This window comes from Chenopodium album, chromosome 2 (genome assembly GCF_948465745.1).
Source record: "Chenopodium album chromosome 2, dcCheAlbu1.1, whole genome shotgun sequence".
In the NCBI taxonomy this organism is placed as follows: Eukaryota; Viridiplantae; Streptophyta; class Magnoliopsida; order Caryophyllales; family Amaranthaceae; genus Chenopodium; species Chenopodium album.
The window spans coordinates 30301506-30373594 of NC_137835.1; the positions used below are offsets into that span (position 1 = coordinate 30301506).

At 38.4% G+C, this 72089-nt stretch overlaps 1 non-coding gene and 1 pseudogene across 1 annotated transcript; one reads left to right on the forward strand and one right to left on the reverse strand.

The window, feature by feature from the left end:
* Positions 1-23916: 23916 nt before the first annotated feature.
* Positions 23917-55459, reverse strand: LOC145571088 (uncharacterized; annotated as a pseudogene).
* On the forward strand, positions 38399-38505 carry LOC145607851 (small nucleolar RNA R71). Its single transcript, XR_014105647.1, has one exon. It is a non-coding gene; the product is annotated as a small nucleolar RNA R71 (small nucleolar RNA).
* Positions 55460-72089: the final 16630 nt, after the last annotated feature.

Genomic DNA, 72089 nt, shown 5'->3' on the forward strand with positions numbered 1-72089 from the left:
AAACCACAAGAGCATATAAAATCAAGACTAGTGCTCACACACTAAACTCTCGTTTATGTGACGAGTAAAAGATGTACTCGATCGCTCTCCATCCCAACCCCTTTATTTGAACAATGCCCTCCAAAACTCACAACTCTCGTGTGTTAAAAAGACAAGAACTCAGCCTAATAGTCGACTCGAAATATGTCAAGTCATTGCTTGCATTGATAGACAACACTTTCAAATTTGCACGGCTCTATGCACAAGGTCGGAAGACCTTTAAAGCTTGTAATGTAAGGCTCGGGTAAAAGGGTAGGAAATATTTGGGAAAAAGTGAGAGAAAATCCATGCTTAAGGGAGTAAAAACCTAATAAAACCAAGGTCAAAAATAAGTAATGACCAATCATCTCCAACATACTCAACTCCAACAAAAGTTCACCAAATATAACTCTAAACATAACAAACAATCCCAACACTTACAATATCACACACAAAAGTATAATAATATAGAACTTGAGTGAATAAACAAACTTTATTCTCCGAACATGATTTTCATTGAAACTCAATTTTTTTTTCTTTGTTTCTTTCTTTTGATCAACCTCCAACTAGAACATTTGAACATTAAACAATTTTTTCTTTTTTTCTCTATTTTTTTTCTCTATTGAAGTTCACTTTTCTTTTTTTTTTCTTCATATCATCATACTTTATTTTTTTTTTCAAAAACATTAAACTTTCAAACTCATCAAAAATAAACTATGATCAAGAACAAAATAACTTCTAAAAACCCACCCAAATTGTGCAAATAATAAGCGCACTACAAACTCCCTCACCTCACTCACCAATAGCTCCCCCAAGCCAAGCTTGGGACTAGTAACCAATGGGGCAAAATAGGCTTGTAATGTGGTTTATAAACAACAAAAAGTCAAGGCAACAACATGGGTAGCAAAAAGGGAACAAATGTATCTAAAATCATCTGAAGGCTACCTAAAAGAACAAATGCCTTCGTCCTCCATAATGTGCATAATAATGAGACATGAAACACTACTCATAGTTGCAAATCAATACTCAAATTCATTGACATACTAGGAACTAACACACATTCCTAACCAAATCCACAATGCTTGGAAAAGTTGTTATATGTCTTAAGATGGAACTAGGAATGTGATATTATGGGAGGAAAATCAAAGAATAAAAGACCTACGACATAGGTTCACCAATAAATAATATTCCAGGGTAATACATAATAATCAATCATCAATTAATCAGATCATAAAGGGCTCTCGCTACTTATTACAATCACAGAATTAATCTACCGGTATTAAATCTCATCTCTTGAATCTCTACTTAACCATTTATAAATTAATCTGCCTATAGAAACTAAGCCCAAATATCAATTCTCATCTCTCGAATCTCGAATCAATATTGCTAAATTCATACACAAAAGACCAACACTAATCTAACTGCAGAGTATTAAATCAATCAATAGGAAATTAATCAAGCATTGATAATCAATAACAATAATTTACCCCTTCATATTATTTATGGATTCCCATAAACCCTAGAAAAAAACTATGCAAACATAATTAAATCTAAACTAAACAAAGCAATTAAACAAGTCATGATGAAAGAAATAAAATAAATAACTGAGATTAAAGTAGAAGAAATCGTTACCAAAGTAATCGGAATTAAAGAGTTGAATTAAGAACAAAATTAAAGAGACAGAAAATAATCTAAAACTAAGTAGAAAGAAAAAGTCTAAGAGAAAGAATAATTAGAATTAAAAGAAGAGAGAGAGAGAGTAAAAAAAAAAAACTCTAATACGTATTTATATTGAATATCTAATTAATCTTGATTAAAACTAACAAAAATCACCCAAATCATCTCTTCAGAAACATGCGCCCAGTCGAGCCCGCCTTTTTTCCGTCATGGGCATCTCTCGCACCCGACCGGGCACGAGCTCGAGCTCGAGAGCGAGGCCTTTTTCTTCATTAACCCCGCCTGGTCGGGCGCGCCTTTGGGCGGGAGCTTCCTTGGCCGGGCAAGGACACTTGGGGAAGCTTGGACTTCGATTGGGCTTTGATTCTTTGGCCCAATCCGGATTTCCCCTTCGGGTCTTGAATACTCGGTCCAAATGTCTCGGAATCTCAACTGCTGAGCCCTTAATCACCGGTTTGATGACTCTAACCGGCCTTGGGCTATAAAGGATGGTCGCGCTCCTCCAATGCTCGTAGTTGCTCCATAAAAATCCCGGGAAAATGCTCCAAAGATGCAAATCCCTACAAAACTCAACTAAAACTATGAAAACACTAAAAAATACCAATTAGTATTAACAGTGCTTTAGAGAGCCAAAAACACTACTAATTATGAACAAGGGACGGGGTAATAAAATACTGTATAAAATGGACATATCAGGCCTAGATTTTAAAAGTGTTTCTCAATCTAAGAAATAGAAGCTGGGCAAACAAGGGGTTTTCAAGAAATAGAAACATTTTAATAAGAAGCCCAAAATGACTTCTAAGTAGGGTAGAAGGAGAAGCAGCAAATTGTAGCTTCTTCTTTGCTACTTCTCAGGGAGCTATTTTACCCATTTAATGAATTTTTTTCGAACAAAAGCACCCTCAACATTTTGCAAAATGACAACTAATATCCCATCTAATAGATACAATCCTTTTTCTCTCTCTCCCTCCACCGCCTCTTTTTTTTTTCTCTCCTCCCAAATCCTCCCAACAACTTCATACCCATCAAGCTAATCTTTTGGATGAAACCCAAATGGGTTTTCTAATTCTACTATTACTTTTCATCATCCATGGGCTGAGTTTTTGGATTTTATTAATTTTTATTTTAGACAGACGGATTTTGTTAATTTGATGGTAATTATAATGCACAATTTGATATTTATCAGTTCGTGGGAAATGGGGATTATATAATTTGATGAGGTTTACTAATTCTTGTTTGGCTTTTGCTAGAGATAATAATACTACTACTTTCGGTTAGTAATTTTTTTTTGTTTTTTTTGTTTGATTTTCTGATTAATTTCTTGCTCATTTCGTTAGTTTGGTCACTTTTGAGGGAGGATGTAGAGGTGGTTGTAGAGACTAGAATGGTTTGCCGTTTCCTTTTGTTAATTCTTCGGTGGCAGCGAGTGCGATGATGTGACAATGGGTGAAACAATTGATCGGTGGATCCTCCAAAGAACTCAATTATTTATATTAATTAGAACTTGATTTCAAAAATAAAATAAAATTAAAATTAACTTTGATGATAGATTTTTATTTTCAATAATATGTAAGAAACAATTATTAATTTATTGGGCCAAACAAGGTAAAATAGTTTCTATTTCTCATAATCACTTCTTATTTTGTTGAAGCCAAACACTTATGTTTTCTCAAAGTGTTTCTCTAGAAATAGTTAATGGAAACTAATTTTAAGAAACAGAAGTTGATTTTCAGAAGGTTGTCCAAACAGACCCTTATTTCTATAAATTGGACCAACACATAAAGATGGGAGAAATAGAAGTCTTTTAGGTAATTTTGAAATGACTAGAGTCAACACATGAAAGATGAGAAAGATAGAGTTGTATTTCTTTAATATGAAATATGGGAAAGAAAACATTTATTCTAATGATTGTTTTTATTTTGTAACCTCATTTGTCTGTCTTTTTGAGTTGAATGTGGTTCGAAAACAATGGCCGCAATGCTATAGATCTAAATATTTATTGAATGCATGACTATTAGGTAGAACAATGTAATATTATTAGTGTTTTTGTATGTGTTGGATAAACTTATACAAGTTTTTATTTGCAATGTATTATTTATATTTTTATATTATTATGTTTTATTAATTTCTAAGAATATTTGTTTGGTATAATTGTTTATTGACATGTATACATGTAGGAACAGATTTATTATCACAAGTTCTAATTAATATATATTAATTATAAATATAAATATAAATATAAGCTGCCGAAATTTAATTAAAAAAACTTTAATTTACAGGCTATTTGTAACGGGTAACAAATATGCCCGTTACAAAAAAGTACTTATTCATAATGGGCATTAGTGTTTCCCGTTACGAATAAGTACTTATTAATAACATGCATATTTGTTGCCCGTTATAAATAAGTACAAATTAATATACAATAAGTCATTATTGTATACAAAGTGCCCATTACAAATAATAGGTTATTCGTAACGGTCACCTGAAATGTTTGTTACAAATAACCCACTATTCGTAACGGGCACCTCTGCTCGTTACGAATATGCCGTAACAAATAACAAAGGCCATCCGTAACGGCCGATGCTCGTTACGGATGGGCAGTTTTTGTCCGTTACAGAGGACCTTTTTCCATTAGTGTGACTATTTGTTTTTTGTATAAACATAAATAAAATTTATTGTTTTTTTTTTTTTTTTTTTTTGGAGTTTTAGTGATAATAATTGATCGATTCCTTATATTAAAAGCCTTAGAGTATTTTTCCCATTCCTATCTTTCATTGATATGTTTGAATCCGAATTTCAACTATTTCTTATAAAATCGGTGTTGGTGATATTTTGTGTTATAGGAAAAAGGACAACAAATTTCTTCATCTTAATCAAAATCATTAAACTATGAATTATATATCCAGACTTCCATTATACTTACCTCGCTCATTAACAAATAAGTTATGATCAAAATACTTAATTGAGTCTAGGTCCACCTTAAATTAGCTACGGCCAAATGATTATATAGGATCCAAATATTCTATTTAAACCCTAAAATTGAATGATATTTCAAAGTTAATCATTGATAAAGTTGACTAATTTTTACGGAGTATTTTTTATAAACCAAATAAAAATGATTGTTTTACGGAGTATTTGTTAGGAAATATTATCTTCTGTATTTTTATTAATAAAGATTTTTTTTATAAATATTAATATTCAAAGTAGTATTAGATGGCTGGTTCAAAAATTAAGCAGTAGATCAATTCCACCGAAAGTCCAAAACATCAATTTTAATTCTAGGTATTTAGATTTTTTTCTCACCTTAGCTATAATATACAAAATATGACTATTTATGAATATTTTGGCTCCTTTTTCTAGTTTGTTAAAAAAAATTATCTTTTACTACCTCCGTTACAGGTTATATGCAACGATTTGACATAAAGCAGAGAGAGAAAATGTCTAATCGTTGCACATAACCTGTGACGGAGGTAGTATTTTAATCTTGGTATATATAGTAGTTCTTGTACTTTATATATATATATATATATATATATATATATATATATATATATATATATATATATATATATATATATAATCTGCTGTAACCTTTCAATCTTCCATCTCCTTCCTTTTTTCCTTTTTAAATCTATAATAAAGTACCCCATATTTACCTATATTTATTACATAATCTCTCAAAAAATCTTAACTATTTCAATTTAATTTCAAATTTGATAATGATTATCAAAGAAATGTCATCACAAGATCATTCTTCGATGTTCTGGAGTAATCTCCTTTAACCAATGCAACCTTGTTTCACTCTTTTTTTTCTATTTGTTTTGATTTAATTTAATTAATGAATAATTTTCATACATGTAGGGATCAAGGTTTTGCCGGGAAAACCCATTACCGTGAGTTTTTCTTAGCTTGCAACTCATTCAAGAGTCTTCATATTTCCCAGGTTTTGTTTTCAATCTTCATTTGCTTGCTTCTTTATTTCTTTGTTTGAAATTTTTGTATAGCCTCATCCTTTATTTATATTTTTATCAAACCACTTAAAAATTATTAGGAAATATTATTAATATTTTTTATCAAACCACTTAAAAATTTACTATACTATACTAATTAGATTTGTCATGAATATTTTCTCTATAAGCCTACATGAGTCAAAACTACTAACTGTTGAAATTTTCTCGAATATAGACATTACTATACAGTTGTTAGGTACAATTAATATTAGTCATTGGTCTAATAACCAGACATAAGCACATAACTTACAATGATTTTTTAAGAAATCCTAATAATTTTTTTATAAATATATAAATCATAACAATTGACGTCATACACTTTACTATAACACAACCTATGATACGGAGTATCAGTTAAAATTGTTTATCAAGCATTTATATTCACTAGTTGCATGTGTAAACATAATTACTTATATATACATCACACTTATTGTATGTTTGATAATATATCATTAACAAAAATAAGTTATTAATGGTAAAATTTAATATGAGAAAATACAAATTTATCTCCTTGATAAACAAAGTATGTTAAGCAAATGACAAAAATGTTAAAAAATAACAATTTTGTGTCATATATGAGTCTCATAGTTTTTATATTTATTTACCAAAATACCATGATGACTAAACAAAATGGCAAAAATGTAAATCAATCAATAACTTTTTCATCATAAATGAGTCTCACTATTTTTTATTTATTTACCAAAATATCATGATAACTGGACAAAAAAAGTGTACATTTATTTCCGATTTTGCCAGTTAATAAACAAAATTTGTTTATCAAGGAAATAATTGGGACTTCCTTATTGATTATATAAGATATTTTTACCCTACAATACATTTTTTTTACTTTATATATATATATATATATATATATATATATATATATATATATATATATATATATATATATATATATATATATATATATATATAATAAAAATATATGTATATAAACATCTTTAATTTGTATAGTTTAGTGCATAATAGATTATCGATTCCTTTATTTTTCTTTAACAATGGTCATTACAAATTATGAATAATTAAAAAAAATCTAGAAAATTTTAAAGAGCTAAGAAAATATTTATTATTATATAAAAATCCTTATATATAGGCAATAAAAACTTCTATCCCTACATATATTAGTCAACTTTATATTACAATTTAGTAAATTAAAAAAAAAAATTTTTTAAAAAGGTCAAAGGATGTTAACTAATTATACTTTTGAGGATAGTGATGGTTATAGGGTAGAAATTCTGTTAAGGGATAATGATGGAAGTTTTTCTTCCAACAAAAGGCAGAGATTGGGTATGAAAGAATTTTTTAGCTGCAATATTATTGATGTCAATTAAGAAAGTTATTTGAGTAGTTTTTGGCTAATGTCTACACTATGACTGAGGCTAATAGATTTAACTACATTTGAACACATAAAAAAACAACATAATTGAGGTTAGAATTGTACAAGAATTTTGATGGTGCAACTTTTAGAGGAGACGTTGATCCCTAATCTACATGATTACGGATTGTCTTATATTCATCATTTACTGATAGTGCTAGATATATGATGCAAAGTTTTTAGGATGCCATGACTATTTATATGTAGGTGGCCTGGTATGGATATTCAGATCTTTTTATCACATTTACTTTCAATCCAAAGGGGCCAGAAAATCACTAGATTTGTTCATAAGATAGGACTTGGACTAGAGGATAGGCCACACATCTTATGTAGGCTTTTTGAAATAATAATATGAGACATGTAAGTGTATATGTACCACCCTATATATAAGAAAAGCTATAATTTTCATTTTTAATATAGATTTTTGTACTAATATTATATCTGTGTAGCCAACCATCATAATATTACTCGGTTAATGTAATAGGGATTACCCAGTCAGTGGCGGAGCAAGGATTTTTCACCTAGGGGACGGACTAATGGTGGCGTACATTCTATAAATGGACAAACCTTTTAAACATACAAGAAATTGTAGGGACTATGCTTAATAATTTTAAGTTTTACAACCTGGAAATCCAAATTTCTTAGTTATATAGTCCAAAAATTGAAAAAAAGCATATTTACAATTACAACTTCACCTTTAAATATTCATTTTTTTTGAAGTGATATACAATCAAAATTATCAAATAATTCATTAATGTGATTTCTAATTCACGATAATCCTAACAAATAAACAATTTCTTATTCAAATTTGGTCAATAGCGGATCCATAGGTTCAAAGTTTTTAAACCCGTGACAAATTAATTTATATTGAGATATATAATAAAACCAAACACCTTTACCCGAAATTACTACATAACCAATAAATTGGGGTTGTAATGTACGCATTTATATAAATAAAAAATTATGTAAATTACTATGGTAATTTAAAAGTTAGAGCATGATGCCATTAAATAGTACTATGTATTACTTCTAATTGAATGTGTGAAGTAAAGAAACATGCAAGAAAAGAGGAAACCTTTAAAATAAAAATAAGAAGAAAAAAAATGTTGGTCAAAGGGATTGAACCCATGACCATGGAGACTACTAATAAGCCCTGAAACCATTGAACCAAACCCTTATTCTTAATTTTTATGCTACACATAATTAGTTTTAACTAACTTTTTTTTTATTATTATTGAAGTGGGGGGACAGTTGTCCCCCCTTGTACCCCCCTCCCTCCGCCACCATACCCAGTTAGTGTTATAGTTGTTACTTTGTTAGTGTTGTACTTTGTTATTTAAGGATTACTAAATTAGTATATATAATAAGACTATGTTCACTTCACCTTAAACTCTTATAGATATAATATTTGGTAAAAATAATTTTAGTTTAGTATAAATAACTTCAATTTGGTATATTTAATTTCAGTTTAGCAAAAAGCAGTTACTTTAAATATGAAATATACTCCTTGCGTCCCTTAATACAAAGTCTCATTTCCTTTTTGGGTAAATTAAAATACAATGCCTCTTTCTATTTAAAGGTTGTATTTTTTGACATTAATTAATACTCTTTTTTTGATGAGTTGTCATCTTTATTCGTTTGATTTTTTGTACTTTTGACATCAATTTCCAACACTTTCTCGCACTATCTCTTTAATTATTCCTAACAACTTTTTCTTTCTTTCCATCTCTCTCTAACCCCACATGCAAATATTTACTTTTAATTTTAAGTTTGAAAGAATTTACAACTTTCTTATTTCCCGCGAAAAAACCAAAAGAGACTTTATATTAAGGGACAGAGAGAGTAATAGAGAAACGATAAAAAAATTATCAACAAAAATAATATCAATTTAGTAAAATTAATTTTAGTTTAGTAAAAATAATTTTAGTTCTGTAAAAATAATTTTAGTTCAGTAAAAATAATTCCATTTAAGAAAATATAAGGTGAAGAGAACCGAGCTTAGAAGTTACTCTATCAATATAATAGGGATTGAGTTTTTCTAAGCTATGCCCCCCCCCCCCAAGTTCTTCGGTTTCTAAGTTGTACCCATGCTTTTTCAAATTTTATCAATAATACCCTTTGATACCCAAATCCGTTAACGAAAGTTAAGTTATTTTATTAACAATGGCGTCGTGGCATTATTAATTTGGCACGTGTCCTGTTCTAATTGTTTTAACACTTTAAATATATTTTTTAAATCAGAAAATAAAAAAAAAGGTTATTGTTAACGTCAAATACTATTGTTAATAAAATTAGTGAGGTTGAGGGCATAACTTAGATGTTTGAAAAAGAATGGGCACAACTTAGAAACCGAAGAATTTTGGGGGCATGACTTGTTAGTGCCATAGGGGTTAATTACTCCATTTTTTACAATCGATCACACAGTGTGATCAGCCGCACAGAAAATATGTTGTAGATTTTGTATAAGTTTCATGTTAAAATTTAAGTGTTTTTAAAAGCTATAGAAGAGAAAAGAGATACCAAATTATTTGTGATATAAAAAGTACTCCCTTCGTCTCTTTATTAATGTCTACTTTTCTCTTTATTATGTGAGTAATAAATGATAGAAAGTGGACACTAATAAAGAGACGGAGGGAGAATATATGGTGATCATATTGTTAATATAATGGTAAACGTTTCCAAAAAAAATATATGTAGTTAGAGGACGGAAATAGTCATTTAAAAGGCAAAATTTTATATGTGATTGGTTACACCATTGATAGGAGTTACTCGAGTTACTTGGTCAAGGGTTACTTGAGGGGTTCGGTCAAGGGTTAGTTAAATACTCTGTCATGAATTATTTAAGAGATTACTCGGTCTGGGGTTACTCGTTCATGAGTTACCTGAGTTACTTGGTCAAGGTTTACTTTAGGGGCTCGGTCATGGGTTACTTGAGGGGTTCGGTCACAGTTAGTTACTCAGTCATGGGTTACTTATGGGGTTACTCGATCGGGGGTTTCGAGAGGAGTTACTGATCAGTGTCATTTATGGCACTCATAGGGTAGTCTTCTAGGATGATTTCATCCCTTTTTCATGCTTTCTTATCTTATTTTTGGTCCTTTTTCCTTTAGTTCTTCTCTTTCCTTATTTCTTTTGTTTTTCGTGTTTTCTTCTTGTTTTGCTTTTATTTAACCATTTTTCCCTTTTATTCCTTTCCTCTGTTTTCTCTTGTAGGTACCTAGGAGTTGTCTTTGCAAAGGGATCAAGATGAGCTATTTTGACTAAGCAAGGAGGAAGCAATCTGCTTAGAGAGGGCTTAGAGAGGCCTCTCGGAGAGGGCATCAACTCTTGCCAGGTTGCCGCGGGCGCGGGTCCTGAAGGTCGCGGGTGCGTGCTCGATTTCTCCAAATTAGCCAAAATTGACCTGGAACTCTTCGCGGTCTGGCGCCCGCGGGCGCCGGTAGATTAGAGAGAGCTCTCAAAATTAGAGAGAGCACGACCCTCTGATCACCCTTTGGGAGCAGGGGATTCGCCGCGCCCTTGCCGCAGGCGGGCTAGAAGACCCGCGGGCGCGTGTGTTGCCCAGATAGCCCTCTGAGTTTGTTATGGGTACCGTACCCATTTCCCCGAGGGCGCGTGATTTCTTAGAGAGGGCGCGGGGATCCTGTTTTCCTTCTTTGCCTATAAATACACTTGTAATTCCTTTTTGAAAACAAACTTTTAGATAATTTTCATTAGCTTAGTTTTAGAGAGAGAATTTAGAGAGAAGTTCTTGGTTTTGGATTTGTATTTCAACATTGGTTCAATTGTGCTTGGATTTCTTCATCTTCAATCATTAATATTAGTGAGAATCTCTTCTTTTGTTTCATCTCTTTACTTGTTTGTTTTAGATTCATGTTTGATTGTTTGATTTCCTTGGATTTGAATTTGATATTGTAGATGATATTGTTTTCTCTTGATTTTGATTTAGAATGATGATCAATGCAATTTCTAGTAATTTATTCTTGAGTTACACCATGATTAGTGAGTAGATTACTTGCTAGGGTAAAGGGGAAGCATGCTTGATTAATAATTTGTGCTAGTTGATGATCATTGATTGATTGAATTGTTGCAATTAAATTGGTTGACATAGTTTTGCATGTGATTAATTAAATTAGGAGTGATCAACCTATAAGATTAATCTAGATTGCATTGCAATTCTTAATGACATGAACCATCAATTTGAGAATTGTTTTAATTGATTGAGTTTGATTGTTAATTTCCTTGATTAGCTATTCATAGTGACCACTAGCTTGGTCTCTAGGAAATAGCTCTTGAATTCTCTTGATTGCTACTATTGTTTGTCCTTTGTAATGCTTGAATCAACTGAATGAACTATCAATTAGCATGATTATTGAACTTGCATGTGGAACCTATATCCCTAGTGTTTAGTTTCTTGAATAACTTGATTAGTCTACCTTTGTTACCATAGTACCAACCATTTTCTCACTACAATCTTCGAAGTAGCTTGACTTAGGCTATAGCTAATACCGACTCACTCCTTTGGGTTCAACCCTATACTTGCCTTATACTTTTATTAAGTTTGTTTAGGATGTTATAAATTGTGTTTGATTTTTGGATAGACAATTGACGACTCGTTTATTCCTCTATCAGTTACTCGGTCATGGGTTACTCGGGTTACTCTGTTAGGATTTAATTTAGGGGTTACTTGAGGGGTTCGGTCAGGGATAGTTACTCGGTCATGGGTTACTTATGGGGTTACTCAGTCGGGGATTTCTCGAGGGGTTACTCGGTCATGGGTTACTCGGGTTACTCTATTAGGATTTAATTTAGGGGTTACTTGAGGGGTTCAGTTAGGGTTACTCGGTCGTCATGTGTTACTTGAGGGGTTTTGTTAGGGGTTACTCAGTCATGGGTTACTATAGGGGTTTCTCGGTCATGAGTTACTCGAGTTACTCGGTCAGGGGTTTACTCGAGGGGTTACGAGTTACTTAGTTAGGGTTTTTTAAGGGGTTACTCTATCAGAAGTAACTCGAGTAACCCCTGACCGAGTAACTTGAGTAAACCCAGCCACACTTTGTAATTAGCCACACAAAAAAATCCTCTCATTTAAAAATGAGGTGGCCAATGGCGCAAGTAGAAATGAGGGAAAAAATATGGCTTAATGTGGGTATTGATTGTTAGTTCATTGAGTTGAATTATTTTTCAAATCTTTCCATACAATTTAAGAATAAAAAAAAAGTTGTTTTCAAGTAGTACTTCGTATATCATTATTTTGAGGGTTTAAAATATATGTTTAAGAAATATTTATAAGTAAATTCATTATATGGATGACATGTGTTACAATGGTGGAGTAACCCCTCAAGTAACCCTTGGCCGAGTAACCCCTTAACTAACCCTTGGCCGAGTAACCCCTTAACTAACCCTAACAAAACTTCTCAAGTAACTCCTAACTAAGTAACCCCTTAAATAATCCATGGGCGAGTAACTCTTAACCAAACCCCTTAACTAACCCTTGTTCGAGTAACTCGCTTAACCTTGAACACACGGTGTGGCTAGCCACATATAAAAATTTGCTATTTTTGTGTGGCCAGCCACACCATGCGGCAACCTGACAATCACCAAAACACTGGCCAGGTAACCCCTGACCGATCGCGTAACCCATGAACGAGTAACTCTTGATCGACCGAGTAAGCCTTGACCGACCGAGTAGCCCCTAACCAAGTTACGCTTAACTGACCGAGTAACCCCTGATCAAGTTACACCTAACTCATTGAGTAATCCCTAATCAAGTTACGCCTAACTCATCAAGTAACCCCTAATTAAGATACGACTGACTAATTGAGTAACCCCTGGCAACCAAATAACCTTGGCCACACTTGCATAACCAGTCACATTTAAAATTTTGTGTTAAAGGTACTCATTCACTAAAGTATCCATACCCAGTTAATAATCGATCACCCGCCCATCACCTCTATTATACTTGTACAATCGTTTCCCCTTCACTTTATTTTTAAGGTATTTACATCCACTTATAATATGGAGTACATGCCTCATCACCTCCTTAGTCCTTATTTTATTAATAACTTTTAAATTGAACTTAATATATTTTTCAAAACCTTTCAAATTTTTGTAACAAAAAAAAAAAAAACATAAAATTATAGATATTAGGTACCTATCAAAAAAACACCTTAGTTAGTTAAAATTCCCTTTCTATTTCCAAGGGATCCTAAGATTGATTCTCACCACATGTATTTATGGCTATCTAAACAACAAAAAAGTATTATTTAATAATAAAATGTAATTAAAAAACTTGCTACAATATAACTATGTACTTTTAATTTTAATTCTTTACAAAAAAAAAAAATATAATTTTAATATTAATAGTAATATATCTATTGATTTTGTGGTCAATAACTGTGCAATGCAATTTCATATATTAGACAACTAACATTTACAGCAACGACATACTTAAACAATGGATGTAAAAGCTAGTGTGACTTTACCACTACACGAATACAAAAAATAGAAAGTATTTGAAAACATTATTTCATTAAGTAAAATTAGTTCAGTTCAGTTCCTAATTTTCTTCTCTTATAAACAATTCATTTCATTTTAGTTCAGTTCAGTTCAGTTCAGCCTAATTAGTTCAGTTCAATTGTTTTTAGTAAATCGGAACAGACCCTATTACAAACTATCAGTTATGAGTAATCAAATAATAAGCGTAAAGAAATTATTATTTTGTTTTAAAATTTTGAGATTTTTTTTATCATTATACCTTAAATAAAAAAACCAAATATTATATACAAATTAAATCATTTATATAGATCAAATCATATAAATTCTTTTTTTAAAAAAGGTAAGCAATCAATTTTGGTAACTGTTTAGGGTAAAACTACCCTAGACACGTGGCCCAATCAGAGAGGGACACGTGTTAAGCCTGGACAGATCTAACATGGGCCACTTACCAACTGACACATGTTAGCCTCATATATCAGCTAGAATTGCGGCCTTCATGGCCCAATTCCCGAGAAATATGCAAAACGGCGCATCCCATTAAGTCAGAATGACCCAATGAGCACGAATTTCCAATACCCTATAAATAGGGAGATTTCCCCTATTTTGGGGACACATTCATTTATTACACTACCCTACATTCTCTCTGATTAGAGAAAACACCTGATATCGGAATCAAAGAAGATCTTACTTTACTTTTTCCGCACTCTTTACATTCTCCAAACACGTTCTAACTTGATCGTTGAAGGCGGAGCTCCAACCACCCGGAGTCTTCGTTGTTTTGCAGGTAAAGGCCGCATCGAACTAGTCTTCAAGCTATAACTTTCCTGAGGGACTAAAAATCCCTAAAACATTTGGCGCCGTCTGTTGGGAGAGTACCTTTAAGATGGTTTAAGAGTTTGTACCGCCACCTGAACCCAACCACCCCGGAGCCGATGGGGTGGTCTATTCAGACCATGATACGGACAACGACTGTGAAGTCGAAACCTGAGTGGGCCCTGATGGGTCACTTCACTCTAAGCACATGCGTTCCAGAGATAAGTTGGAATGAGCTAAAAATGAATTAGGTACCAGCAAGACTACTTAACCACCGCCTAGGAACACCCAGGCGGTGCGTGGTCAGGCTCTAGTTACCCGTGACGAGCTCATGAAGTCCATGACAAGTTTTAAGGGTGAAATCAAGGACCTGATAAACAAGAGGATGAATTGATCTAGCAAGGGTCAGTCGCCCAAGAAGACTCCCTAAGTTGAGAGGAGGAAGTCAGTTAGAGACAGGCAACCTACTCCACATCTAAAGGAGAAAACTACGCATATCATTCACTGGGACAAGATCCTTTTGCCCCAGACGAGCAAAAGGAAGGTCATCCTAGCGGTTCAGCCGGATGGCAGCAAGAAAACCTTCTCTGATGATCGACACATCATCGAGCACAATCAGAGTCAGTAGCTGTCTAAGTTAGCCTCTACATCAAGCTTTCAAGACAACTTCAAAAATACATCTGCAAGGAATTCTCAATCCTTTCATGAGAGCCATACAGGCGGCAAGTCCGTCCATACTGGCCCTTTAATGATTGTAACAGTCCCGTATGTGCCCTAGGCGCCATACGGGCAGTATGTTCCACAATTCATGCAGCCGACCCTCTTTGGAGGTTTGGCGGCACACAATGTCCAACTCTTGGACTGGCAGCTCCGTCTGCTCAAACTTGGTGAACAAACATCTGTGTTCACCAAGGAAATAACCGAGGCAGCATAGCCGACTAAGGTTAAGAATGTCTTAGTTGGTGCCTATATTGTACCACCAACCTAAAGGACCACCTCATGGCCTACATCAACCTTATGCATATGTAGGGGTTAGAGGATGCTATGTGGTGCCGATGCTTCCCGGCTACCTTGAAGGGCATATCCCAACAATGGTTTGGCAACTTGCCATCCGAATGCATTGATAGCTTTAGGAGACTTGCCTTCCTATTTGCCTCAAACTTCTCGATGAACATTCTTGCCAAGAAAACAAGTCTTGACTTTAGCACCATACGACAAGGAGAGAGAGAAGGGCTTTGCTCCTACGTTAGACGGTTCAATCTAGTTAGAATCCAGATATAAGGGATGTCTGACGAGGTAGCTTATACAGACTTCTTTAGGGTTTGAAGGATGGGTAAAATTTTAACGTTGACCTCGTCCGGAAGAGGGTCTTCACCCTCCAAAAGGCATTGATAGAGGAAGAGAGATTTATTCAAGCCACTGACCTCTGCTAGTCCACCCATCAGTCAGATTTTAAGAAGTCTAACAAACAAAAAGAGTGTCGATTTTCTCAGCCAGCTTAAAAATCTGAAGAGAGTAAAAACAGAAAAGAAGTTTGGGCGGTTGATGAGACTGATCAACCATCTAAAAAGAAAAAGAAAGAATTCAAACCGTACGTCCCGAGGTACGAGTTTAATAAAGACTACTACTATATCCTCATGGAAATAAAGGACAGGTTGACCATTGAGAAGCCGAATCTGATGAAGAGTTTCGTCCAGTCATGGAATAAAAATAAATACTGTTACTTCCATGAGGAAGTCGGCCATGACAACAACGACTGCTATAGCCTCAAGCGGACGTTGGACCATTTGGCTGACAAGGGGTGCTGAAATCATATATCTTGAAGTCTAAAGTGACTGTCAAGACGAATCCGAGATAGTTGTCCAAGACTGTCCAACTTGCTAGGAGCTGGTCTACAATATAGCAGGCGAATTTGTAAGTAATGGCCCGACCATTCGGGGCACCAAGGATCATCTTAAGAAGATGATCGATTCCATTGATGATGGACAGGCGTCTGCTAGTGGTACTTTCCCAGACGTCCTCAGCACTGAGAAAGATCCGGGAAAAGTACGCCGATCGCATGACGACCCGGTCGTCATTGATTGTAAGTTTGCCAACAGTTGGTTGGTCGGATTCTTATAGACACTAGTAGCTCCTCTGACCTCATTAGCTACAAGTGTCTATCCGACCTGAATTACAAGTTGGACAATCTGCGAGGCGTCTCCCACCCTCTCGTTTGTTTCAAGGGAGGGGTCGTGCATCTAGTCGGACAAATTGACTTACCCATCCGGCAGGGGCAGAAGGGAAAAGGGCGGCATATGATCATCCTGTTTTTGGTGGTTGAAGAGCTAACCACCTATAACATTATTCTAGGCCGTCCCACTCTAAACGAGTACAATACCATCATCATCCCAACTCTCATGTTGTTAAAATATGAAATGGATGATGGCTCTATTGCCTCCCTGAACGGGGGTTAGAAGACGGCAAGGGAGTGTTACCTTTTAGACGTCAAACCAATGGCTGATGCAGCCGGTCATCTGAAGGAGCCAATAGACGACGATGTCAAGGACTCTGACTCAGCCCCCCAGTTGCCGGAAAGAAAAGAAAAGTTGATCTGCTTGTGGAGGTGAAGAAGGAGAAGAAATAACAATCACTTACTGGGGAACGGTCAGATAAATTCCATCCCCAGCCGGTTGGAGATCATATTGATATTCCTCTGGATGAATGCCGTCCAGATAATAAGATCTAGTCGTATTCACCTAATCAAAAATAAAACCTAAATCCACTAACTATGTAGATAGGGAAGAAGGGTCGAACCACAGGGAAACAGGTCAATTTATTCCTAATTAATTAAAAGCAATCTAAATTATCAAGTAACTAAATTTGTTGTAAAAGGGTAATTAAACTACTAAAGGTAAGAGTAGGAAGGGAGTAAAATAAGATATAAATCAATGAAGGAAAAACCTAGGGCATAGGCCAGGTTCACTAATAAACAATATTCTAGGGTAAATCATAATAACCAATCATCAATGCATCAATTAATTAGATTATAAAGGGCTTTCACTACGTATTACAATCACAGAGTTAATTTACCGATATTAAATCTCATCTCTCAAATCTCGACTTAACCATTTATAAATTAGTCCGCCTATTGAAATTAAGCCTAAACATCAATTCTCATCTCTCGAATCTCGAATCAATATTGGTAAACTCATACAATTAAATCTGGCCAAACCTAATTGCATAGCATTAAATCAATCAATAGGAAATTAATCAAGCAGCATTGATAATCAACAATCACAAATTACCCCTTCATATTATTTATTAGATCCCCATAAACCTTAGAAATAAAACTACTAGAGCATAATTAAATCTATACTAATTAAAACAATAAAATAAGACATGATAAAAGAATTAAAGAAAATAACTGAAATTAAAAGAGAATAAATTGTTACCAAAAGAAATCTGGATTAAGGAATGGAATTAAGGACAAAGTTTAGAGAATTTATTAGAAAGAAAATATTCTCAGTAGAGAGAGAAAGTATAAAAGAGAAGGTAATCAAAATTCTATACAAAAATCGTACTTAAACATCCCTAAAACAAATCCTAATTGAAAACTAACAACTCGGCTCCAAAAATACACGCCCGATCGAGCGAAAGGCCGCCCGATCGGGCCCGCCTTTTTCTTCACGATCTTCCTGGGCAGCCGCGCCCGATCGAGCTTATGCTCACCCGATCGGACGCGCCTTCTTGCTGGTGCTCTCTTCTGCGCGCCCGCCCGATTGGGCACAAGGTTGCCCGATTGGGCCCGGTCTCTTCCTCGAGGCTTGGACTTTGATTGGGCTTGATTCTTTGGCCCAATCCGGATTTCCTCTTCGGGTCTTGAAAACTCGATCCAAATGCCCCAGTATCACATACCGAGCCCTTAATCACCGGCTCTAACCAGTCCTGGGTTTCAAAAATGGTCGCGTCCTCCTAATGCTCGTAGTTGCTCCATGAAAAACCCGGAAAGCAATTTCCTACAAAACTCAAGCAAAACTACAAAAAACACTAGAAAACACTAATTAGTAATAAAAGTGGCTCTAAAGAGCCAAAAACACTACTAATTATGACCAAGGGACGGGGGTAAAACACAATATAAATTGGACATATCAAACTCCCCCAAGCCAAACCTTTTCTTGTCCCTAACCAAAGAGCTCATCAATGAACATATAAAACATGCTTCATCCCAAGTAAACAAAATCAAGCACAAACGATTCAAGGCAAATCTAATGAACATGCTTCAATGTCAATCAATCTCATTCATCTAATCATTCTTCCTCCCCAACAATTGTCAAATAGAGCAAACCACATGAGCATATAGAACTCAAGACTAGTGCTCACACACTCAACTCTTATTTATGTGGCGAGTAAAAGATGTACTCGATCGCTCTCCAACCAACCCCTTTATATGTGAACAATGCCCTCCCAACTCACACTCTCGTGTGTTTAAAACAATGTACACTCAACCTACTAGTCGACTCGAAATATATCAAATCATAACTTGCATTGATAAACAACACTTTCACATTCATACAACTCTTATGCACAAAGGTCGGAAGGTCTTTAAAGCTTGTAATGTAAGGCTAGGGTAAAGGGTAGGATGAATTTAGGAAAATGTGAGAGAAAAACCATGCTTAAGGGAGCCATGTCCTAATAAAACCCAAGGTCAAAACAAGTAATGACCAAAACATCTCCAATCACAACTTAACTCCACAAAAATTCACCATGCAATCCCATACATAACAACAATCCCAACACTTCATATTCACTCACAAAGTATGATAATAGGAAATAGAGTGAATTAAAACAAACTTTGAACTACTCATTCTTTTTCTTTCTTTTTCAAACTTTGAACTTTTTTTTTTCTTTTTTTCTTGAGCAACCTTCACATAGAACATTTAAAACAATTTTTTTCTTTTGCTTTCTTTTTTTTTTCTTTTTATCTCACATTGGAAATTTTCAACTTTGAAACACAAAACATCAATATTTTCCAACCATAATATCAAAAGAACAATCACTCTCCTTTTATTCCCACATTGTGCAAATAATATGCACACCACAACTCCCTCACCTCACCAACTAATAGCTCCCCCAAGCCAAGCTTGGGACTAGTAACCAATGGGGCTCATATAAGCTTGTAATGTGGCTGAATAAATAATAAAAAGGGCATAAGCAACAATATGAGTAACAAGAAGGGAACAAATGTATCTAATATTGTCTGAAGGCTACCTAAGAGAACAAATGCCTATGTACTCCTCAATGTGCATAATATTGAGCCATACAAACATTACTAATAGTTGCAAACCAATACTCAAATTCCTTGACATACCATGAACTATCACACAATTCCTCACCAAATCAACTAGTCAAGCACTATATTCACAAATAGTTGGCAAAATTGACGCATGTTTAGGCATTCAAACAATTAAACTTCAAATCATGATCAACAAATTCACAAAGCAAATTATCATATACCAAGAATCAAAACAATATTTTCCAAGTATGGGACAAAGGGAAGCATGATTTTCAATTCATTGGAATGTATTTTTGAATTTTTTATTTTTGATTTTTTTTTAATATTTTTTTCATAAAGTAAAGCAATAAAAACTACACTAGAAAGCAATAAAATCTATAATAGAAAAGCAATAAATAGAGAAAAGAGAGAAAGGGTTACCATATGTACAAGAAATCTACCCCCAAGCCAAATTAAGCAATGTCCTCATTCACTGGGGAGTGTAGCTAGGAGAAGCTACTCCTCGTCATCATCCTCATCCATCCTCTGGTAGCCTCCTCCATAACTCGAGCCGGCACCACCCTGGCTTGTACTAACACCACCATAGCCAAACCACCTGCAAAGTAGTTAGGGTCTACATTTCCCCCCATTCCCTCAAAAGGAGCATCGCCCCCATAATCATGGACTGAAGAGTAGTCCACATAAGTACCAAAGGCTCCAGGGGTCGAATACCCTCCTTGAGGGTATTGGAACCAATCGGGAACTAATGCTTGGGGGGAATAGCCCCTCGGTGTGCATAGTCGCCATACATAGGGTATAAATCCCTCCCAAGGTTCCTCTCAACATGGCCTACCCTCCTATCTAAAGTGCCTAACCTAGAGTCTAGGTTTTGCACCATGCCCTCCACCCTCCCTTGCCCTCGTTCTATACGGTCTAGTTGGCTCCTAAAAGGCGAAATTCATAAGGGGCATGGGGGTCGATATTATAATTGACAGAGAAGATGGGTATGCCATATGTGCAGGGTTGGGGTGGTGGTTGGTATTGGGGTGAATGGTGTTTGGGTGAATGGTGTTGGGGTGAATGGTGGGCCCCCTAAGTATGCTAGGTCCCCTAAGTATGCTAGGTTGAACCTAGTTAAGGCCCCCTAAGTATGCTAGGTCCATGAGGGTAGAACCCTCAACTTTCCTATGCCCGGTCGGGTTCCATCTTAGGTGTTTCACTGCTATATGGGTCACAACCCCCCAAAATAGATAGGCGCCCTAGACCTACCCCGTCGGCCGCATTGGCCGCCCTTTGAAAATGTTGGGCTATCCTATGTGGTATGTTTAGTTTTTCAGCATTAGGGATGATATAGGAAGCCAACAATTCAAGTTCATTCCTCTTAACGTTTGCCGGTTCATGCCTCCCAAAAATTGTTGAATCCACTTCCTTTTGGCATGTAAGAGGTAAATTAAACCCTCCCCGGTGAGTCTTTTATAGACCACAGTAATGTGGTCTTTGGATGGTTCAATAGGCTTATCCGATTTAAGCTCAAACAATTTACCAAATTCTTTTGAAGTTAACCGCACATCATTGTTTAGCAATCAGAATTGGACATGAGTGATTAAAGCATTAGTTTTAATAACATTGAAGCTAGAAACAAATTCTAATGTCAAATAATCATAGGTGTCATAATGCATTTGGAAAAATCAACTCATTCCTACACCTTTAAACAATTTCTCTATCGGTTTATCAATTTCTATCCTAGAAAACGTAGGATGATGTACAAATCGAGTAGAGATTACCTGCCTCTGGATGAGGTTGAGCATCCTAGCTCGTTCTTCGGTTGAGGTTATGACAACTTCCTCCCATCCCGGTATTTGAAGCTCCGGGTCAACCATCGGTTGTTGTTGTTGCCTAGAACCTTCACCTCTTTGTTGTCTAGATCCCTTTGAAGCCATTTTAAGTGAAAAAGTTAGGAATTGAAACTTTCTCTCTGTAAGGGTTTTGAGAAATTTTGAGAGAAAGTGGTCGAAATTTAGTGGAGAATGTAGAGGAAGGTTTAAGGATGAATAATATGTGAAAAATTTATAGTTTTGATGGATGAATTTGAGGAGATCTTGAAAGGAATGTGAGTTTGAAGGTTTGAAAATGGAGGTTTTAGAGAGAGAAAGTGTGATTGAAGAAGAAGTAAGAAAGAAAAAGAAAAGTAAGGGGCAGAAAGAAACTTAAGACGGCCAAAGAATTAGGCGCGCCCGATTGGGCGAGTCTCGCCCGGTCGGGCGAATATGTGTTCTGCTGAAGTGTGAAGTGCGCGCCCAATCGGACGACCTCTGCACGATCGGGCGCGAACTCGAACATGAAAATCGCCATTTTGCTTGCCTGATCGGGCGAGCTTTGCTCGATATTTCATTTGGTCTCACTCAATTTCTCCAAAAATCCGCCCAATCGGGCGAAATTTCCCTTGATTTTCTTCCTTCCTTGCGCGCCCGAGCGGGCGAGCCTAGCCCGATCGGGTGAATTAAAGCTCCGATAAAATCCGAATTGCGCACCCGATCGGGACTCCTTGCCCGATCGGGCACTTTTTGCTCGATTTCTGACCCCTAGGTGCGCGCCCGATCGGGCGAGCCTTGCCCGATCATGTTCGTACCCAATCGGATGGTTCTTTTTCTTCAAACTTTTTCTCTTGAAAACTCCTTACTTTAGGATCTAATACCTGTACAAAAACACTTATGAAAGGTAAAATTTCACTCTCCTCTCCTCTCTAATAAAAATAAAGGAAAAACTAATCTAGAAAGGAAGAAATACGGGTTGCCTCCCACAAAGCGCTTGTTTATCTAGGTCCCGCACGACCTTCTTACCACATTGAAGCTCAAAATGAACCGGAACCGCTTAGCTGAAGTAGTTCAGCTACACCAATCGTAGCCCCCTCATGATATAGCTTGAGTCTTTGGCCATTAACCTTGAACTCGTTACCATGTTCATCAAAAACCTCCACAAAACCGCATTTATTAGCCCTTTTGACAGTAAAAGGACCCGACCACCTTGACTTCAACTTTCTTGGGAATAGTTTAAGTCTAGAGTTGAACAACAACACTTTATCACCTTCTTTGAATTCTCTCGGAAGGATCATCTTGTCGTGCCATCTCTTTGTCTTCTCCTTGTAGACATGAGCACTATCATAGGCCGTCAACCTAAACTAATCGAGTTGGTTAAGTTGAAGTAACCTCTTTTCTCCCGCTAATTTGGCATCAAAATTAATCTCCTTAATAAGCCAATATGCCTTGTATTCTAATTCCACCGGAAGATGACATGCTTTACCGTACACGAGTCTATATGGAGTAGTACCTATAAGGATCTTAAACGCGGTTCTGTATGCCCAAAGGGTGTCATCCAACTTATCGCTCCAATCTTTCCTTGATTTTGCCACCACCTTTTCTAGAATGGACTTGATCTCAAGATTGGAAACTTCAACTTGGCCACTAGTTTGGGGATGGTAGGCTAAACCTGTCCTATGGTAGAAACCATACTTCTTGAGGAGGGTGTCTAACTTCCACTCCGTCACTGATTATAGCTCTAGGCACTAAAAATCTTGGAAAGATAGTCTTCTTAAAAAGTCTGTGGACCACCTTGGCACCTTGGCATCATTAGTAGGAGTAGCGATGGCCTCAACCCACTTGGATACATAATCGACGGCGACAAGTATATAGCGGTTCCTGTTTGAAGAAGGGAACGGTCCCATGTAATCAACACCCCAAATATCAAAAATTTCAACTTTCGAAATTCCAGTCTGAGGCATCTCATGCCGCCACGAGATGTTGCCAGTCCTATGGCAAGAGTCACAAGCCTATACAAAAATTTTAGCATCCATAAACATAGTAGGCTAATAGAAACCTGACTCATTAATCTTGGCCACCGTTTTAGTGGGGCCATGATGTCCTCCATATGGTGAGGTGTGACAACTAGTAAGCACACCGTGAACTTCCCATTTGGGAACACACCTGCGAAATAATCCATCTGCACACTCACGAAAAAAAAAGGGATCATCACAAAAATAATGTTTAACATCAGAAAGGAATTTCTTTTTCTGTTGGTAGGACAAGTAAGGAGGTAGAGTACCACTCACTAAATAATTAGCAAAGTCAGCATACCATGGGTGTTGCTCTACAACTGCATATAGGTTGTCATCAGGGAAAGAATCATCTATAGGAAGAGAATCCTTCCTCATCATACCTGATACGTGACAAGTGGTCTACTACTACATTCTCTGCTCCCTATTTATCTTTTATCTCGATATTGAAATCTTTGAGCAAAAGAACCCAACGAAGTAGCTTAGGCTTTGATTCCGCCTTAGCTATCAAGTATTTCAAAGCTTCATGGTCAATAAAAACAATGACTTTAGAACCAACAAGATATTATATAAATTTTTCTAAAGCATATATGACAACAAGAAACTCCTTCTCCGTAGTGGCATAGTTGACTTGGGCTTCATCCTAAGTTTTTCTTGCATAATAAATAGCATGCAAAACTTTGTCCTTTCTCTGTCCAAAAACGGCTCCTAGTGCATAGTCACTTGCATCACAAATAATCTCGAAAGGTAGATTCCAATCCGGGAGCACATATAATGGGTGCCGATATCAAAGCCTCCTTAATCCTGTTAAAAGCCTCAAGACACTCTTCAGTAAAAATAAAAGGGGCATCCTTGAGTAAAAGCTGAGTCTGTGGTTTAAAAATTTTAGAAAAGTCTTTGATAAAGCGACGATAAAACCCCGCGTGGCCCAAGAAACTTCTATCCCCCTTAACATTAACTGGGGGAGGTAATTGCTCAATCACTGAAATCTTAGCTTTATCTACTTGTACGCCCTTGTCAGATACAATGTGACCTAGAACTACTTCCTCTGTCACCATAAAGTGACATTTCTCCCAGTTTAGTACCAAATTGCATTCTTCACATCGTTTCTAAATTTTAGCGAGATTTATTAGACATGAATCAAATGAAGAACAATACACGCTAAAATCATCCATAAAGACTTCCGTAATAGACTCTATGAAATCAGAAAAGATGCTCATCATACAACGTTGAAAGGTAGTGGGGGCATTACATAAACCAAGGGCATCCTACGATATGTAAAAGTACCATAAGGGCATGTAAAGGTTGTCTTTTCCTGATCTTCAGGGTGAATTGGAATTTGGAAAAATCCCGAATACCCATCTAAATAGCAAAAGAACTTATGATTAGCTAACCTCTCCAGCATTTGATCTATAAAGGGGAGGGGGAAGTGGTCCTTTTTAGTGGCGATATTTAGTTTATGATAATCAATACACATACGCCACCCTGTAACAGTTCTAGTGGGGATTATTCATTTTTCTCATTAGTAATCACAGTCATCTTACCTTTTTTAGGCACTACCTGCACAGGACTTACCCACTTAGAGTCAGAAATAAGATAGATAATACATACATCGAGCAATTTCATAACCTCTTTCTTGACTACTTCCTGCATTTTAGGATTCAATCTTCTCTAGGGTTGAATGCAGGGCTTATAGTTATCCTCTAGATGTATCTTGTGCATACAAAAATCAGGGCTAATACCCTTGAGATCATCAATACTGTACCCAATTGCTTTCTTATGGGTTTGAAGAACCCCTAGAAGTTGGGAAGTTTGTAGGTCATCAAGTGCAGTACTAATGATCACGGGGTATAGTTCCTGCTCATCTAGAAAAATATATTTTAAGTGAGAAGGGAGAGGTTTTAGTTCAGGTTTCTTGACCTCTATAGGTTTCGGTTCCTGAACTAGATTTACTACCTTCATTGTCTCTTTGGGGTCTAACTCTTTTAGGGAAAGAGCTCTTTCAATATCCTGTACTTCACTACCCTAGACGCTTGCATTATCTGCATATAAATTCTCACAAAGAATTTCCTCCAGGGGATCCCTAGCAAGAACCTGTGGCAAGCTATCATCACAAATATCGTCCATTATATCAATTACATCAATAAAACAAAAATTTTCCTCTATCATAGGCCCTTTCAAAACTTTCCCTAAATTAAAAGTAACATTATCATCACCAACAGAAAGGGTTAGTTTACCATTTTTTACATTAATAATGGCTCCTGCAGTATGGAGAAAAGTCCTACCTAATATAATGGGTATTTGTGTATCCTTAGCCATGTCTAAAACTAAAAAATCAAATGGGATAAAAAATTTACCAACTTTGACAGGGACATCCTCTAAAATACGTAGAGGGTATTTTATAGAACGATCTTCCATTTGCAAAGTTATATTAGTAACTTTTAAATCACCCATATTAAGTTTAGCACAGACAGACGATGGCATAACACTGACACTGGCACCCAAATCACATAAAGCTTTATCAATAAAAAACATTCCCTATATGACAAGGGATAGAAAAACTACAAGGATCCTTTAATTTAGGAGGGGATTTATTTTGCAATAAGGCACTACATTCCTCTGTAAAAGCTACAGTTTCTACCTCATTAATGGCCCTTTTCCTAGTCAGAATGTCTTTCATAAATTTTGCATATACAGGACCCTAAGTGATTAAATCAGTGAAAGGAACTGTTACCTGCAAGTTTTTCACAACCTCCAAGAACTTACCGAATTGTTTATCAAACTTACTCTTCAATTGTCTATTAGGGAACGGTAGTTTGATAACTGGGCTCTGCACATCTCCTCCCTTATCCTGAGATTTACCCTGCAAAGAAACATTAGAAGGGTTAGTATCTATTTGTAGCCCTGCAGGGTTAGCAGGATTAGCGTTTGGTATAAAGGAATCTGGATCAGGAACTGGTTCATCTTCCTTTGGCATAGGAGGTCTATCATAATATGAACCACTCCTTAGAGTAGTTGCATTGGCATGATCTGTGGGATGGATTGGTTGTGATGGTAGAGCTCCCTGCTGGCGGGTTTGTAGGGTATATGAAAGTTGTGTAATTTGATTATCCATGACTTTATTATGGGCTAAAATAGAATCAATTTGCGCATCCCTACTCTCCATATGCTTTTGCATGTTAGTAAGCATTGCTCTTATTTCTGTCATAGCAAGGTTAGAAGATGATGAGTGTTGTGCTTGGTTTTTCTTGCCAGAATTTGGATGGTAATATTTCTGCTGTGGTGGGGGTTGCTGTTGTGGTTGTTGTGGAGGTGGAGGGTTTTGTACATTGGTACTCTGGTACGAAAGATATGGATGGTTCCGGTAACCAGGATTATAAGAGTTGGAATATGGGTTATTTTGCCTATAGGTTTGGAAGACATTAACTTGTTTCTTGGAACTCCTACAATCTTGCTCCCAATGCCCTACATTTCCACAATTTTCACAAAAAGCTTCATTGTTAGCAACAGCAGAAACATTAGCTACAAAGTTAGGAGCAGCAGTAAGATTATCTAATTTTTGAGAACTATATGTTAATTGAGCTTGCAAAAAGGATACGGAATCGAAATTATGTTTTCCTTTATTTGCAAACCCTCTCGGATTCCCGTACTAGGAATTGTGTTTTGCCATAACTTCGATAACCTGTCCGGCATCGTCCACATTTAAATTCATGAATCTCCTACTAGCTGTAGAATCTTGAACTGATCTAGATGAATTTCCAAGTCCATTGTAGAAAGCTTGGATCAATTTCCATTGTGCTAGATTTTTGTGGGGGCATTCTCTCTGTAGATCCTTGAACCTCTCTTAAGCCTCATATAAAGTTTCATCGGCCTCTTGAGCGAAGTTCTGAAGAGCACTCCTTAGTACAACTGTTCTCTCTACAAGGTAATATTTATTATAGAAATTCAAGGCAAGAGTTTCCTAGTCAGTAATACCAAGTGTAGTTCTATTCAAACCATTAAACCATAATTTAACTCTGCCACATAATGAAAAGGGAAAAAGAATCTCCCTGATTTGGTTCAGCGTGACCCCGGCTTGTCTAATGGTGTTACAATATTGGCAGAAATCTGCAATGTGAAGATTAGGATCTTCACCCTTAGCTTAACTAAATTGCTTCCTCTCTATCATAGTGATAAATTGGGGCTTGATTTCAAATTGTACTCCATCTAGGGCCGGAGTGGGAGTAAGGTGCGGAAAATCTATGACCTTTGGCTGTGAGTATTCACTGAGCTTCTTTATGGTCGTCATCTTTGATTCTGAATCTAAAGGAATTTCTGTGTCGCTAGAATTAGATGGAGGGTCTCTTCGATTATTGTCTTCCTCAGAACCCACCAAGATTTGTCTATAGAGATTCCTTTGCCTATGAAACGAGGGCTCGATCTCAGGATCGAATGGGATGTAACCTGATCTGGAACACTTGGGCATAAACAAGGAACTAAAAGACAAATATGAGAATTGCCTCAAAGAACTAAAATTTTATGAGACAAGAGGGGATAATCTAGACTACAAAATAAAATAATCAGAAAATAAAAATAAAACCGTTTCCTCGGCAACGTCATCAAAATTTGATAGGCTAAAGTCCTATTCACCTAATAAAAAAAAAACCTAAATTCACTAACTATGTATATAGGGAAGAAGGGTCGAACCACAGGGAAATAGGTCAATTTATTCCTAATTAATTAGAAGCAATCTAAATTATCAAGTAACCTAATTTGTTGTAAAAGAGTAATTAAACTACTAAAGGTAAGAGTAGGAAGGGAGTAAAATAAGATATAAATCAATGAAGGAAAAACCTAGGGCGTAGGTTCTCTAATAAACAATATTCCAGGGTAAATCATAATAAGCAATCATCAATGCATCAATTAATCAGATTATAAAGGGCTTTCGCTACGTATTACAATCACAGAGTTAATTTACCGGTATTAAATCTCATCTCTCGAATCTCGACTTAACCATTTATAAATTAGTCCGCCTATTGAAATTAAGCCTAAACATCAATTCTCATCTCTCGAATCTCGAATCAATATTAGTAAACTCATACAATTAAATCTGGCCAAACCTAATTGCATAGCATTAAATCAATCAATAGGAAATTAATCAAGCATTGATAATCAACAATCACAAATTACCCTTTCATATTATTTATTAGATCCCCATAAACCCTAGAAATAAAACTACTCAAGCATAATTAAATCTAAACTAATCAAAACAATAAAATAAGACATGATGAAAGAATTAAAGAAAATAACTGAAATTAAAAGAGAATAAATTGTTACCAAAAGAAATCTGGATTAAGGAATGGAATTAAAGACAAAGTTTAGAGAATTTAAGAGAGAGAAAATATTCTCAGTAGAGAGAGAAAGTCTAAAAGAGAAGGTAATCAAAATTCCGTACAAAAATCGTACTCAAACATCCCTAAAACAAATCCTAATTGAAAACTAAAAACTCAGCTCCAAAAACACGCGCCCGATTGGCCGAAAGGCCGCCCGATCGGGCCCGCCTTTTTCTTCACGATCTTCCTGGGCAGCCGCGCCCGATCGAGCTTATGCTCACCCGATCGGGCGCGCCTTCTATCTGGTGCTCTCTTCTGCGCGCCCGCCCGATTGGGCGCAAGGTTGCCCGATCGGGCCCGGTCTCTTCCTCAAGGCTTGGACTTCGATTGGGCTTGATTATTCTGCCCAATCCGGATTTCCACTTCGGGTCTTGAACACTCGATCTAAATGCCCTGGTATCACATACCGAGCCCTTAATCACCGGCTCTAACTAGTCCTGGGCTTCAAAAATGGTCGTGTCCTCCTAATGCTCGTAGTTGCTCCATGAAAAACTCGGAAAACGCTCTAAATGGGCAATTTCCTACAAAACTCAAGAAAAACTACAAAAAACACTAGAAAACACTAATTAGTAATAAAAGTGTCTTTAAAGAGCCAAAAACACTACTAGTTATGACCAAGGGACGGGGGTAAAACACTATATAAATTGGACATATCAAACTCCCCCAAGCCAAACCTTTGCTTGTCCCTAAGCAAAGAGCTCATCAATGAACATATAAAACATGCTTCATCCCAAGTAAACAAAATCAAGCACAAACAATTCAAGGAAAATCTAATGAACATGCTTCAATGTCAATCAATCTCATTCATCTAATCATTCTTCCTCCCCAACAATTGTTAAGTAGAGTAAACCACATGAGCATATAGAACTCAAGACTAGTGCTCACACACTCAACTCTCATTTAGGTGGCGAGTAAAAGATGTACGCGATCTCTCTCAAACCAACCCCTTTATATGTGAACAATGCCCTCCCAACTCACACTCTCGTGTGTTTAAAACAATGTACGCTCAACCTACTAGTCGACTCGAAATATGTCAAATCATAACTTGCATTGATAAACAACACTTTCACATTCATACAACTCTTATGCACAAAGGTCGGAAGGTCTTTAAAGCTTGTAATGTAAGGCTAGGGTAAAGGGTAGGATAAATTTAGGAAAATGTGAGAGAAAAGCCATGCTTAAGGGAGCCATATTATAATTAAACCCAAGGTCAAAACAAGTAATGACAAAAACATCTCCAATCACAACTTAACTTCACAAAAATTCACCAAGCAATCCCATACATAACAACAATCCCAACACTTCATATTCACTCACAAAGTATGATAATAGGAAATAGAGTGAATTAAAACAAACTTTGAGCTACTTATTCTTTTTCTTTCTTTTTTCAAACTTTGAACTTTTTTTTTTCTTTTTTTCTTGAGCAAACTTCTCATAGAACATTTGAAACAATTTTTTTTCTTTGCTTTCCATTTTTTTTATTTTTATCTCACATTGGAAATTTTCAACTTTGAAACACAAAACAACAATATTTTCCAACCATAATATCAAAAGAACAACCACTCTCCTTTTATTCGCACATTGTGCAAATAATATGTACACCACAACTCCCTCACCTCACCAACTAATAGCTCCCCCAAGCCAAGCTTGGGACTAGTAACCAATGGGGCTCATATAGGCTTGTAATGTGTCTAAATAAACAATAAAAAGGGCACAAGCAACAACATGGGTAACAAGAAGGGAACAAATGTATCTAATATTGTCTGAAGGCTACCTAAGAGAACAAATGCCTTCGTCCTCCTGAATGTGCATAATATTTAGCCATACAAACATTACTAATAGTTGCAAACCAATACTCAAATTCCTTGACATACCAGGAAATATCACACAATTCCTAACCAAATCAACTAGTCAAGCACTATATTCACAAATAGTTGGAAAAATTGACGCATGTTTAGGCATCCAAACAATTAAACGTCAAATCATGATCAACAAATTCAAAAAGCTCATTATGATATACCAAGAATCAAAACAATATTTTCCAAGTATGGGACACAGGGAAGCATGATTTACTATTCATTGGAACGTATTTTTGAATTTTTTATTTTTCAATTTTTTTTGTATTTTTTTCATAAAGGAAAGCAATAAAAACTACACTAGAAAGCTATAAAATATATACTAGAAAATCAATAAATAGAGAAAAGAGAGAAAGAGTTACCATATGTACGAGAAATCTCCCCCCAAGCCAAATAAAGCAATGCCCTCATTGACTTGGGAGTGTAGCTAGGAGAAGCTACTCCTCGTCATCATCATCATCCATCCTCTGGTATCCTCCTCCATAACTCGAGCCTGCACCACCCTGGCTTGTACCATCACCACCGTAGCCCGAACCACCTGAAAAGTTGTTAGGGTCTACATTTCCCTCCATTCCCCCAAAAGGAGCATCTCCCCCATAACCATGGACTGAAGAGTAGTCCACATAAGTACCAAAGGCTCCGGGGGTCGAAAAACCTCCTTGAGGGTATTGGAACCAATCGGGAACTAATGCCTCGGGGGGAATAGCCCCTCGGCGTGCATAGTCGCCATACATAGGGTATAAACCCCTCTCGAGGTTCCTCTCAACATGGCCTACCGTTCTATCTAAAGTGCCTAACCTAGAGTCTAGGTTTTGCACCATGCTCTCCACTCTCCCTTGCCCTCATTCTATATGGTCTAGTTGGCTCCTAAAAGCCGAAAAGTCATAAGGGGCATGGGGGTCGATATTATAATCGACGGAGGAGGTGGGTATGCCATAGGTGTAGGGTTGGGGTGGTGGTTGGTATTGGGGTGAATGGTGTTTGGGTGAATGGTGTTGGGGTGAATGGTGGGGTTGTGTTGAAAAGTGAGGCTCTTGAACCTCGCCTTGACCGTTTATCTCAAAAGTGTAGGAAGGCTTCCCCTTCTCAAATTTGGTCAAGGCGGGGTTGGGTAGCATAAATCCTTGGTCTCTCCTACCCGATTCCCGGTGGACTATCCACCATATCTCACCGCCCATAGGTTGCACCCAGTTAAGGCCCCTTAAGTATGCTAGGTCCATGAGGGTAGAACCCTCCACTTTCCTATGCCCGATCAGGTTCCATCCTATGTGTTTCACTGCTATATAGGTCACCAACCCCCCAAAATAGATAGGTGCCCTAGACCTACCCCCTCGGCCGCATTGGCCGCCCTTTGAAAATGTTGGGCTATCCTATGTGGTATGTTTAGTTTTTCAGCATTAGGGATCATATAGGAAGCCAACAATTCAAGTTCATTCCTACTAACGTTTGCCGGTTCATGCCTCCCAAAGATTGTGAGGCCGGCAAAACTTTGCCAAAAATTTGGGACAGGATGTTGAATCCAAGTCCCTTTGGCATGTTGGAAGTAAAGTAAGCCCTCCCTAGTGAGTCTTTTATAGACCACGGTAATGTGGTCTTGGGAGGGTTCAATAGGCTTATCCGATTTAAGCTCAAACAATTTACCAAATTCTTTTAAAGTTAACCGCACATCATTGTTTAGCAATCGGAATTGGACATGAGTGATTAAAGAATTAAATTAGTTTTAATAACATTGAAGCTAGAAACAAATTCTAATGTCAAATAATCATAGGTATCATAATGCATTTGGAAAATCTAATAGTTCTTATACCTTTAAACAGTTTCTCTACCGGTTTATCAATTTCTAGCCTAGACAACGTAGGATGATGTACAAATCGAGTAGAGATTACCTGCCTCTGGATGAGGTTGAGCATCCTAGCTCGTTGTTCGGTTGAGGTTATGACAACTTCCTCCCATCCCGGTATTTGAAGCTCCGGGTCGACCATCGGTTATTGTTGTTGCCTAGAACCTTCACCTCTTCGTTGTCTAGATTCCTTTGAAGCCATTTTAAGTGAAAAAGTAAGGAATTGAAACTTTCTCTCTCTAAGGGTTTTGAAAAATTTTGAGAGAAAGTTGTAGAAATTTAGTGGAGAATGTAGAGGAAGGTTTAAGGATGAAGAATATGTGACAATTTTTGAGTTTTGATGGATGAATTTGAGGAGATCTTGAAAGGAATGTGAGTTTGAACGTTTGAAAATAGAGGTTTTAGTGACAGAAAGTGTGATTGAAGAAGAAGAAGTAAGAAAGAAAAAGAAACGAAAGGAGGAGAAAGAAACTTAAGACGACCAATGATTTAGGCGCGCTCGATCGGGCGAGCATTGCCCGATCGAGCGAATATGTGTTCTGTTGAAATGTGAAGTGCGCGCCCGATCGGGCGACCTTCGTACGATCGGGCGCGAACTCGAACATGAAAATCGCCATTTTGCTCGCCTGATCGGGCAAGAATTGCCCGATATTTCTTTTTATCTCACTCGATTTCTCCAAAAATCCGCCCGATCAAGCGAAATTTCCCTTGATTTTCTTCCTTCCTTGCGCGCCCGATCGGGCGAGCCTAGCCCGATCTGGCGAACTAAACATCCGATAAAATCAAAATTGCGCACCCGATCGGGACTCCTTGCCCGATCGGGCACTTTTTGCTCGATTTCTGACCCTTAGGTGCGCACCCGATCAGGCTAGCCTCGCCCGATCGGGTCCGTACCCAATCGGATGGTTCTTTTTCTTCAAACTTTTTCTCTTGAAAACTCCTTACTTTATGATCTAATACCTATACAAAAATACTTATGAAAGGTAAAATTTTACTCTCCTCTCCTCTCTAAAAAAATAAAAATATAGGAAAAACAAGTCTAGAAACCAAGAAATACGGGTTGCCTCCCACAAAGCGCTGGTTTATCAAGGTCCCGCACGACCTTCTTACCACATTGAAGCTAAAAATGAATTGGGACCGCTTAGGTGAAGTAGTTCAGCTGCACCAATCGTAGCCCCCTCATGATATAGCTTGAGTCTTTGGCCAATAACCTTGAACTTGTTACCATGTTCATCGAAAACCTCCATAGAACCGAATTTATTAGCCCTTTTGACAGTAAAAGGAACCGACCACCTTGAATTCAACTTTCTTGAGAATAGTTTAAGTCTAGAGTTGAACAACAACACTTTATCACCTTTTTTAAATTCTCTTGGAAGGATCATCTTGTCGTGCCATCTCTTTGTCTTCTCCTTGTAGACACGAGCACTCTCTATCATAGGCCGTCAACCTAAACTCATCGAGTTGGTTAAGTTGAAGTAACCTCTTTTCTCCCGCTAATTTGGCATCCAAATTGAGCTCCTTAATAGCCCAATATGCCATGTATTCTAATTCCACCGGAAGATGACATTCTTTACCGTACACGAGTTTATATGGGTAGTACCTATACGGGTTTTAAACGCGGTTCTGTATGCCAAAAGGGTGTCATCCAACTTATCGCTCCAATCTTTCCTTGATTTTACCACCACCTTTTCTAGAATTGCCTTGATCTCACGGTTGGAAACTTGAACTTGGCCACTAGTTTGGGGATGGTAGGCTAAACCTGTCTTATGGTAGACACCATACTTTTTAAGGAGGGTGTCTAACTTCCGCTCATGAAAGTGAGATCCTCCGTCACTGATTAAAGCTCTAGGCACTAAAAATCTTGGAAAGATAGTCTTCTTAAAAAGTCTGTGGTCCACCTTGGCACCTTGGCATCATTAGTAGGAGTAGCGATGGCCTCAACCCACTTGGATACATAAACGACGGCGACAAGTATATAGCGGTTCCCGTTTGAAGAAGGGAACGGTCCCATGTAATCAACACCACAAACATCAAAAATTTCAACTTCCAAAATTCCAGTCTGAGGCATCTCATGCCGCCGCGAGATGTTGCCAGTCCTCTGGTAAGAGTCACAAGCCTGAACAAAAATGTTAGCATCCTTAAACATAGTAGGCCAATAGAAACCTGACTCATTAATCTTGGCCACCGTTTTAGTGGGGCCATGATGTCCTCCATATGGTGAGGTGTGGCAACTAGTAAGCACACCGTAAACTTCCCATTCGGGAACAAACCTGCGAAAGAATCCATCTGCACACTCACAAAACAAAAAGGGATCATGACAAATATAATGTTTAACATCAGAAAGGAATTTCTTTTTCTGTTGGTAGGACAAGTCAGGAGGTAGAGTACCACCCATTAAATAATTAGCAAAGTCAGCATACCATGGGTGTTGCTCTACTATTGCATATAGGTTGTTATCAGGGAAAGAATCATCTATAGGAAGAGAATCCTTACCCTCATCATACCTGATACGTAAAAAGTGGTTTGCCACTACATTCTCTGCTCCCTTTTTATCTTTTATCTCGATGTTGAAATCTTGGAGCAAAAGAACCCAACGGAGTAGCCTAGACTTTGATTCCTCCTTAGCTATCAAGTACTTCAAAGCTGCATGGTCAATAAAAACAATAACTTTAGAACCAACAACATATGATCTAAATTTTTCTAAAGCATATATGACAGCAAGAAACTCTTCTCCGTAGTGGCATAGTTGACTTGGGCTTCATCCAAAGTTTTGCTTGCATAATAAATAGCATGAAAAACTCTGTCCTTTCTCTGTCCGAGCACGACTCCTAGTGGAAAGTCACTTGCATCAAACATAATCTCGAAAGGTAGATTCCAATCGGGAGGACATTTGATGGGTGTCGATATCAAAGCCTGCTTAATCCTGTTAAAAGCCTCAAGACATTTGTCAGTAAAAATAAAAGGGGCATCCTTAAGTAATAGCTGAGTCGGCGGTTTAGCAATTTTAGAAAAGTCTTTGATAAAGCGACGATAAAACCCTGCATGACTCAAGAAACTTCTAACTCCCTTAACATTAATTAGGGGAGGTAATTGCTCAATCACTGAAATCTTAGATTTATCTACTTGTATGCCCTTGTCAGATACAAGGTGACCGAGAACTACTTCCTCTGTCACCATAAAGTGATATTTCTCCCAGTTTAGTAACAAATTGCATTCTTCACATCGTTTTAAAATTTTAGCGAGATTTATTAGACATGAATCAAATGAAGAACAATACACGCTAAAATCATCCATAAAGACTTCCATAACAGACTCTATGAAATCAGAAAAGATGCTCATCATACAACGTTGAAAGGTAGCGGGGGCATTATATCAACCAAGGGCAACCTACGATATGCAAAAGTACCATAAGGGCATGTAAAGGTTGTCTTTTCCTGATCTTTAAGATGAATTGGAATTTGGAAAAATCCCGAATACCCATCCAAATAGAAAAATAACTTATGATTAGCTAACCTCTCAAGCATTTGATCTATTAAGGGGAGGGGGAAGTGGTCCTTTTTAGTGGCGATATTTAGTCTACGATAATCAATACACATACGCCACCCTGTAACAGTTCTAGTGGGGATTAATTCATTTTTCTCATTAGTAATCATAGTCATCCTACCTTTTTTAGGCACTACCTACACAGGACTTACCCACTTGGAGTCAGAAATAGGATAGATAATACCTGCATCGAGCAATTTCATAACCTTTTTCTTGACTACTTCCTGCATATTAGGATTCAATCTTCTCTGGGGTTGAATGCAGGGCTTATTGTTATCCTCTAGATGTATCCTGTGCATACAAAAATAGTTTGTAGGTCATCAAGTGCAGTACTAATGATCACGGGGTATAGTTCCTTCTCATCTAGAAAAATATATTTTAAGTGAGAAGGGAGAGGTTTTAGTTCAGGTTTCTTGACCTCTGTAGGTTTCGGTTCATGAACTAGATTTACTACCTTCATTGTCTCTTTGGGGTCTAACTCTTTTAGGGAAAGAGCTCTTTCAATATCATGTACTTCACTACCCTAGACGCTTACATTATCTGCAGATAAATTCCCACAAAGAATTTCCTCTAGGGGATCCCTTGCAAGAACCTGTGGCAAGCTATCATCACAAAGATCGTCCATTATATCAATTACATCAATAAAACAACAATTTTCCTCTAGCATAGGCCCTTTCAAAACTTTCCCTAAATTAAAAGTAACATTATCATCACCAATAGAAAAGGTTAGTTTACCATTTTTTTACATTAATAATGGCTCCTGTAGTATGGAGGAAAGGCCAACCTAATATAATGGGTATTTTTGTATCCTTAGCCATGTCTAAAACTACAAAATCAACAGGGATAAAAAATTTACCAACTTTGACAGGGACATCCTCTAAAATACGTAGAGGGTATTTTACAGAACGATCTTCCATCTGCAAAGTTATATTAGTAACTTTTAAATAACCCATATTAAGTTTAGCGCAAACAGACGATGGAATAACACTGACACTGGCGCCCAAATCACACAAAGCTTTATCAATAAAAACATTCCCTATATGACAAGGGATAGAAAAACTAAGAGGATCCTTTAATTTAGGAGGGGATTTATTTTGCAATAAGGCACTACATTCCTCTGTAAAAGCTACAGTTTCTACCTCATTAAAGGCCCTTTTCCTAGTCAGAATGTCTTTCATAAATTTAGCATATACAGGAACCTAAGTGATTAAATCAGTGAAAGGAACTGTTACATGGAAGTTTTTCACAACCTCCAAGAACTTACCGAATCGTTTATCAAACTTACTCTTCAATTGTCTATTAGGGAACGGTATTTTGATAACTAGGCTCTACACATCTCCTCCCTTATCCTATGATTTACCCTGCAAAGAAACATTAGATGGGTTAGTGTCTATTTGTAGCCCTGCAGGGTTAGCAGAATTAGCGTTTGGTATTGATGAATCTGGATCAAGAACTGGTCCATCTTCCTTTGGCATAGAAGGTCCATCATAATATGAACCACTCCTTAGAGTGATTGCATTGGCATGATCTGTGGGATGGATTGGTTGTGATGGTAGAGCTCCCCGCTGACGGGTTTTTAAGGTATATGAAAGTTGTATAGTTTGATTATCCATGATTTTATTATGGGCTAAAATAGAATCAATTTGCGCATCCCTACTCTCCATATGCTTTTGCATGTTAGTAAGCATTGCTATAATTTCTGTCATAGCAACTTCAGAAGATGATGAGGGTTGTGCTTGGTTTTTCTGGCCAGAATTTGGATGGTAATATATTTCTGCTGTGGTGGAGGTTGCTTTTGTGTTTGTTGTGGAGGTGGAGGGTTTTGTACATTGGTACTCTTGTACGAAAGATATGGATGGTTAACTAGGATTATAAGAGTTGGAATATGGGTTATTTTGCCTATAGGTTTGGAAGGCATTAACTTGTTCCATGGAACTCCTACAATCTTGCTCCCAATGCTCTACAATTCCACAATTTTCACAAAAAGCTTCATTGTTAGAAACAGTAGAAACATTAGCTACAGAGTTAGGAGTAGCAATAAGATTATCTAAATTTTGACAAATAGATGTTAATTGATCTTGCAAAAAGGATACGGAATCGACATTATGTTTTCCTTTATTTGCAAACCTTCTCAGATTCCCGTATTGGGAATTGTGTATTGCCATATCTTCGATAACTTGTCTGGCATCGTCCACATTTAAATTCATGAATCTCCTACTAGCTGCAGAATCTAGAACTGATCTAGATTAATTTCCATGTCCAATGTAGAAAGCTTGGATCAACTTCCATTGTGCTAGATTGTGGTGGGGGCATTCTCTCTGTAGATCCTTGAACCTCTCCCAAGCCTCATATAAAGCTTCATCGGCCTCTTGAGTGAAGTTCTGAATAGCACTCCTTAGTACAGATGTTCTCTCTTCAAGGTAATATTTATTATAGAAATTCAAGGCAAGAGTTTCCCAATCAGTAATACCAAGAGCAGTTCATTCTATTCAAACCATTAAACCATAATTTAGCTTTTCCACATAATGAAAAGGGAAAAAGAATCTCCCTCATTTGGTCCTGCGTGACCCCGGCTTGTCTAATGGTGTTACAATATTGGCAGAAATCTGCAATGTGAAGATTAGGATCTTCACCCTCGGCTCAACTAAATTACTTCCTCTCTATCATAGTGATAAATTGGGGCTTGATAAGTACATTCAAAGAAAGGGGTTTGACTTTGCGTTGACTTTTCTCTCTTCTCTTTCCTCCCATGGCGATTTGAATTTGCTGGTTTTCTTCAGCTTAGTTGAGTCTTAATGGCAAGGCAGAAGAAGCAATCTACTCCTCAACCCTCAAATAACTTGAATCATCCTTCCAAATCTTCTTTATCTCTATTGAATGATGGTGTTAATCGGCTGAATGTGTCTAAACTCTCTAGTTTTGCTTCGATTCCATAAATTGATGAGGACCCTGATGAACTTTTCACTCCTCCTTCTCATTTAAGAACTGAGAAGATTACTAGAGCTGAGCTGAAAGCCCTTGAGGATTTTCATGTGCGATTGATTAAAGCCAATAAAACAGTACCCCGTTCTACTGTTCCATTGGATCTTAGAGCTTCCTTGTCTGATCTTAATGCAGGTTGTGCTTCGACAAATGATGCTAAGGTGGCTGAAGGTAATCCTGTCCTCAATTTTGGGTCAATTCCTCGAATTCCGGAGACAGCAGTTCCTAGGGTTCCTATTACTGTTCCATTGATTTCTGAGGTCAGTTCTGCTCCTAGTGCTGACCCGATTTCTTTGGAGGGTGATGTGGTACCTCCTCAGCCTAATTCTATTCCTGCTACTAAGCCAGGCATTGCTAAGCTCACAGCTAAGGGTTCTTCCCTCTCCTTCGTAGCTCCTATGATCAAAGATGGCAAGTCTGTTGTCATGTTACAACAAGCCGAAATTACTGAAGGTAATCTTAAGTGGAAGAATTATGTAATTTTCTATGTCATAGGCTATTATCCTACTGTAGCTGTTGTTCATAGATATATTGCTGAAAATTGGAGTGTTATAGCTAAACCTGATGCTTTTTTGCATGATGATGGCTACTGATTAAAATGCAAAACTCTGATGATATGAATGCTGTTCTTAGTGCTAGTCCACACATGTTCTTTGGTAAGGCGGCTATTGTTAAGCCTTGGTCTGAGAAATTTGACTTTCATGTTGAGGTTTATAGAACTGTTCCTATATGGGTTAAGTTACCTAACTTACGTTTTAATTGCTGGGGTGTGGACACCTTGAGCAGACTGGGAAGTGTCTTAGGAGTTCCTTTATGTGCTGATGAATGCACTTCAAAGCATTTGAGGGTCTCTTTTGCTAGATTGCTCATTGAAGTTGATGTAACAAAGGCTTTACCCAAGACTATCTGGTTTGAAAGTCCAGATGGTGTTTTGATTAAACAAAAAGTTGTTTTTGAATGGACACCCCCCTTTTGTAGCAAATGTAACAAAGTGGGCCATGACTGTGCTATTCCTAGGAAGGTTCATCCTCAAAAGAAGTAGGTGGCTTCTAAGGAGCAGCCTAAGCAAAAGGTGTGGGTTGCTAAGCCCCAACCTGCTAATGTTCCTGCACCTAGGCCTAATGTGCCTGAATCTAGGGGTAATGGCTCTGTTCATAGTGCTGGTATTTTCACTCCTGCTCCAACTACTTTGCAAGCTAATTCTGATGATGATTGGAGAGTGGTGAGAAGGAAGCATAGAAGTCATAGTAATCCTCCTGTCTTTACTAGTGTTCCTAATTCTAATACCTATGCTGCTCTGCTTAAGGATGGGGATGGTGCTGGAGAACTTGTTCCTATCGAGGGTGATGGTAATCCCCCTCTGGGGTCATGATTATCCTTTCATGGAATATCAGGGGTCTTAATGATCCCTGCAAAGTAGTTTCTATTAAGAAACTGCTAGCTGAACAGTGTGTGGATGTTGTTGGTATTATGGAAACTAAGGTGAAATGTGATAAGAGTGTTAAGCTTCAGAAGAAATTTGGATCTGCTTGGTCTTGGTTTTGTAACTACTCATCTTCACATAGGGGTAGACTCTGGGTTGGCTGGTCTCATGACAAGGTTAATCTTGTAGTCCTCTCCTCTCATGAGCAGTTCATTCATGTCAAAATTATCTCCGAGGATCTTCAGCATTAGATTTTCTTTACCTTTGTGTATGGCTTACATTCTATTCATGATAGGTTGCCTCTTTGGGATGGTATTTCTAGTCTTGGAGCTGTTTCTGGGCCTTGGCTTGTTATTGGTGACTTTAATTCTGTTCTCAATTCTTATGATAGAGTTAATGGTAATGCTGTCACTGATTATGAGTCAACCATTTTAGAAGTTTTGTTGACAATCTTGATCTTTGTGAGCTCAAGAGTAAAGGTTCTTTTTACTCTTGGTCTAATAAGGGTCATGGTGATACTAGAATTGCTACAAGGATTGATAGGGGGCTTGTGAATCAGGCTTGGTTGAACAAGTATTCTCATGTTGAATCTATCTATCTTCCTCCTCTCCTCTCTGATCACAACCCTCTTTTGGTTGAAGTGAGTAGATTTGTTGCTGCTAAGGGGAGACCTTTTAGGTTTCTTAATTGCCTAGCTGATCATGTTGACTTTTTTTCTATTGTGGAAAACAGCTGGCATAGTGTTACAGATTCTTCTTCTATGGTTACTATTTGGCAGAATTTGAAATCTGTCAAAAAGAACCTGAAAGATCTGAACACTAAGTACTTTGCTAATGTTGATGAGAAAGTTGATGTGGCTCTTGCCTCTTTGAAAGCCATTCAGGACCAGCTTGCTGTGGATTATTCTAATTCTGACCTTCATGTTAAAGAGGCTTAAGCTGTAACTATGGTGAAGCATTGGATGTATATCCAGGAGTCCATTTATAAGCAGAAATCTAGGGTTGATTGGATTAAGCTGGGGGATTCCAGTTCTCACTACTTCTTTTCTGTTATGAAGCACAGGCAAGGTAGAAATAGAATTGATTCTATCTTCACTGAAGATGATGTCCTTTTGAAAGATCCTGTACTTATTGAAAATGAGATTGTGGGGTTCTATAAAGGGATCCTTGGTTCTAGTGCTAGTTCTCTCCCTGATGTTGACTTGGCCACTATTAGGAGAGGTTCTCAACTCAGCTCTAGCTCTATTGATATTTTGACTTATGTGGTTACTACTTCTGAGATAGATAATGCTCTAGCTCAGATTGGAGATGATAAGGCGCCTGGAATTGATGGTTTCAATGCTGTTTTCTTCAAAAAGGCTTGGCCTATGATCAAAACTGATATCTATGTTGCTATCTTCTCTTTCTTTGAGACTGGTGTCATTGCTAAGCAGTGGAATTGTACAACAATCACCTTAGTGCCTAAGGTTCAGCATCCTTCTTATGTCAAAGAGTTTAGACCTATTGCTTATTGTACCATGTTGTACAAGCTGATCTCCAAAGTTCTCACAAACAGGATTTCTAAAGTGGTGGGGACTGTTATTAATGATGCTCAAGCTGGGTTTATCCCGGGTAAGCACATTGGTGACAATAATCTCCTGGCTACTGAATTGATCAAAGGCTACTCTCATAAGTTTGTTTCTCCTAGGTGCATGATCAAGATTGACTTGAGGAAGGCCTATGACTCTGTTGAATGGCCCTTTTTGCAGACTGTTTTAGAAGAGCTTGGTTTCCCTCATTCTTTTGTGAAATGGATTATGACTTGTGTCTGTTCTTTTTCTTACTCTGTGATGGTTAATGGATTTCCTACTAAACCTTTTTCTGCAAAAAAAAAAAAGGCCTTAGGCAAGGAGATCATATGTCTCCTTTTCTTTTTGCTCTATGTATGGAGTACCTCTCTAGGTGCCTTAAGGAAATGACTGGGAATCCTAATTTCAATTTTCATCCTAGATGTGAGAAATTAGGTATTACCCACATGATGTTTGCTGATGATCTTCTCCTCTTCTCTAGGGCTAATTCCATCTCTATTCAGCTTCTCTTGCAGGCTTTCCAGAAATTCTCTTGTGCTTCTATTCTGATGGCTAATTTAAGTAAGAGTGAGGTTTATTTTGGAGGTATCTCTGATTCTGATAAAGATCAACTGCAAACTGTTCTTGGTATGAGTAGAGGTAGTTTGCTTTTTAGATATCTTGGGGTGCCCTTGTCTTCTAAAAAGCTTACTGTTGCTCAGTGTAGGCCTTTGGTTGAAAGGGTTACTGCTAGATTGGATGCTGGACTTCTAGACACTTATCTTATGCTGGCAGGTTACAGCTTATCAAAAGTGTTCTCTTTGGTATTCAGACTTATTGGGCTCAGATTTTCATTCTTCCTAAGAAGATTCTTAGGAAAATTGAAACTAAGTTCAGGGTTTTTCTTTGGACTGGGAAGAACACTTATGCAAAAAAGGCTCCTGTCTCCTGGCATCATATGACTCTTCCTAAGGTTTGTGGTGGCTGGAATATTACCTCTCTTGGTGATTGGAATAAAGCTGCTATTTGCAAGGTTCTTTGGGATCTTGCTCACAAATTTGAAAATATGTGGGTGAAATGGGTGCATACCTATTATTTCAGCAATAGGAATATTTGGACTGCCACTATTCCCAAGAAATGCTCCTGGGTTTTGAAGAAAATCTTGACTTGCAGAGATATTATTGATGATATTGGTGGCTGGTCCTCTATTATGAAAAATGGGAAAATGAGTATTGCTAAACTCTATGCCCGGATTCGACCACAGGCTCCTAAAGTAGGGTGGAAAAGAATTGTTTGCAATAACCAAGCCGCTCCTAAGAGTATTTTCATTACTTGGTTAGCTCTGCTTGACAAACTTGCCACTAAGGACAGAATTGTTAAGTGGAATGCAAGTTGTGATCCTATTTTCTTTTTCTGCCAGAACTCTTGTGAAATTGTCTCTCACTTGTTCTTCTGCTGTCCCTACTCTAAGACTATTTGGGAACAGATTTTGAAGCTTCTTGATGTGAAAAAAGCAGTTCAACCTTTTCACATTGAACATCAATGGATAGTTAAGAATTGCAGGAAGTCTAGCAGCAAGGGTAGAGTATACTCTATGTGTTTTACTGAGGCTATCTACAGTATATGGCTGCAAAGGAATAGTTTGATGTTTACAGGTGACTGTAAACCTGTAGAAACTGTCTTTAAAGACATTATTTATCATGTTGCTATTAGATGTAAAGGAACTGACAGGAAGCTGCTTTTGCTTCACTAAATTCTGGTTTTACAGTTGTCTGCTGTTTCTGGTGTTGTTCTGATTGGATGGCAGCTGGTCAGCAGCCTGGTTTTTTTTGGTTTCTGGCAGCTGGTTGCTGTTTAGGTTGCTGTTGCTGCTTTGTTGTTGTTGTTGTTCTGATCATGTTGCTATTTTGTTGCTGTTGCAGTGCTGTCTTGCTGCTTTTGGTCTGCTGCAGGTGGTTAGGGTGGCAGCTGGTGGTCTCTTGGTCTGCAGGCTGTTCTGGCAACTGTTATGGTGGTGTTGTTGCTCCGTTCTGCTGCTGCTGTGCCTAGCTGCTGCTGTTGCTGTTTTCTGGCCTTCTGCTGCTGTTGCTGTTCTTACTGCTACAGTCTGGCTCTGGGTGGCAGCTGGTGCAGTTAATGTTATGGCAGTCTGTTTTCTGCAGCTGCTGGTTCAGGTGTTGTTGCTGATGTTCTAGTGCTGTTGGTGGCTCTGTTCTGATTTGCTGCAGGTTGCTCAGGGTGGCAGTCTGCTGTTGCTGTTCCTAAGCTGCTGCTGTTGCTGTTCTCGGGTTTGCTGCTGCTGTTTTGGTCTGCTGCTTCTGCTGTTTTTTTTAGTCAGCTTTTTGAAATTCGTTTTGGTTCTTTTTTTTATTTGGTGCTTAGCTTGATTGCATTTCATGAGTTACTGTATTCCCTCTTTTGTCTAGTCCTGTTGCTTTTGCAGCTGAGTCTAGGTGGGGGTTTTCTATTTTCAGTTGCTGGGTTGGTGTTTCTTGTTTGCAGGAGTGTCCTGGTCTGTGTTTGTTTTTTGTGTTCTTGGGCCTGGTTTCCAGAACCCTTCCTAGAAGGTGGCTGGAAGCTTAAGCTCAGGCTGTTCTTGTCTCTTTCTCTTGAACCCTTCGTAGAAGGTGGCAGGAGATTGAGCTTGAACTGTTTGGTGGTTGGTTGGCCTGTGTTTCAGGTCATATGGGGTTTGGTGTTTGTTACTTCTTAGCTCTTGTAAGTTGAAACTTCTTCTTTTGGTAATAAAGTTCTTCATATTTACCAAAAAAAAAAAAAAAAAAAAAAAAAAATTGGGGCTTGATTAAAAATTGTACTCCATCTAGGGCCAGAGTGGGAGTAAGGTGCGGAAAATCTGTGAGCTTTGGCTGCGAGTAGTCACTAAGCTTCTTTTGGGCCGTCATCTGTGCTTCTGAATCTGAAGGAAAATCTGTGTCGATAGAATCAGATGGAGGGTCTCTTCGATTATTGTCTTCCTCAGCACCCGCCAGGATATTTCTATAGAGATTCCTTTGCCTATGAAACGAGCGCTCGATCTCAGGATCGAATGAGATGTAACCCGACCTGGAACACTTGGGCATAAACAAGGAACTAAAAGACAAATATGAGAATTGCCTCAAAGAACTAAAATTTTATGAGACAAGAGGGGATAATCTAGACTACAAAAAAAAAAAAAAAATCAGAAAATTAAAATTAAACCATTTCCCCGGCAACGGCGCCAAAATTTGACAGGCTGAAGTCGTATTCACCTAATAAAAAATAAAACCTAAACCCACTAACTATGTAGATAGGGAAGAAGGGTCGAACCACAGGGAAACATGTCAATTTATTCCTAATTAATTAGAAGTAATCTAAATTATCAAGTAAACAAATTTGTTGTAAAAGGGTAATTAAACTACTAAAGGTAAGAGTAGGAAGGGAGTAAAATAAGATATAAATCAATGAAAGAAAAACCTAGGGCATACGTTCACTAATAAACAATATTCGAAGGTAAATCATAATAAGCAATCATCAATGCATCAATTAATCAGATTATAAAGGGCTTTCGCTACGTATTACAATCACAAAGTTAATTTACCGGTATTAAATATCATTTCTCGAATCTCGACTTAACCATTTATAAATTAGTCCGCCTATTGAAACTAAGCCTAAACATCAATTCTCATCTCTCGAATCTCGAATCAATATTGGTAAACTCATACAATTAAATCTGGCAAAACCTAATTGCATAGCATTAAATCAATCAATTGGAAATTAATCAAGCATTGATAATCAACAATCACAAATTACCCCTTCATATTATTTATTAGATCCCCATAAACCCTAGAAATAGAACTACTCAAGCATAATTAAATCTAAACTAATCAAAACAATAAAATAAGACATGATGAAAGAATTAAAGAAAATAACTGAAATTAAAAGAGAATAAATTGTTACCAAAAGAAATCTGGACTAAGGAATGGAATTAAGGACAAAGTTCAGAGAATTTAAGAAAAAGAAAATATTCTCAGTAGAGAGAGAAAGTCTAAAAGAGAAGGTAATTAAAATTCAGTACAAAAATCATACTTAAACATCCCTAAAACAAATCCTAATTGAAAACTAAAAACTCGGCTCCAAAAACACGCGCCCGATCGGGCGAAAGGCCGCCCGATCGGGCCCGCCTTTTTCTTCACGATCTTCCTGGGCAGCCGCGCCCGATCGAGCTTATGCTAACCCGATCGGGTCCGCCTTCTTGGTGAAGCTCTCTTCTGCGCGCCCGCCCGATCGGGCGCAAGGTTGCCTGACTGGGCCCGGTCTCTTCCTCGAGGCTTGGACTTTGATTGGGCTTGATTCTTCGGCCCAATTCGGATTTCCTCTTCGGGTCTTGAACACTCGATCCAAATGCCCCGGTTTCACATACCGAGCCCTTAATCACCGGCTCTAACCGGTCCTAGGCTTCAAAAATGATCGTGTCCTCCTAATGCTCGTAGTTGCTCCATGAAAAACCCGGAAAACGCTCCAAATGTGCAATTTCCTACAAAACTCAAGCAAAACTACAAAAAACACTAGAAAACACTAATTAGTAATAAAAGTGGCTCTAAAGAGCCAAAAACACTACTAATTATGACCAAGGGACGGGGGTAAAACACTATATAAATTGGACATATCAAACTCCCCCAAGCCAAACCTTTGCTCGTCCTCAAGCGAAGAGCTCATCAATGAACATATAAAACATGTTTCATCCCAAGTAAACAAAATCAAGCACAAACAATTCAAGGCAAATCTAATGAACATGCTTCAATGTCAATCAATCTCATTCATCTAATCATTCTTCCTCCCCAACAATTGTTAAGTAGAGCAAACCACATGAGCATATAGAACTCAAGACTAGTGCACACACACTCAACTCTCATTTATGTGGCAAATAAAAGATGTACGCGATCACTCTCCAACCAACCCCTTTATATGTGAACAATGCCCTCCCAACTCACACTCTCGTGTGTTTAAAACAACGTACGCTCAACCTACTAGTCGACTCGAAATATGTCAAATCATAACTTGCATTGATAAACAACACTTTCACATTCATACAACTCTTATGCACAAAGGTCAGAAGGTCTTTAAAGCTTGTAATGTAAGGCTAGGGTAAAGGGTAGGATAAATTTAGGAAAATGTGAGAGAAAATCCATGCTTAAGGGAGCCATATTCTAATTAAACCCAAGGTCAAAACAAGTAATGACCAAAACATCTCCAATCACAACTTAACTCCACAAAAATTCACCAAGCAATCCCATACATAACAACAATCCCAACACTTATTATTCACTCACAAAGTATGATAATAGGAAATAGAGTGAATTAAAACAAACTTTGAACTACTTATTCTTTTTCTTTCTTTTTTCAAACTTTGAACTTTTTTTTTCTTTTTTTCTTGAGCAACCTTCACATAGAACATTTGAAACAATTTTTTTTCTTTGCTTTCTTTTTTTTTCTTTTTATCTCACATTGGAAATTTGTAACTTTGAAACACAAAACATCAATATTTTCCAACCATAATATCAAAAGAACAATCACTCTCCTTTTATTCGCACATTGTGCAAATAATATGCGCACCACAACTCCTTCACCTCACCAACTAATAGCTCCCACAAGCCAAGCTTGGGACTGGTAACCAATGGGGCTAATATAGGCTTGTAATGTGGCTAAATAAACAATAAAAAGGGCACAAGCAACAACATGGGTAACAAGAAGGGAACAAATGTATTTAATATTGTCTGAAGGCTACCTAAGAGAACAAAAGCCTTCGTCCTCCTGAATGTGCATAATATTGATCCATACAAACATTACTAATAGTTTCAAACCAATACTCAAATTCCTTGACATACCAGGAACTATCACACAATTCCTAACCAAATCAACTAGTCAAGCACTATATTCACAAATAGTTGGCAAAATTGACGCATGTTTAGGCATCCAAACAATTAAACTTCAAGTAATGATCAACAAATTCACAAAGCTCATTATGATATACCAAGAATCAAAACAATATTTTCCAAGTATGGGACACAGGGAAGCATGATTTACTATTCATTGGAACGTATTTTTGAATTTTTTATTTTTGAATTTTTTTTGTATTTTTTTCATAAAGGAAAGCAATAAAAACTACACTAGAAAGCAATAAAATCTATACTGGAAAAGCAATAAATAGATAAAAGAGAGAAAGAGTTACCATATGTACAAGAAATTTCCCCACAAGCCAAATAAAGCAATGCCCTCATTGACTTGGGAGTGTAGCTAGGAGAAGCTACTCCTCGTCATCATCCTCATCCATCCTCTGGTAGCCTCCTCCATAACTCGAGCCGGCACAACCCTGGCTCGTACGAACACCACCATAGCCTGAACCAGCAAAGTATTTAGGGTCTACATTTCCCCCATTCCCCCAAAAGGAGCATCGCCCCCATAACCATGGACTGAAGAGTAGTCCACATAAGTACCAATGGCTCCGGGGGTCAAATACCCTCCTTGAGGGTATTAGAACCAATCGGGAACAAATGCCTCTGGGGGAATAGCCCCTCGGCGTGCATAATCGCCATACATAGGGTATAAACCCCTCCCGAGGTTCCTCTCATCATGGCCTACCCTTCTATCTAAAGTGCCTAACCTAGAGTCTAGGTTTTGCACTATGCCCTCCACTCTCCCTTGCCCTCATTCTATACGGTCTAGTTAGCTCCTAAAAGCCGAAAAGTCATAAGGGGCATGGGGGTCGATATTATAATCGACGGAGGAGGTGGGTATGCCATAGGTGTAGGGTTGGGGTGGTGGTTGGTATTGGGGTGAATGGTGTTGGGGTGAATGGTGGGGTTGTGTTAAAAAGTGAGGCTCTTGAACCTCGCCTTAACCGTTTATCTCAAAAGTGTAGGAAGGATTCCCCTTCACAAATTTGGTCATGGCGAGGTTGGGTAGCATAAATGCTTGGTCTCTCCTACAAGATTTCTGGTGGACTATCCACCATATCTCACCGCCCATAGGTTGCACCCAGTTAAGGCCCCCTAAGTATGCTAGGTCCATGAGGGTAGAACCCTCCAATTTCCTATGGCTGGTCGGGTTCTATCCTAGGTGTTTCACTGCTATATGGGTCACCAACCCCCCAAAATAGATAGGCGCCCTAGGCCTACCCCCTCGGCCGCATAGGCCACCCTTTGAAAATGTTGGGCTATCCTATGTGGTATGTTTAGTTTTTCAGCATTAGGGATCATATAGGAAGCCAACAATTCAAATTCATCCCTCCTAACGTTTGCCGGTTCATGCCTCCCAAAGATTGTGAGGCCGACAAACCTTTGCCAAAACTTTGGGACGGGATGTTGAATCCACGTCCCTTTGGCATGTTGGAGGTAAAGTAAACCCTCCCCGGTGAGTCTTTTATAGACCACGGTAATGTGGTCTTGGGAGGGTTCAATTGGCTTATCCGATTTAAGCTCAAAAAATTTACCAAATTCTTTTAAAGTTAACCGCACATCATTGTTTAGCAATCGGAATTTGACATGAGTGATTAAAGCATTAGTTTAAATAACATTGAAGCTAGAAACAAATTCTAATGTCAAATAATCATAGGTATCATAATGCATTTGGAAAAATCCACTCATTCCTATACCTTTAAACAGTTTCTCTACCGGTTTATCAATTTCTAGCCTAGACAACGTAGGATGATGTACAAATCGAGTAGAGATTACCTTCCTCTAGATGAGGTTGAGAATCCTAGCTCGTTGTTTGGTTGAGGTTATGACAACTTCCTCCCATCCCGGTATTTGAAGCTCCGGGTCGACCATCAGTTGTTGTTGTTGCCTAGAACCTTCACCTCTTTGTTGTCTAGATCTCTTTGAAGAAATTTTAAGTGAAAAAGTTAGGAATTGAAGCTTTCTCTCTCTAAGGGTTTTGAGAAATTTTGAAAGAAAGTGGTAGAAATTTAGTGGAGAATGTAGAGGAAGGTTTAAGGATGAAGAATATGTGAAAATTTTTTAGTTTTTATTGATGAATTTGAGGAGATCTTGAAAGGAATGTGGGTTTGAAGGTTTGAAAATAGAGGTTTTAGAGAGATAAGGTGTGATTGAAGAAGAAGAAGTAATAAAGAAAAAGAAAAGAAAGGGGGAGAATGAAACTTAAGACGACAAATGAACTAGGCGCGCCCAATCAAGCGGATATGTGTTCTGCTGAAGTGTGAAGTGCGCGCCTGATCGGGCGACCTCCGCACGATCGGGCGCGAACTCGAACATGAAAATCGCCATTTTGCTCGCCGATCGGGCGAGCTTTGCCTGATATTTCTTTTGGTCTCACTCGATTTCTCTAAAAATTCGCCCAATCGGGTGAAATTTCCCCTTGATTTTCTTCCTTCCTTGCGCGCCCGATCGGGGCGAATTAAAGCTCCGATAAAATCCAAATTGCGCACCCGATCGGGACTCCTTGCCCGATCGGGCACATTTTGCTCAATTTCTGACCCCTAGGTGCGCGCCCGATCGGGCGAGCCTCACCTGATCGAGCCCATACCCAATCGGATGGTTCTTTTTCTTCAAACTTTTTCTCTTGAAAAATCCTTACTTTATGATCTAATACATGTACAAAAACACTTATGAAAGCAAGAAATACGGGCTACCTCCCGCAAAGCGCTGGTTTATCTAGGTCCTGCACGACCTGCTTACCACATTGAAGCTCAAAATGAACCGGAACCGCTTATGTGAAGTAGTTCAGCTGCACCAATCGTAGCCCCTTCATAATATAGCTTGAGTCTTTGGCTATTAACCTTGAACTTGTTACCATGTTCATCGAAAACCTCCACAGAACCGAATTTATTAGCCCTTTTGACAGTAAAAGGACCCGACCACCTTGACTTCAACTTTCTTGGGAATAGTTTAATTCTAGAGTTGAACAACAACACTTTATTACCTTCTTTGAATTCTCTCGGAAGGATCATCTTGTCGTGTCATCTCTTTGTCTTCCCCATGTAGACACGAGCACTATCATAGGTCGTCAACCTAAACTCATCGAGTTTGTTAAGTTGAAGTAATCTCTTTTCTCCCGCTAATTTGGCATCCAAATTGAGCTCCTTAATAGCCCAATATGCCTTGTATTATAATTCCACCGGAAGATGACATGCTTTACCATACACGAGTTTATATGGAGTAGTACCTATAGTGGTCTTAAACGCGGTTCTGTATGCCGAAAGGGTGTCATCTAACTTATCGCTCCAATCTTTCCTTGATTTTTCCACCACCTTTTCTAGAATAGCCTTGATCTCACGGGGCGAAAATTCAACTTGGCCACTAGTTTGGGGATGGTAGGCTAAACCTGTCCTATGGTTGACACCATACTTTTTGAGGAGGGTGTCTAACTTCCGCTCATGAAAGTGAGATCCTTTGTCACTGATTAAAGCTCTAGGCACTAAAAATCTTGGAAAGATAGTCTTCTTAAAAAGTCTGTGGACCACCTTGGCATCATTAGTAGGAGTTGCGATGGCCTCAACCCACTTGGATACATAATCGACGGCGACAAGTATATAGCGGTTTCCGTTTGAAGAAGGGAACGGTCCCATGTAATCAACAGCACAAACATCAAAAATTTCAACTTCCAAAATTTCAATCTGAGGCATATCATGCCGCCGCGAGATGTTGTCAGTCCTCTGGCAAGAGTCACAAGCGTGCACAAAGATGTTAGCATCCTTAAACATAGTAGGCCAATAGAAACCTGACTCATTAATCTTGGCCACCGTTTTAGTGGGGCCATGATGTCCTCCATATGGTGAGGTGTGGCAACTAGTAAGCACACCATGAACTTCCCATTCGGGAACACACCTGCGAAAAAATCCATCTGCACACTCACAAAACAAAAAGGGATCATCACAAATGTAATGTTTAACATCAGAAAGGAATTTCTTTTTCTGTTGGTAGGACAAGTCAGGAGGTAGAGTACCACCCACTAAATAATTAGCAAAGTCAGCATACCATTGGTGTTGCTCTACAACTGCATATAGGTTGTCATCAGGGAAAGAATCATCTACAGGAAGAGAATCCTTACCCTCATCATACCTTATATGTGACAAGTGGTCTGCCACTACATTCTCTGCTCCCTTTTTATCTTTTATCTCGATATTGAAATCTTGAAGCAAAAGAACCCAACGGAGTATCCTAGACTTTGATTCCGCCTTAGCTATCAAGTACTTCAAAGCTGCATGGTCAATAAAAACAATGACTTTAGAACCAACAAGATATGATCTAAATTTTTCTAAAGCATATATGACAGCAAGAAACTCTTCTTCGTAGTGGCATAGTTGAATTGGGCTTCTTCCAAGTTTTGCTTGCATAATAAATAGCATGCAAAACTTTGTCTTTTCTCTGTCCGAGCACGGCTGCTAGTGGAAAGTCACTTACATCAAACATAATCTCGAAAGGTAGATTCCAATCGAGAGCACATATGATGGGTGCCGATATCAAAGCCTGCTTAATCCTGTTAAAAGCCTCAAGACATTTGTCGGTAAAAATAATAGGGGCATCCTTAAATAATAGATGAGTCAGAGGTTTAGCAATTTTAGAAAAGTCTTTGATAAAGCGACGATAAAACCCCGCATGACCCAAGAAACTTCTAACTCCCTTAACATTAATTGGGGGAGGTAATTGCTCAATCACTGAAATCTTAGCTTTATCTACTTGTATGCCCTTTTCAGATACAAGGTGACCTAGAACTACTTCCTCTGTCACCATAAAGCCACATTTCTCCCAGTTTAGTACCAAATTGCATTCTTCACATCGTTTTAAAATTTTAGCAAGATTTATTAGACATAAATCAAATGAAGAACAATACACGCTAAAATCATCCATAAAGACTTCCAAAACACAGACTCTATGAAATAAAAAAAGATGCTCATCATACAACGTTGAAAGGTAGCGGGGGCATTATATCAACCAAGGGCAACCTATGATATGCAAAAGTACCATAAGGGCATGTAAAGGTTGTCTTTTCCTGATCTTCAAGATGAATTGGAATTTGGAAAAATCCCGAATACTCATCCAAATAGCAAAAGAACTTATGATTAGCTAACCTCTCAAGCATTTGATCAATACACATACGCCACCCTGTGACAGTTCTAGTGGGGATTAATTCATTTTTCTCATTAGTAATCATAGTCATCCTACCTTTTATAGGCACTACCTGCACAGGACTTACCCACTTGGAGTCAAAAATAGGATAGATAATACCTTCATCGAGCAATTTCATAACCTCTTTCTTGACTACTTCCTGCATGTTAGGATTCAATCTTCTCTGGGGTTGAATGCAGGGCTTATAGTTATCCTCTAGATATATCCTGTGCATACAAAAATCAGGGCTAATACCCTTGAGATCATCAATACTGTACCCAATTGCTTTCTTATGGGTTTGAAGAACCCCTAGAAGTTGGGAAGTTTGTAGGTCATCAAGTGCAGTACTGATGATAACGGGGTATAGTTCCTGCTCATCTAGAAAAATATATTTTAAGTGAGAAGGGAGAGGTTTTAGTTCTGGTTTCTTGACCTCTGCAGGTTTTGGTTCCCGAACTAAATTTACTACCTTCATTGTCTCTTTGGGGTCTAACTCTTTTAGGGAAAGAGCACTTTCATATCCTGTACTTCACTACCCTAGACGCTTGCATTATCTGCAGATAAATTCCCACAAAGAATTTCCTTCAGGGGATCCCTAGCAAGAACCTGTGGTAAGCTATCATCACAAATATCGTCCATTATATCAATTACATCAATAAAACAACAATTTTCCTCTAGCATAGGCCCTTTTAAAACTTTCCCTAAATTAAAAGTAACATTATCATCACCAACAGAAAGGGTTAGTTTACCATTTTTTACATTAATAATGGCTCCTGCAGTATGGAGAAAAGTCCTACCTAATATAATGGGTATTTATGTATCCTTAGCCATGTCTAAATCTACAAAAACAACAAGGATAAAAAATTAAACAACTTTGACAGGGACATCCTCTAAAATACTTAGAGGGTATTTTACAGAACGATCTTCCATTTGCAAAGTTATATTAGTAACTTTTAAATCACCCATATTAAGTTTAGCACAGACAGACGATGGCATAACACTGACACTGGCACCCAAATCACAAAAAGCTTTATCACTAAAAACATTCCCTATATGACAAGGGATAGAGAAACTACCAAGATCCTTTAATTTAGGAGGGGATTTATTTTTCAATAAGGCACTACATTCCTCTGTAAAAGCTACAGTTTCTACCTCATTAAAGGCCCTTTTCCTAGTCATAATGTCTTTCATAAATTTAGCTTATACGTAAACCTAAGTTATTAAATCAGTGAAAGGAACTGTTACCTGCAAGTTTTTCACAACCTCCAAGAACTTACCGAATTGTTTATCAAACTTACTCTTCAATTGTCTATTAGGGAACGGTTGTTTGATAACTGGGCTCTAAACATCTCCTCCCTTATCTTGAGATTTACCATGCAAAGAAACATTAGAAGGGTTAGTATCAATTTGTAGCCCTGTAGGGTTAGCAGGATTAGCGTTTGGTATAGAGGAATCTGGATCAGGAACTGGTCCATCTTCCTTTTCCATAGGAGGTCCATCATAATATGAACCACTCCTAAGAGTGATGCATTGACATGCTCTGTGGGATGGATTGGTTGTGATGGTAAAGCTCCCTGCTGACGGGTTTGTAGGGTAGATGAAAGTTGTGTAATTTGATTATCCATAATTTTATAACGGGCTAAAATATAATCAATTTGCGCATCCCTACTCTCCATATGCTTTTGCATGTAAGTAAGCATTGCTCTAATTTTTGTCATAGCAATGTCAGAAGATGATGAGGGTTGTGCTTGGTTTTTTTGGCCAGAATTTGGATGGTAATATTTCTGCTGTGATGGGGGTTGCTGTTGTGGTTGTTGTGGAGGTGGAGGTTTTTGTACATTGGTACTCCGGTAAGAAAGATATGGATGGTTCCGGTAAGCAGGATCATAAGAGTTGGAATATGGGTTATTTTGCTTATAAGTTTGGAAGGCATTAACTTGTTCCATGGAACTCCTACAATCTTGCTCCTAATTCCCTAAAATTCCATAATTTTCACAAAAAGCTTCATTGTTAGCAACAGCAGAAACATTAGCTACAGAGTTAGGAGTAGCAGTAAGATTATCTAATTTTTGACAAATAGATGTTAATTGAGCTTGCAAAAAGGATACGGAATCGACATTATGTTTTCCTTTATTTGCAAACCCTATCGGATTCCCGTATTTGGAATTGTGTATTGCCATATTCTCGATAACCTGTCCGGCATCGTCCACATTTAAATTCATGAATATCCCACTAACTGCAAAATCTAGAACTGATCTAGATGAATTTCCATGCCATTGTGGAAAGCTTGGATCAATTTCCATTGTGCTAGATTGTGGAGGGGGCATTCTCTCTATAGATCCTTGAACCTCTCCCAATCCTCATATAAAGTTTCATACGCCTCTTGAGCGAAGTTCTGAATAACACTCCTTAGTACAGATGTTCTCTCTGCAGGGTAATATTTATTATAGAAATTAAAGGAAAGAGTTTCCCAGTCGGTAATACCAAGTGTAGTTCTAATCAAACCATTAAACCATAATTTAGCTTTTCCACATAATGAAAAGGGAAAAAGAATCTCCCTGATTTGGTCCTACATGACCCCGGCTTGTCTAATGGTGTTACAATATTGGCAGAAATCTGCAATGTGAAGATTAGGATCTTTACCCTTAGCTCAACTAAATTTCTTCCTCTCTATCATAGTGATAAATTGGGGCTTGATTTCAAATTGTACTCCATCTAAGGCCGGAGTGGGAGTAAGGTGCAGAAAATCTGTGAGCTTTGGCTGCGAGTAGTCACTGAGCTTCTTTTATGCCGTCATCTTTGATTTTGAATTTGAAGGAATTTCTGTGTCGCTAGAATCAGATGGAGGGTCTCTTCGATTATTGTCTTCCTCGGAACCCGCCAGGATTTGCCTATAGAGATTCCTTTGCCTATGAAACGAGTGCTCGATCTCAGGATCGAATGGGATGTAACCTGATCTGGAACACCTGGGCATAAACAAGGAACTAAAAGACAAATTTGAGAATTGCCTCAAAGAACTAACATTCTATGAGACATGAGGGGGTAATCTAGACTACAAAAAAAAAATCAGAAAATAAATATAAAACCGTTTCCCCGGCAACGGCGCCAAAATTTGTCAGGCTCAAGTCGTATTCACCTAATCAAAAATAAAACCTAAATCCACTAACTATGTAGATAGGGAAGAAGGATCGAACCACAAGTAAAAAAGGTCAATTTATTCCTAATTAATTAGAAGGAATCTAAATTATCAAGTAACCAAATTTGTTGTAAAAGGGTAATTAAACTACTAAAGGTAAGAGTAGGAAGGAAGTAAAATCAGATATAAATCAATGAAGGAAAAACATAGGGCATAGGTTCACTAATAAACAATATTCCAGGGTAAATCATAATAAGCAATCATCAATGCATCAATTAATCATATTATAAAGGGCTTTCGCTACGTATTACAATCACAGAGTTAATTTACTAGTATTAAATCTCATCTCTCGAATCTCGACTTAACAATTTATAAATTAGTCCGCCTATTGAAACTAAGCCTAAACATCAATTCTCATCTCTCGAATCTCGAATCAATATTGGTAAACTCATACAATTAAATCTGGCCAAACCTAATTGCATGGCATTAAATCAATCAATAGGAAATTAATCAAGCATTGATAATCAACAATCACAAATTACCCCTTCATATTATTTATTAGATCCCCATAAACCCTAGAAATAAAACTACTCAAGCATAATTAAATCTAAACTAATCAAAACAATAAAATAAGACATGATGAAAGAATTAAAGAAAATAACTGAAATTAAAAGAGAATAAATTGTTACCAAAAGAAATCTGGATTAAGGAATGGAATTAAGGACAAAGTTGAGAGAATTTAAGAGAGAGAAAATATTCTCAATAGAGAGAGAAAGTCTAAAAGAGAAGGTAATTAAAATTCCGTACAAAAATCGTACTTAAACATCCGTAAAACAAATCCTAATTGAAAACTAAAAACTCGGCTCCAAAAACACGCACCCAATCGGGCGAAAGGCCGCCCGATCTGGCCCGCCTTTTTCTTCACGATCTTCCTGGGAGCCGTGCCCGATCGATCTTATGCTCACCCAATCAGGCACGCCTTCTTGCTGGTGCTCTCTTCTGCACGCCCGCCCGATCGGGCGCAAGGTTGCCCGATCGGGCCCGGTCTCTTCCTCGAGGCTTGGACTTTAATTGGGCTTGATTCTTCGGCCCAATCCGGATTTCCTCTTCGGGCCTTGAACACTCGATCCAAATGCCCCGGTATCTCATACCGAGCCCTTAATCACCGGCTCTAACCGGTCCTGGGCTTCAAAAATGATCGTGTCCTCCTAATGCTCGCAGTTGCTCCGTGAAAAACCCGGAAAACGCTCCAAATGTGCAATTTCCTACAAAACTCAAGCAAAAATACAAAAAACACTAAAAAACACTAATTCGTAAGAAAAGTGGCTCTAAAGAGCCAAAAACACTACTAATTATGACCAAGGGACGGGGGTAAACACTATATAAATTGGACATATCACCAAAGCGGACTAATAGGTGAGGATGACTTCCTTAGAAAGGTTGGGTGCATATTTGCATCTTCTGCTGAAGGAATTCAAAGAAATCTTTTCCTTTGAAGATGAAGAGATGCTAGGCATCAGCCTGGATATCGCTATCCACAAACTCGTCGTTGATCTTAAAAAGAAGCCCATCCGGCAAAAGAAAAGAAATCGCGGCGAGGAGAGAAGTCAGGCGGCAGCTGCCGAGGTTAAAAAATGTTAGACGCTGGGTTCATTCGGCTATGTAACTTCCCTGACTGGGTTGCAAATGTTGTGCTTGTAAAGAAGTTGAATGGTACCTGGTGCATGTGTGTAGATTACACTGACTTAACCAAGGCATGTCCAAAGGACAGTTACCCACTCCCAAAGATCGATAGTTTGGTCGACTCTACAGTCGGGCATGCCCTGATGAGTTTTATGAATGCCTGCTCAGGTTTCCATCGGATACCCCTATGGAAAAAAGATCAAGAGAAGACGGTCTTCATCACCGATCAGGGGTTATTCTGTTATACTATGATGTCGTTTGGCTTGAAGAATGCGCCTGCTTCTTTCCAACGGATGATTAATACTGTCTTCATTAATCATATTGGGAGGAATGTAGAGGCGTACATTGATGATATGATAGTCAAATCCAAGTAACAGACGGATCATCTTGCTAACCTCCGAGAAACCTTCACCACACTCAAGCGGCACAAGGTCATGCTCAATCCCAAGAAGTGTGTCTTTGGTGTTGAGTCTGTGAAGTTTCTCGGATTCCTAATTGATCAAAGGGGGATAGAGGCTAACCTCAAATAGATACAGGCGGTGATTACATGAAGTCACCCCGCACTGTCAAGGAAGTTCAGAAGCTCACAGGTTGCTTGGCGACATTGGGAAGATTTCTCAACCGCTCAAGTGACAAGTGTCTATATTTCTTCCAAGCAATAAGAACGAAGACAAAATTTAAATGGGGGGATAATGCTGAGGCGGCCTTTTAAAAATGTTAAGAACACTTACACTCTTTGCCAAGTTTTTATTTTAGCCCTCTGCCCAAAGAGACGCTTTACATGTACTAAGCCGTCTCTGATCATTGCATTAGTGTCGTTCTCCTTGCTTAGAGAGATGACATTTAGCTCCCGGTCTATTTCATTAACCACGTACTCAGAAACGCAAAATTACGGTACCCATGGTTGAAAAATTTTTCCTTGCACTTTACATGACTGTCAAAAAGTTGAAACCTTACTTCTTGGCACATCAGGTTGTGATCTACACAAACCAACCTCTCAAGCGGCCAATGACAACCTTAAAGTCATCCGGTAGGATGCTTAAGTGGGCTATTGAAAGGAAAAGTCTTGAAATCACTTTCGAACCTAAAAAGGCAGTAAAGGGTCAAGTGTTTTCCAACTTCATCGTCAAAATGACAAGGCCAGTTGCTCCGAACAATCCTGATCAGTTTTAGAAAGTGTATATGGACGGGAGCTCTACTACGAATGGTTGTGGTGCAGGCATAATCTGTCATTCTCCTGAAGGGGACAAAAACGAGTATGCACTACAGTTCAAGTTCCAAGACTTAAACAATGAGGCAGAATACAAAGCCCTGCTAGCCAATATCTGCATTTGTAAGGCGGTAGGGGCAAAATATTGACGCCTACTCTGATTCACAGTTGGTCGTTAGCCAATACCATGGTGACTATGAGGCCATCCATCCGGCTATGATAAAATATCTTTAGGCGAGCAAAGTTGAAGTTGGGACCCTTGAAGAATTCCATCTAAGTCAAGTGCCCAGGTCAAAAAAACAATCAGGCGGATGCACTATCAAAATTGGCGTCCTTCGCCTCCTATGATACGCCTCGGTCAGTCTTCTGGAAAGTAATGGAAAAATGAAGTATAATTGAGGAAGATCTCATTGGAGTCCTGACGAGGGGTGGAACTAGGTTGTTGAAACAAATCCTCCCTCGGTCAAACTAAATTTATAAACACTTAACCAACCTAAATACTAGTATAAAGGCAAGTCAAGGGTAAAACCAAAAGGAACGGTAATGTTCATGCGCTCTCAATTATGCGCCTAAGCTAGGTTGAAGAAAAAGATAAAAAGAGAACACTAACCAACTACCAAACAAAGAAACCAAATAAATAAAGCACTAGGAACGGGGATCAAAGAGTAATCATGACAATTGTAGCAACTCGGAAATACATGCAAGTCAATGGTTGTGAAGACTAATGGAAAGCTCAATCAAAAGAGTCAACAAGATATATTTCTTAAATCAACCGAACATAATCTCAAAATGTGCAAACCTCTATTATTTAGGAAGTACGTGAATCATTCAAAGGCAAAAGTCAAGTGATATAGAGTCCGAATCATAAAAGAGAGTAAAAGAAAAAGCCTCAAAACTATAAACAAAGCAAGAGGAAGATAAAGAAAAGGAAAATAAAGGAAAAGGGAAGAACAAAGAAATAGGAGAAGCGAGAAATGAAGAAAAGAACAAGAATGCACATGTAACACATAAATCCCAATCGTAATACAAGTGATCTAATGGCAACAACACTAAAAGATCCCAAACATGCAAGGTGTTAAACACGTACATCCTCGAACCATTCATCTCCCCTATACTAATCCTAATCTAAGCAACCAAGAAAATAAAAGAAAGAAAACGGAAAGGTCTCACCGGATAATCCATGCTTAGCCAAGAATAAAGAGTAAGTATAAGAGTCACCGAATAAAACTCCAAAATAGAAGCAGGACAATCATAGCCGGAAGAGAACAAAAGAAATAAAGAAAACTATATACAAAGAAAATTGTTAGTAACTTCAAAACAAAACCAAAAGATAAGAAAAGAAAAGAAATCATAGAAAATAAAGGCAAAGAATAGAGATAGAGGAATCATCATCAGAAACAATCATCAATAAGACAGACAGATATCACACATCATCGGCAGAATGACTGCAGAAATCATCAGAAAATCATCAGAAGAAAAGCATCATCATCAACAGATAGCAGCAGAAAGGAAATCTTAACACAAAGCCATAGAGAACCATCAAAGCAAGGGGGAGTCATGTAAAGCACAAACAAATATAATAAAGCACCCCCAAGCTTACCATGAGCTACCCCCCCCCCCCACCCAAGCTAAACATAACAATAAGGCATGAAAAAGCAAGAGTGGAGAAAATCAATCAAGAAGGGAGGGTAGCCGAGTCGATCTCACTCGGCACTATGGTAAGGGGTAGACTAAGAGCTCCCCTCACCATTATCAGAAATAACACGGCGAACCACATCATCCGCAACTAAAGTACTTTTTTCATTGGTCCTAAACTTCTTCCTAAGCAAATCTAAAGCATAGAAATGTGACCAATCATCCAAAACAGGTGGACCTGAAAGTCCCCACCTCCCATCGGTCTCAAGCAAGGGAAAAGGGTTAGGGTTACCCGGATCGTAAGCAAAATCACACCCCCCGGTCTCTTATAATCATAGTCCCCTCGGGTAGTCCCCGGATATAACTAGGTGCCACATGGGGTCCTTCCCAATAGGGGTAACAAAGGCGGGGTCCTACGGTCTTATCATAAGGTTCCCATTGAGGAATTGGTCCCTCTTGGACCGGTAGGTAGGGGTAGTTCAAATATGATTCAATCTCTCCTCTAGAAACATGCAAATCATAGATTCTCCTAGCATGGTAGTCATAACTCTCGACAAAATCATGACCCAAAGAAGGGGAAGATAAGGCAAGGGAAATAGCATCAATCTTATCATGTAAGCTAGACAAATCAATAGAAGGAGAATAAGAAGAAGAAGAAGAGTTAGAGGTACCTCCCCAAGAACTCGGGGGAACACGACGCTTGGTACGAGGGGTAGACAAAGGAACCCTACGAATAGAACGATCAATGGCCATCTTAATTGGCCGCCAAGGCAATTTCGAATTCAAATCACGGACCATAGCTTCGGGGTGAGGAATGAGACACCAATCCGTAGTCCGGCAAACTTTCCAAACAAACAAATCCTTCTTGGTTGTGCGCTCCAAATAATTTTGATTGATCAAAGCATAGATGCTTAGAAGATGGGAAGGGGTCTTCTTCCTCTTATCATGTATAGGCTCAAGGGAGTTAAGCATAGGCCCATATTTCATTACAAGTGAAAGCACTAAGATGGTGATCATGCCGCCTATTGGAATGCTACCCGAGAGGAAAATCCCATCACAAATATCGGTAAACCGATCAAGTAAATGAGAGGCAAAATCAATGACTTCCCATTCTTCTTCCCATGACTTATCCGCTAGCCAAAGCCAACTTAACTCTTCTCGGGATATGGCACCGAGGGATTTCTTAGAGAAGAAAGCATAGGTGAGAGTACGGCTAAAATACCTCATAGCCGCGTGAATAATCGAGGCCGACTTGGAGTATTACGGCCGATAGGCCTCTTCATCAGCTATGTGACTCCACCATTTATCCTCACAATACTTATGATCCTTTTGCAAAGTTTCGAAAGCCGGATAGATATACTATGTCCCATCAAATGGCTTTGGGAAATGAAATTCCTCATTGAGTTAAGAAAGTGGAATTGAGTGATCATTGTTAAAGACTTGGAAGGTTAGAGTTGGAGGCGAATCACCATGCTCATCCTCGTGAACCACAAAAGAAGTGAGGAACTCGAATGTAATGCAGGAAAATGTTGGTGCATTAAGATCAATGAAAGCCTCAAGCCCTAAGTTCCGAGCCAACATCCTAACGTCCTCATCAATTCCAAGCAAAGTTGTTGTCGCCCTATCATAGAATCTTGTGGAAAAGAGCTTTCGAGGTGACAAGTTGTAGAAGTTTTCCCAATGTTATCGCTTAGTGAACTCGATGCCATATGTCTCCTTGATGTAGGATGGAGGAGAAACCACCTCCCTATGATTAGAGCACTTCGCCCTTTTTGCACAACGAAGGGGCGCCATCTACACACCACAAGCAAGATAAAGGTTCAATAACCAGGGAAAATGATGAGCAAAGACAATGCATGATAATGGCAAATCCCATAAGGACAAAAAATAATCAAGGGAATAAGCAAGTATTCACAATAAAGTGAAAAATGCACTTAGAAAACCACAATTATAACTCATAATCATGCATAGTGAGCAACAACATTTCATTTAACCATCCAAACCCTTATGGACATCATCATCACCAAATCAACAACACCAAATAACAAATGAAACAATGGTAGTGCCAAAATTTTCAATAAACTCAAACAAAATTAACACCACAAAATTATGTTTTTATCAACAATTCATCATCAGCACAATCAAATGAAGCAAGTAGTAAGCAACATGGGTATGCTAATAAGGGTAGTACCAAACCAAATCAAATCTCCATGAACAATAAAGGTAGAAAATTTATTATAAGAATAAAGAAATCATACCTTTAATTGATGAGAAATCACAAAGAAGTGGAACAAGGAGCACTATTACACACTAACAATCCCAAATTGCAAACCTCAAAACTTCTATCAAAGAGTACCAAAAAATCTCAATTTAGGAGAGAGAAAATCACCATGGAAGTGCAAAAATTAAGACTAAGAGCAATAATAAACTAGATGATTATGAAATTTCAATGACTAAATGATGATGGAGGTGAAGATGATGCTTGAGTAAAAACCAAAGAAAACATGAGTGAGAAAGTAAGGTAAGAGAGAGAGAAGGAAAGAGAATCGGTGGGGTTTACGTGGGGGAAGACGAGCAGGGGTACGCCTGCGCTATAGGGCGGCGCGCCCGCACCTAGGGGGTGCGCGGCCGCACCTACCTCGTGCGCGCCCGCACCTCCCTGAGTATGAACTTTTCCTCTCTTTTTCTATTTTTAGTGCGCACAACCGCGGGCACACAATTTATGATGATGATAAATACCAACATGGGCAGTTGCAAAACCCCATTTTAGTGGGTTCAAAACAAGAATTTCATGAACCCACCATAAGAACCCACCAATCTCCATACTTACACATTTTTCCAACTCATGAATTCGGACATTTCTACCTCAAAATTGGCACTAAAATTGTTGGATATCAAATCAAAACCACCTATAACACAAAAGAAAACAAGATTAAAAGAGAACAAAGGCATCAAAGGAAAAATCAAAGAAAAATGATAAAAGGGTAGAAACTCGGGTTACCTCCCGGTAAGCGCTTGCTTAGCGTCATTAGCTTGACGTTCTCCACCCTTCAAGGTGGATCATAGAGAGTCATATCATGAATGACCCCAACAAAAACTCCCTCATAGTAATACTTAAGCCAATGACCATTGACCTTGAAAGTTCTTGAGAGGTCCAAAGGAGAAATTTTAATAGCACCATTCGGGAAGACCTCTTGAACAACAAATGGACCGGTCCAACGGGACATCAACTTTCCGGGAAAAAGTCTCATTCTTGAATTGTAAAGGAGCACCTTATCTCCGGGATTGAACTCCTTCTTCTCAATGAGCTTATCATGAACCTCTTTGGCTCTAGCTTTATACAAACTAGCACAATCATAAGCATCCAAATGAAGCTCTTCCAATTCATGGAGATCTAACCAACATTGCTCACCCGCACTTGCCAAATCAAAATTGATCTTCTTTATAGCCCAATGAGTGTGATGCTCAAGATCCACCGGGAGATGGCAAGATTTACCATAAACCAAGCGGTAAGGAGTGGTACCAATAGGAGTTTTAAAGGCCGTTCTATATGCCCATAAGGCATCATCAAGCTTATCCGACAAATCCTTCCTATTTCTTGCAACCGTCTTCTCAAGTATCAACTTGATTTGACGATTGGACACCTCAACTTGCCCACTAGTTTGAGGATGGTAAGGGAGACCAAAACGTTGGTTTACCCCATGTTTCTTTAACATCTTTCGGAAATCACTATGCACAAAATGAGACCCATTGTTACTTATAACCGCCTTGGGAATGCCAAACCTTGGGAAGATTATCTTTTTAAACAACTTCATTACCACCTTATGGTCATTTGTTGGAGAAGCAATGGCTTCAACCCATTTTGACACATAATCAACGGCAACAAGAATGTATTGATTCCCATATGAAGAAGGAAAATGACCCATCAAATCTATTCCCCAAACATCGAAAATTTCCAACTCAAGAATGGGTTGTTGGGGCATCTCATTTCTCCTTGAAATGTTCTCAATCCTTTGGCATCGATCAAAACTTTTGACAAATTCCCAAGTGTTCTTAAAGAGGTTTGGCCACAATAATCCGCACTGAAGCACCTTAGAAGCCGTTCTAGAAACACCCATATGTCCACCACTAGGATCCGAGTGGCACATCTTCAACACATTTGGTATTTCCTCATTTGGCACACATCGACGTAACAAACCTTCAACACCTCTCTTATACAAAATCGGCTCATCCTAAACATAGTGCCTAGCTTCTCTCTTAAGCTTCTTTCTACGATTCTTGGAAAAGGAAGGAGGAAACTCCCCACAAGCAAGGTAATTAACCAAATTGGCAAACCATGGGAGTTCCTTCACATTTATAGAATACAAGAAGTCGTCCACATTCTATCTTCAATAGGGGACCCATCATCTTGGACATGAAAATCCTCAAGTCTATTCTTGTCTCGAATCTCAAGATCAAAAGATTGGAGTTTAAGAACCCAACGAATTAACATTGGCTTAGATTCCTTTTTCCCAAAGAGGTATTTCAAAGCCGCATGATCGGTGAACACAATAGTCTTGGACCCCAACAAATAACAACGAAAATTTTTAAAGGACTGAACAATTGCTAAGAACTCCTTTTCCGTTGTTGTGTAATTCCTTTGAGCACCATTGAGGGTCTTTGACATGTAATAGATGACATGGAGCTTCTTATATCCCCTTTGACCCAACATACCCCAATAGCCATATCACTAGCATCACACATAAGCTCGAAAGGCAAATCCCACCTAGGGGCTTGGACAATGGGAGTGGAAGTTAAAGCTTTCTTCAATTTGTTGAATGCCTCCAAACAATTGTCATCAAACACAAAATCAACATCTTTTTGGAGAAGGTCATTGAGGGGCTTGGCAATGAGTGAGAAATCTTGATGAATCTTCTATAGAAGCCCGCATGCCCCAAAAATGATCTCACTCCCTTTACATTCACCAGGGGTGGAAGCTTCTCAATAACCTCGATCTTGGCCTTATCCACTTCTATTCCTTTATGAGAGATTTTGTATCCAAGCACTATTCCTTCCTCCACCATGAAGTGGCATTTTTCTCAATTCAACAATAAGTTCACTTTCTCACACCTTGCTAAGCATTTTCCAAGATTCTCAAGGCAATCCTCAAAGGAAACCCCTCCTACGGAAAAATCGTCCATAAAAACCTCCATTTCTTCCTCCAACATATCTCCAAAAATGCTCATCATGCATCTTTGGAAAGTTACGAGATCATTACAAAGACCAAACGGCATTCTCCTATAGGCAAAGGTCCCATAAGGGCATGTGAACGTTGTTTTCTCTTGATCGTTGGGGTGAATTGGGATTTGGAAGAATCCCGAGTAACCATCAAGGAAACAATAGAACTTGTGCCTTGTTAGTCTCTCAAGCATTTGATCAATGATTGGATGGGGAAATTGATCCTTCTTGGTGGATGTGTTTAGACGTCTATAGTCTATACACATACGCCAACCGGTGAGCGTCCTAGTCGGAATGAGCTCACCTTTTTCATTCTTGAGTACGGTCATACCCCCCTTCTTTGGAATGACATGAACGGGAGAGACCCACCTAGAGCTTGAGATAGGGAATATGATTCCCGCATCCAAAAGCTATAGGATCTTTTTCTTCACTACCTCCCCCTTTTGGGGATGTAGCTTACGTTGTCGTTCAATAGAGGGAAGGGTGCCTTCCTCAAGCGTTATATGATGCGTACACAAAGCGGGGCTTATACCCTTGAGATCATCAATGGTATAGCCAGAAGCACCTTGGTGCTTTCTCAAAACATCACATAGCGCTTGAGCTTGGCTCTCACTCAAGGATGCACTAACAATTACGAGATAAGTAGAATTTGGGCCTAAGAATTCATACCTAAGGTGTGATGGTAGAGGTTTGAGCTCTACCATAGGCACACCTTTACCTTCTTTGGTCGAGGCCACTTGCAAAGCATCTTGGCTTGAGATCCCCATGCAAATTTGTTCATCACTTCCTTCAATGCTTCCATCAAGTAAATCTTGATACAATTTCACTTCCTTCCTAAGAGCACCTATCTTTTCTTTGTTCAACAAAACACACTCAAGAGAATCATTAGATGTGAGCAAGTTTCAAAATATTATCAAGAATTGCACAATATTATCAAGAACCTCAACACTCATGCAATTTTCAAAAGAAGAAGAGGGATATTTCATACCTTCATTCAAATCAAACTCAACTACCTCCTATCCTATCTTAAGAGATATCTTAGCACCAATCATAGCCCCCTGATGTGGCAAGGAACGGTCTACCTAGGAACGGTCTACCTAAGATGATAGGGATAGTAGCATCTTCATCCATATCCAATACTACAAAATCTACCGGAATGACAAATTTCCCCACCCTCAAGGGAACATCTTCTACCTTACCCTCTGGGATCTTGATCGACCTATCGGCTAATTGCAATGTAATCTTGGAAGGTAAAAGTTCCCCTAGCTCTAGTCTTTGATAGACCGAATATGGCATAAGGCTAACACTAGCTCCTAAATCACATAAGACATTATCAATTTGAATCTTATTAATAGCACAAGGGATAGAGAAATTTCCGGGATCCTTCAACTTAGGTGGCATCTTGTTCATTATGATCGCACTACAATTCTCGATTAGGGTAACCGTTTCCGCCATATCACATGTCCTCTTTCCACTCAAAATTTCTTTAAGGAACTTAGCATAGTTTGGCATTTGTTCTACCACATCGGTGAAAGGAAGAGTAAGATGAAGTTGCTTAATGTAGGGAATAGTTTCAAGCCTTTAAAATCCCACTAGCTTGAACCCCACTGTGATCATACACTAAAGTACGGTGGCGTCCAAAAGGGAAGAAGATAGAGCAAAAGAGTCGCCAACAAGTTTTAGGAACTTGTAAACCGTTCACAGGGTGAAGGTTACACCCCTTAACGATCCAAGAGATCGTCAACTCCATAAGGTCTAGAACCAAATAAGGGTTCGGGGATGAAGGTACAAATCCAACCTAAAAGAGATTGAATCTGCCCTAATAATAGGCCTCTACTTTATTCTGATCGTATTCATGTGCGCTTTCTAATTAACATGCAATCAATAGGATTAACCCTAAACCTGTTTATCTATGTTGGTTGAATTTAATGCACAAATAAACTATTATTGGCGATCACTTGAAATATAATCAAATTAACCCTAACAAGATTATTAATATCTTATTAAGCGTGATCACAAGTACCAATTCCCTTTAACATGCATAAAGGTGTGATCAAGCAATAAGGAATAATATCAAGCAACATAATAATAATCAATAAATATAATCATGATCATAAAAATAACAATAATCATAATTATAATAATAATATCATCATAAATAAAATAATCATCACCAAAATAATAATAATAATAATCATCATGAATTATAACAATTATAATCATAATCATGTTCATGTTAATATTAAAGCATAATGAAAGCAAGATCCTAGGCATGATACTAACAAGATTAATAACAAACCCTAGCATGTCACTAGGCAATAAAAATCAAATCTTTAACCCTAACATGATACTAACAATCATAAATATTAGCAAGAACATAGGAAGCATCATAGCAATCATATTTAATATTAAAATTACCCTAGACATGATACTAGGAATATCATAATAACAATTTAAACATGATTTCTACATCATAATATCAATTAAAACCATTAAAGTACTTACTTTGATGCCTCGTACCTCTTTCTAATAACAAAATACACACGTTAGTAACTTCAAGGAAAATAATAAACAAACAATTAAATTAAATAATTGAAAGAGAGATTTGGGACCAAACCCTCATAAATTAAAACCTTTCACGTCTAAGGCGAAGGCAACTTCGAATATGGCTAGGTGTTTCTAGATCTTGCGAATGCGGAATTTTGTATGAAAACTATGTTTAGGAGGAGATGAATGAGAAAAGAATGCTAATTGTAGGTGAATAACTTGCGAATGAAGAGCATTGGTGAATGAAAACGGAGTTTTTAATACGATATTTATAGAGAAAATCAGCCAAAACAGAGTCTGACGCTCAGGAAACAGAGCTGGCGCCAACCCTGGCTAGCTGGCGCCAGGCACCAGCATTAGCGCCAGGCGCCAAGGCCTGGGGTTGGACGCCAAGTTTGATTTCAACGCGTTTTCGAAAATTTGATAAGTTTACCGTACTAGAGGATAAAATAATATAATTTCTTCGAAAATGCTATTTGATTTTGATTAAAACTCTGAAAAGTCAACAAAGTCAACTGATCAATGCTAATCTCCACTGCGAAATCCTTTGTTGGAAGGCTTGCTGATTCATAATTTACACCTCTCTCCGCCGCTTCTTAACAGTTGACTGCGAGATTAGCACTTTCTTCGTTACTAACAGATATATCTTTTCCGCGCGAGCTAGTTCAACAGTTCATTCTTGTAAGCCCCTTTGTCAGCCGATAAATCATATTAGGCCCTCCCCTAGATCATTGGGCCGCATATAAAGCTCAAACCGGGCCCAGTTTAGTAAATTGGCCATAACTTCCTCAATATTCATCAGAATTGGGCTTATAATATATCGTTGGAAAGGTCTTTGCAAGCCTTATCAAACTACACCACTATTGGACCCATATCATGGACCAACCAAACTGGATTGGCTGTTTCCTTAAAATAAAGTTTTCAAAAACAGAGAGAAGAGAAAAGAAATAAAAAATTTCCGCAACACTAGACCTTTCCACACTTTCGTTTCATTCGATTATGATTTGACGTGAAAGGTACTCATCACTGGGTTTGGTTTTGGGGAAACACAAATGGGTGTCTACAGAAGCCCCCACTTTGACTGAGTTTGGAGAGACGCAAGTTTCGAAAACAAAAGTCAAAGTAGCGATAGGGACGGAGAATGATTCAAAACGTTCTGCGATCCTAAATCATTCTTGCAACGCCGATACCTGCAAAACTAGCATTAGTTAAACAGATAAAAGAGATAAGAAACACGTATCTTGCACCGTCGAGCACATGTCTCTGAAAGTAACCGATTGTTTTGACGACCTCCTGCCAGCTAGAGAATGTCATCCCGCTTGAAAACCGCTACGCCTGTAACTGCTTCCAAATTAGAAGATTGCTTCGCCTGAAACTATCCTCCTCCTCTATGATAATATTCCACATCCTAGGGAACATTATCGAAGATTATTTCTCTTGAAACAATCCTCATCCGCATTGACAATATTCCACATCCTAGGGAATATCATCGAAGATTATTTCGCTTGAAATAATCCTTAGTTGCTCGTGACAACTCTCCGCAAGCTAGGGAACGTTGTCGAAAATATCTTCTCTTGAAGTCATCCTGATTTGATGCGATAATTTTCCAAAGGAAACTACCGAAGATCCATACCTGTCGATCTTTAAAAGTTCGCCTGAACTTTGCTTCCGCTATGCCTGTACGTCGGCGCTCTTGTTGCTTTGAACCTGTATGTCGGTGCTCTTTGCTCTTGAACCTATATGTCGGTGCCTTTTGCTCTTGAACCTATATGTCGGTGCCTTTTGCTCTTGAACCTATATGTCGGTGCCTTTTGCTAATGAGCCAATGCTTAGGCGCTTTAAGCTAAGTTAGACGATCTCTTATCAGGTCGATCACTTTATGTAATCAAGCCGATTACTAAATCATGTCAAATTTCTTAGAGGGGCTAACTGGCGTACCAAGGAACCCAAAATATGTTGCAGAAGGCTAGCACAACCTCATCAGGTGGTTGGATGCCTTGGCGTCACTGAAACACCATCAGCGCCAGCTTTGTGGCGTTAGCGCCAGGCGCTGATGTTGGCACCAGGCGCCAAGCCCAACTTGTGATGCCAATGCATAGGGACTGGCGCCAGCACGGGAATTTCTTTAAATACCCATTTTCTCTTCATTTCGCTGCTCTGTTCGTCGCGAAACTGCTCGAGGAAACCGAAAGCTTCAATTACTCATTGCTTGCTCATTTTTCAACCGAATTCGCTCAAATTTGTTGCAAATTAAAGCTCTTCTCATCTATTTTCCTGATCTATGTAAGTTTTCTTCGAACTCACATCAGTTTTTATGAATTCTGGGCATGTTTATTCACGAATTTCATGAAAATTCGAATTTTATGATGCTCAATTTGCTTTGTTTGTCAAGTTTTATGCCATTAAATTGCTTGATTATGTTTATATATTTCCTTGGGAGTAATTTGAGACTTGTTTGACTCAATTTGGTGAAGAAATGAGCAATTTGCCATTGTTGGACCTCTTAAGGTCGTGAAGAACAATGTGACTCGTTCTTGATGTTTTTGCTAGCAGTTCTTGTCCAATTTGTCACGATAATCACTATAGTGTTGCAAGAAATTGTTTGATTGCTTGAAAAATGTTGTCATGCTCAATTTGAATTTGTGCTCTGTTTTAGTACTACGTACTCTGTTTTTGTGAACATAGTATCATGCGGCTAGGCGAACCTTAGATACTATAAAACCTTAATTTATGATAATTTTGCACAATGTAGCATGGCTAGACAACGAGGCTCGGGTTCACGGTCCCGAAACACTAGACGGGAGCATGAGCCCGTGGAGGATGACGCCACGCCGTCCACTTCACTTGGTCGACTTCCGGAGTGGGATGAGCGGACTCTGTTTTTGCCCCTATCCACCACATTTCCGAGAGGGTGAGACGGGGTACCGAGCTCGGGAGGACACGGCATCACGGCTCTGGCTGTGACGGTTTAGGCGATTTGTACAGGATGCACATTGCCAGAGATCTTGAGGCGAGGCTTCTATGGGTGTCTTGTGGGCTAGCTACTCTGTTTGAGACCTCCGAGGCTATGGTCGCCTCCAGCGAGGGTCATCATGTAGTGCGCGCTTTGGTGGAGTTCTTCTGGGACACCACCAACACCTTTCATTTCCCCTGGGGCGAGATGATGGTCACCCCTACGGATTTCAGTCTCATCACAGGACTGGAGTTCACTTCTGAGCCACTGCCGTTTGACGGTCGGATCGACGTCTTCTTTTCAGAGGTCGAGGAGTTGTTGGGGCCGATCGCTATTCGAGCCCGAGCTGAGGTCGAGACGACTCAGTTCAGTGCTAGAGGGATTCGCCGCTCGACACTGGCAGCGGCTCTTGATGACGATGCAACCACTCGAGAGCAGCGGGTGCGCATCTTTGTGCTGATGTTGTTGTCAGGGACATTCTCCCCTGACAAGGGTAGTAGGGCATTGCTTTACTACCTTCCTGCTGTCCGTGATCTCCAACGGATCGGGACT